This window comes from Cupressus sempervirens, chromosome 5, assembly GCF_028749045.1.
Source record: "Cupressus sempervirens isolate cs-2001-9-10 chromosome 5, ASM2874904v1, whole genome shotgun sequence".
In the NCBI taxonomy this organism is placed as follows: domain Eukaryota; kingdom Viridiplantae; phylum Streptophyta; class Pinopsida; order Cupressales; family Cupressaceae; genus Cupressus; species Cupressus sempervirens.
Window position 1 is genome coordinate 318,442,147 of NC_143122.1, and position 72,089 is coordinate 318,514,235.

At 35.6% G+C, this 72,089-nt stretch overlaps 1 protein-coding gene across 1 annotated transcript; it reads left to right on the forward strand.

The window, feature by feature from the left end:
• The first annotated feature begins 8,625 nt into the window (after positions 1–8,625).
• Positions 8,626–34,356, forward strand: LOC149555935 (RING-H2 finger protein ATL48-like). The gene is made up of 2 exons (XM_089830046.1): positions 8,626–8,902; positions 34,007–34,356. Exons 1-2 carry the CDS (start codon positions 8,818–8,820, stop codon positions 34,162–34,164), a joined length of 243 nt encoding a protein of 80 aa, XP_089686172.1. The 5' UTR covers positions 8,626–8,817; the 3' UTR covers positions 34,165–34,356.
• Positions 34,357–72,089: the final 37,733 nt, after the last annotated feature.

Genomic DNA, 72,089 nt, shown 5'->3' on the forward strand with positions numbered 1-72,089 from the left:
TCCTTTTGATCTTGTAACCAAATCATAAAACTTGCATCCAATAATCCCTTGGATCACTTACACGCATTTACCAAATACTCTACTCCTTTTCACACTTCACACTTCCATGGATACTCTAGTAGATACATTACAAACAAGGAAAACATCTTTCCTTTATACCATATCTTCAAAATAATTCCTTGAGTTGGCCTTGAGGCTTTCCCAATTAATTATAACAAGATAATTAATTAATTACAATTATAATAGCATTGTCGGCTCATAGTCTATACAAAACTTCACATGTACCATACTAGGGCTTGCGCACTTGTTAACATCACCAATAGACTATCCTATTTCACTGCCTCATTGTGCATCTTCTCACTACATCTTAGATGTAAGATAATGAACAAACATTAGGAACTGCTTTCCCAATACTCTATCTCTGAAATGCTCTCTATAAATTAGGTACAACTTTTGTATGTCTTCGACCTAGACTCTGCACACTAAACCACATCATTAAGACACTGTGTTGAAACTATCCATGACTGCACATTATCAGACAATCAAACCATTGTCCGCACAACTAATATATCTATCTTCTACTCAGCCAACCTTTATAGAAACCATACTATGTTGACATCAATGACAAACACAATCATGAATGCAACATGTCAATACTCTCCAATGCTTAAGATACTCCCCCAAAGCAGTATCATCATCATTAATGCTAACACTTCAATCTTGTTTTGAAGAATAATAAAAATATTAAACTTAGGAACAAATTGGTTCCTATACTTTTCCAAAAATGTTGATTTTTGATTTCTTGACAACTCGGGCATAATTTTGGCCAAAGTGCCTTCTCTTATTTGTTTCTCTACTTCTGATGCCTATTGCCATCTCTTGTCTAGTCTATTATAGAGATCAATTGGATTCTTCTTTTCCAATTCAGTAGGAGCCAATTTATTGTTAGCCATTATATTTATCATGGCTTCTTCTACTTTGAATTTGTCATTATTATTCAATGTATCATACTTTACAAATCTAAAACTTGATAACCTTGCAAAACTTCTAATGTTGGCACATACCTCATCAATATTCTTTGGTCTTTTAGGTACTGCAACTTGGTGATGTTCTGATTTATCTGTTTGGTACTCTGCATCTTCCTCTTCAGCTTCTTTCTTCATTACTAATCATTTTCTTTTGTTTGGCTCATAGGGGCTTGAGCTTTCTTATTTTCTATGCTAGAGCCACTTGGTTTGGTAATCGTGACTACCCCTTTCTTTGTGGATGGCTTGACACTAGCTATTTCTGCCCTGGTTCTTGGCTTAGTCAAGGTAGGAGGAGAGAAAGGTGCTACTATTGGCTTCTTTGTAACCTCTTTTGCTTTAGGCTTTGTAATTTTCATAGTTTAGCCTTCTTCACTAGTGGAGTGAGCTCTACTAGGGCTTTACCCTGATTTCCTTCTTCTTCTTCCTCTTCTTCATCACCATTGGCTTTGCCTTCATCTTCACTAAGGCCTCGAGTAAGCTTCAAAGATTCCTTGCCTTTTCTATGAGTTCCTAGTTTCTCCTCTAGGTCTTCAATCATTTTCTTTCTTTTCTTATCTTTTGAAGTTATTTTTATATCAATTGTGATTCTTGCCTTAGCTTCTTCATACTTCCCAAATGGTTATGCTTCTACATCAATCTCTTGTTTAAGTATTTCATCAATATTTGCACTCACATTGTCACTGTCAACTTCATAATCAAATGATTTGAGCCATTCTTTCCTACACTTCACTACCTATACAAATATATTATCCGTATCTACCAAAAAATATATATCATTGTAGTATTTCATCACTAGCTCTGTTGGGATCCTCATCCTTTTCCTCATTCTTTGTTTAAACTCCTCAAAATACGTATGCATAACATTCTCAAAATTTTCTCCTAACTGAGTTATGTATTCACTAACCTGTCTTATGATAGGTTTGACTTGCTCCCAAACAATGTTTCCAATATCAATAAAATAATTCCGAACATAAAAGAAAATACACATAATCAGTAATCCAAACTTGCACACCAAATTCTTCACCTTCTTAATTGATGTTAGATTTTCTACCAACTATGATCTTTGCAACTCAGAAAGATCATATTCATGATCCTTCATGATAGTCTTCTATGCTTGATTGAATGCCATACATGGCACATTGTTCGGTATACTCGACTGATAGAATTTGTGAGAAATCACTCTCATTGTGAACTCAATCATTGGATTAGTGATGGTAGAGATAGACAACCCTCATCCATTCCATTCGATCTTTGTATTAGCCTCATCTTTTTCTTGGCTCATACAATGCACAGTCTTCTTATTGTCAAATGTTGGATACCCAATAACCTCGTGAATTATCATCATTGTTATCTTAGTAGGTTCATTGTCTAGCCATAACTTCATATCATGGATTCTACTTAGAACTACCTTAATGCATTCAATCTTGAAATTCTTCAGAAAATATAGGACACGGGTTAACCATTTTCTTTCAACAATTTTGAAATCATCCTTCGATACTCCTTCATCACATAATTTTTCATATGCCTGTCAAATCTCATAATCACTAACTTCTCCAATCTTACACATGTAACAACTGCATACATCATGGATCATAATGACAATAGGTGGTATCGATAATAACACACCCATTGAATCACCTCTCATAGAAATATCAGAAATAACACAAAATTTTGGTGGAGGGCAAGTGTCATTTTTTACCAATTGAACATTACTTACCTCTTCTCCTTGATTTTTTCCTAAAGATGATGAAGATGCCATATTTCCTCATTAGGGTTTTGAAACTTTGTCATCTGAACAAATCGACACAACTTAAATCTTCACTTGATCAAACTTTCACCTTAAGATCACTTTTGAAAATTTCTCAAATTGCTCTGTGCTCTCGAAATTTGAATGCAAGGTGTGTAAAATACCTTTAAATTTTCAATATAGACTACCACTTTCTCAAAATATGGTCACCATTAATGGTATGTTCACTGTTAGGTGGAATCTAGCTATCTTAGTCGATATTGTGCCTTTGAACTCAGTCTTCACTATACAACTTAGTCTATTCCATCTAACTCAGCCTATACATCATTTTGACATTAAAGTACTCAATCCATATTGCAATGCTTGGTCAATATAGACAATTTTTATTGATGTTCGACACCCATTATGTAAATGATTCTTTTACACTATTCTTTTAATAGATATGTTGTTATGCATCTTTACTTATGTAGATATGAACTTTAACACATTTAATGTTAGGAAATGATGTAAGATAGACCATTAAATATACAATTCCTTATATACCTATCTTGATTAATTTAAGGTGGTGTGATCACCTTCTCCATTGGATAGGGTGACCTTAATTTCATTTGTTCCATTGCCTTCAACTTTCACCTTTTTCTTCTAAGTTTGTTTCATCTCCTTCTTTTTTGTTTCAACATTCACTTTGCCTTTACCCTTGTGTTTATTATTTTGTACTGGTGTTTGGGTCCTACAATTCTTATTCACATGTCTAATCTTGTGACAATTAGAATAAACTTTCTTAGGTGCATTCTTGTTTATCTAGTAGATTTTTTCCTATGATCTGCATTCATATGCTCTATGTCCAAACTTTTGACAATTGTAACAATAACCTTCAAATCTAGATACAGTAGATGTATTCTTCAATCTTGATCTACACTCATGTTTTTAATGTCCTTGCTTCTTGTAGTAAAAATAATAACCAACAAACTTAGGTTTAGGGTTTTGCATACCATTTTTGCTTTTGTAGATGTTTGCACTATGAACAAGTTTTCCATAATGATAGCATGTATGCTTTCCTTTTGACTTTACATTCCTCATCTCTATACTCTTGGATGATTCTCCTTCTTTAGTAGATGAATGTTGCTTAAAGTGTTCTTGTCTAGAAGTGCTATCAAATGACCTAGGTGATTTCATCAATTCTCCAAGGTACTTTATTGCTTCATTGGGCTAGTTCAACCTTTCCATAAGTTCTTTCTCACTCTTCAATTCACTCCTCAGTGAGTTAGTTTGTGATCTCAAATTTTCTATTTCCATGTCCTTCCTATTTAACTCCTAATTTGCAAGCATTAGTTGATTCATCATGTCTAGTTGAGTGTTTGTAAGATTTTTCACATGAGATGACCTTTCTTCAAGTTTGATAGCCATTTATCTTTTGTCTTCCTCAACCATAGCTTCCTCTTCTTCAACTTTCTTCTTTTGTTTGATCACTTCACATAGCCTTACTAATTGATTTTCATGTTCTCTTTTTAGTCTTTTGACTTCATCATGTAGGATATTATTCTTCTCAAGTATATCTATAATGAATGCATCACTCTCATTTAAATTTCTAGTGTTAAACAATCCTTGAGTATTAATTTCTTCATAGTTTATGTCATTTAGCTAAATGACCATATCTTTTCTCTTTTTCAAAGATTTCCACGCTTTCTATCTTGCTACCTCAAGTTGTTGCTGTATGAGTTGGATGTCAATAACATTGCCTAGCCTCCATCTCCTCCATCTCCAAGATCTAAACTCCCAAGTTGTTAGACTTTCTCAAGAGAACCAATGCTCTGATATCAATTGTTGGAAGTCTTAATTAGGAAACAAGATATTGGGAGGGGGGGTGAATCAAGATTTGTAAATTTAACTATCAATCACATGCATGAAATGTAAGCACATAACACAAAGATTTGTTTACTTAGAAACCCTCCAAGGTGAAGGTAAAACTGGAGTGGGGATGACACCCACAAATCTTCACTACTGCAACAATAAAGTTAACTTGTTGTGGTTACAATTTTGATCACTTCTGATGATCTACCCTACGAGGGGTCTGCCTTGTCAAAGGTTTGTTAAGACTATTAGGTCTTAGCTTGTGAGAGGATTTTACACTTACAAAAAAATAAGGACTCGATTAAGAGATTTACAAAGGTTTATTAAAACTACTTTGTTAAGATATTATCTTTGAATCAATTATGATTTAGTGCCTGATCCTTTGGTCTACACTCTACTACTGATCTTAGATCTCCTCTCTTCAATTCTGATCTAATTCTCAATCTGATATATCTTTGCTTTGTCGCTCACTACTTCATAAGGTCGTTATATGTTCTGCACAACTTCTCTCTTACTTGCAATATCAAAAATTAACTCCTTTGCCTTCTTCGCAATGTTTGGACTTTCACACTTTGATCTGTTATGCGATTGCACACACATCTTGCTTGCTCGTTCTCCATTTATGAAAATAAGGTTTTGATTTTTCTATTTAAAGATTTCTAAAGAGTTTTCTAGACTCTTCCCTTTTCCTTGGATTTGTTCTTCACCACTCATAGGGATTTGTGATCCACATCACAAACGTGTAACAATATCTGTAATAACCTCTAAAAATATTAAATGTCCCATCTATGTCAGCTTGAAATAGTTTACCTCAAAGTTTGTACCATTTCTAACTTTAATGTTAACTCCATGTTGGTTGGCACTTATTGTCTCTAATGCTCAATCATCACTATTCTTGCTACTATAGTTTGGTCTTAACTTTACTCGACGCCTTCTGTATAACTCAACATCAATGTACTCCATCTGCTCAACATTCACTAGGCTTGACTTGTACTAAAAATACTCTCAACCAAAGAATTGGTCAGCTCCTATAGAGCTCGATATATACATGTTTATTTACAAGTCTTCTACATGATTCAACCTATATAGAGTAGCTTGGTCACAATGATGAGCGACTAACTTTGCCATATATATGACTAAGAGTTTGACACTAATAGACAATAAGATTTGGAGATACCAACAAGCTCTTACTTTGATAAACTAGATCTTCTATTTTGTTATTTATCATTGCATGAGTGTTTACTTTACTCTACTTGCATCTTCATCACATCTCTTTCTACACACTTATACATTAAATGGAAAGACCCCCAAAAGGGATCCTCAAATTAACATCTCTAAAATAACTAGATTTGTACTAGCACCTCTTGATCTATTTGGGATGGGATAATCATATTTAAGTTTTTTAGGGGATTACACTTTAGGGATATCCTTTCTAATGTATTAATGGTGAAGAGCGAGTCTAATCATTAATAACCATTTTCTCATATATACATATAGTGTTGACATTAAAAAAACCCAATGAAAGCTAATCAATATGAGTTTGTACCTAAGGTGTCTTTAAGGTGTAAGTAATTTACACCATTGAAGAATAATCAATGTAATGACATTGACCTCAATAAGATTTATCCTAACAATTCTAGGGTCTATGGAAAAAACAAAGCTAAGCTCTAAAGGCAATATATACACAAATAAAAAAATACACAATGAATATACATACATACATATACACACACACACACACACACACACACACACACACACACACACACACACACACACACATATATATATATTGTACCATGGAACTAAAATACACAATGAATACAATACAATATTTCCAATTTGATATTTTAACTATATTGTATATTAGTTGTTTGTTTTAATTCTATTACTATTCCTATACTTCTACATTTTTGCCACATTAATTTGGGAGAACAAATTGAGGCTATTGAGACCATTTTAACTTTTGAAAAAAGAAAATGATCGATTGAACAAGTTGACTTCCAAAAAGCAAGTTATGGCGAACAACACTTCTTAACCAAAAAGCCCTGCCTCTCCAAAGAACCTTTTCAAGATGCCTCATTTAGACTATGGTATGGTAAAAGGTTGAAGGATCAAAGGATAAATATAATTAAGTGATATACACCAAGTAGAAGATATGACAAAATATATTTTACCAACATGATAATTATAAGACACATAAGATAATTAGATAGACAACTTAGATGCGGTGTGAGTATGGGCATTGGGAAGAACATATTTTACTCCTGGTCTCAATTTTACAAGATTTTTAATTTTATAATACAAAGTTGATTGAGAAGGTACACTCAATCAAATGAAGTTGATTTTTAGAAATAAAATACTATACTTAGGCAAAGATAGACTCTCGCGTATGTTGGAGTCATCAAAATTTTCAAGTTCAATTGCTTATGTTAAATATATGTACTATGTGTATGATAAGCCCATGCAATCTCTTATTTGGAATCTTGAACTTATTTTACCATGGGTGTGAGGACATCAGTATGTTGTGAGTGGGTTAAAATGTAGGTTTGAATTTTGACTTTTAACAATTTAGATTGCTTATTCAAATCAAGGTAGATAAAATATACCATTTAGAATGAAAGAACTTAAATTAGAATTAAAGATTTCTAAAGTCTAAGTTATAGAAAATACTAATAAAATGAGTTAAATTTTACATGTAATTAAGAGTTAAGAAATTGTGGTAAATGACAAGATAGTATCAATGGGTTTGAATTTTTTGTAAGTCCTCAATAATGAAAAATGCAACATGTCGAACAATATTTATAAAATAATAAAAAGTAAATTATATAAATTCACTTCAATTTTAAAATTGTGTGCAACCCTCTATATATATATGAAACTTTTCCTATCGTTTAAGGGCCCATTTCGCTATGGGAATAGGAATTAGGAATATGCATCTGCTATTCTGCATTTGTTATTCTTGCATTTGTTATTCTAGACTCATTTGGTTCGACAAAATTAAATCTACATTTGGTATTCTAAATCTGTTTGGTTTGACAAAACTAATTATGGATTTGTTATGTGCAATCCCATTTAGCGGCAAGAACATATGATTTGTTTTGTGTAATTGATTAAAGGAAGAAATTCATCGTGCAAGAGCCACATAATTATTATGTATAATATGGCCTTTAACAGACCGATTTACAGATTTGTATTGAAACACCAATATAAATGAAATATAAACCACTTGCTGATTTCTCTTTTACTCAACCTTAAAATCGACAATTTGAAATGACATCTCTGCTAATTGTCTACACATTCACATATCCAAGTTGTGAAAAATTCACAGATATATGCGTGTCAATTGTTACCATGAATGCTCTGCAATGTTCATTAAAAGTTGCCATGAATTAGAGCCAAAATTCATTGACTATTTCAAGTGGGTCTCTGGAAGTAAGGTGGTTTATGTGGGTGTTTTACCTTGTCCATACCCTAAACATATTGAAATTCATGATGAAATACATGGCTATCTGGAGAACAAAAGGCCTAGCTCTATTGTTTATGTGTTCTTTGGCAACTTCCTATGACTTAGATGATATTTGTGCATGGATCAAATTTCCTATAATGGTCAATGTGACAATATTCTGATAGTATTTTAATAGCATTAGATTAAGTGGATTTTCATCAAATATCAAACACAAAAGAAATCAATCTAGTAGTGGATCAAATATAAAAAAGTTAAAAATAGAATAGTAATACGTATTCCAATTCCTCCTATTTAAGTAGAATAACAAATGCTTTTTTTGGGACCAAAATTGGAATACACATTCCTATTCTCCATTTAGACTTGGTGCACCTTCCATTGCCAAAAGGCCCTAATACATTATGAACATAACCATTGCAATTTGTCGATACAAATAATTTTTTAATTTATTCTAAAATTTAATAAAAAGGAAGAAGGAAATAATGTCTGCTAACATGGCTAATATTTTGACACATGCGGCTTTATATTTCATGTACCTATTAGCATAATGAGCCAGGGTTTGACAGATGCTTTTTGTTTCCACTATTCGGTTTACCGAAATCAAAACCCCAAGAGATTAACCCCATTTTCTCAGCAGCCTGCAAATTTTGATTGGGAATTGATTTTAACTGTAAAAGCGTTGATACTATCTCTCAAATTCGGGGTATTATTTCATTATTACTATAATGGGATCGGGAGACACAGATACAACTCAACTGGATGAGCTTTACATGCCCGAAAAGAGTATGAAGAATCCTCTTGTTCCACTCGGTAAGTGCCTCTTGCATTACTTTTATCTAGATTTTAGTTATGAAAAATTTCAAAATTTAAAAATTGAAGAAGGTTTTATTAGAATTGCCAGCAGACTTTTAGAGTGTATTAATTTGTGAGAAATGTAAATTGGATTATTATTGGACTTCCAGCTAGGATTTTCTGCATCATACTTTGGTAGGAACATATTACAGATTGTTTAAGTAAGAGTAGCGTACGAGAAAGCTGTTCTAACTCTTTTGGTTTTTGTTCGGTGAGATTTAATTTCTGGGATTAGTTTGCTCCACATTATTAAGATTCATAAACACGCGTTATGCGCAGTTATTTTAAAGACTTGTACATATGGGTTGTTTTTGTTATTTGTATGATTTGTAAATATGGTTCAGACTCAATATTATGCATTTTTGTTGCTTCTAATAATTGTCAACAGTAGGCATACTCAATTATATACAATTGTTGTGAATTTGTAAGATTTGCAAACAGAGCTCACGCCCAATTATACGCTTCTGTTATCCAAATAAAAATTTATGGCATGTCTATTAGACTTATGCCTTATTGGAGGGAGCAGGTATGAATCTTGGTTACGATTTTATCCCGTTGACAATTATTAACCGATAAGGCGTTCCCCTGCCCACCGGATTTGTCTCACGCTGCCTACAAACGGTTGTTTCTGACCCTTTCATGTAGCCAACAAAAGCAAACGGTAATCTGATTGTTTGTGGGGGAATTTCAATTTGTAATATGGGTATCATATTTGATCAAGGATTAAGTTACCATTCTGAATTTGCTAAAAGAATGCAGCTATTTGAAAAACAATGAATCGAATATTCCTGTTTTCTGTGTGCACTGATTTGGAAGTGATTTGAGAGTTATCCTGAAAGATTCCCAAGTCTGGTGACCGTAGAAATTAGAAATTTGTAATATGGGTATCATCTACTTATCAGTAGAAATTACCGTTTGTTTCAAAATCTGATTCTATGACTAGCGTTTGTTACCACTGAATGATCTTAGCTGAATTCTGATTTCTTTTTTCTTTTCCTTGACTTTTCAGTTTTTTGGGGTTTTCCAGAAATAAAATAATTGCATAACAAATAGGAAATAAATAGCACTTAAGAAATGTAAACATATGCTGCAAATTTTATCATTACTGAATTCTGAAATAGTACATACCCGAACCGACCAACAACTTGATATATTAATTTCAAAGAGATCACTGCCAATATACAATACTATCTTAAACAGGGATCAACACTAGTTACAGGGAGATGTTTTGAGAATGATTCAACCCTAAAGAAATTGCTGCAATGAACCATCCAATGCAAAAGGGAAGCTATGGCATCCAATGATGAAGAAAAGACCACCTCCAACCCCCACGTGAGCTGCTGCAATGAAATGCCTATTGCCAAAAGCTGGCTGCTCAGCTGCAAGTAGCCTACTCCACTCAAATGATAATGCCAAGCCAAATTGACCACCTCCGCTGTCAATTTGAATGCAATGAAATACAATTCCAATCACGAAGACTTGCTAAGGTTTGCATCCCAACAGTCTAGACTTGAGGGTTTCGTCCCAAGCCACAAAATCGCCCTTCCAGAGCAATTTCAATATTCATAAGTTTCAAAATGCCAAAAGATAATGAACAATTAGGTCTTCATCTCCTTATAACTCCTTCCAAGTGCAAATCGAACCCTAAGTGAGAATTACACGTTGCACTTTATAATAAATTAACATTTTCTCAAATAAAGGCATCCAGGCTATAGGAAAAACATTACTTTATTAAAATGTCATAACTCATAGCGCCAAAAAGTCTCCAGATAGTGAAAATAGTTTATAATAATTCAAGACCTTTCCAATGAGCTATAACACAAGGGCACACCTGATCAAACGAAGCCATATTCCCCTTATTACTCCGAAATGGCTATATAAATAGCCTTATTATAAATTATTTGAATGCTAACTTAGGAAATATTTAAATATATTAAAATATTCCCCATTTTGCCTCTGAAAACCCAAACCAACCAAATAAACGTGAAATTGACCATATCACCTATCTATGACTGATATCGGATGAGATGGGTCAACTGGCATTCCTTTCCCTATAATCTAGCGATGCTCCTAGAAACTATGGAACACACCCTATCATCCTAAAACTAAAACCATGGAATGGTCCCGTAGAACCTCACATCTGGAAACTGCCATATCCTCCTTAAATGTAGGGATATCCCCTAAAATTAAGAAACTGCACCCAATTGCTTGTAAAGTCGAGCCCGGTCATTGAATATTCTATACGAGTCTCTATCCACAACTACTAGCCGACGAGACCCCCATGATAGGCTAACTCACATAAGTCTGCTAGTTAGACTAAAGAGGGGACATGACAACCCTCCCTTCTCGGAAATGCTTGCCTACAAGCAACTGCAATGCTGGGTGCTGCAAAATGGATTCACCCTCCCAAGTGGTATCCTCTATGGGTAGACTTCTCGAGCGTACCAAATACTCCCGAATCACCCTGCTTGTCAACCGTCATTCCCTCATGTAAGAACCTCCTCAGGAACCAAAGTCAACTTACCTTCCTCATCCAAGGGAGGTAAGTTGGGTGATGCTATAATATGCTGCCCCAGTGTCTTCGTTAGGCATGATACGTGGAACACATTATGAATCCTACTATCAGGTGGTAACTCAACCTCATAAGAAACCTCTCCAACTCACCTGGGAACTCTGTAAGGTCTGTAAAAATGAGGTTTGAGCTTCTCAGCTCCTCCTTTGAGGGTGCTCTGTCAGTAGGGCTGCAAACGTAGGAAAACTATGTTATTCACCTCAAATACCCTCTCGGTCCTATGCCGATTAGTGTACATCTTCTACTGATTCTATTCATGCTATAAGTTCTCCCTGAGAGAACTCATGATATCCTGGTTCTCCTGTAACCAATCCTATGCCAAAGGAACTCTGTTGTTACAGAAAGCCAAATCAACAAAACATAATGCATCATAGCCATAAAGAGCTCTGAAAGGAGACATATTAATGGACATGTGGTGCGTAGTATTATAACAATACTCGCCCAAATACAACCAACACACCCATGCCTTCTGCTGCCCTGACACATAGTTATGCATATACTCCTCAATCCGCTTATTAACTATCTCTGTCTGCCCATCCGTCTGAGGGTTGTAGTTGGTACTGGGTGTCAACTTTGTGCCCATGAGCTTGAAAAGTTCTTGTTAAAAGAAACTCAAGAATCTGCTATCCCTGTCACTCACTATGGTCTTAGAGAGACCATGGAGTGTTAACACCTCCTTGAAGAATAGCTCAACTACCTGGAATGCTGTGAAATCAACTGCAATCGGAAAGAAGTAGACATATTTAGTCAAACTATCCACCACAATGTAAATACAATCCTTCCCCTGCACTCAACGAAGACCTATAATGAAGTACATAGAGATTCCTGTCCACTTTTGTTTTGGTACAAGCAAGGGTTGCAACAAACCAACCGAGAAAATATGCTTTGTCTTGTTCTGTTGGCAGTTATGCATTCGTGAACATGGCATAAGACATCATCCTTGAGACCCTTCCAAGAGAATCTCTCCTATACCGCTCTATGTCTTACCATAATCGGGGTGCCCTATTGTAGGAGCATCATGGAGAGCATGCAAAATCTGTCCCTTTAACTAGTGTTCAGGAACAAGGTAGACTCTATTTTTGTAGTAGCTGGCATCATCACTCACCTTGTATTTATTATCCTATACCAATCCATCCATGATCTCACAAGTGTGCTGATTTTTGGAATAGTCAACTAAAAGTTGAGCCTTCCAATCTGCTGAAATCTCACTCAATGAACATAGGGCAGCAAGTGAAGGTTTCCTAGAAAGTGCATCAACAATAGTATTCTTCTTCCCATTAATAAGTTCTATGTCAAAATTATAGACTTGAATCTTGCTCACCCACTTTTGTTGACAATCATTGAGCTCTTTTGATCAAGGAAATAGTTCAGACTATTGTGGTCTGTTCTTACCACGAATTTGTTGCCAACAAGATATTGTTTGATTTGACTAATGCATGCATAATAGCCAACATTTCCTTATCATAAGTAGAATACAACCTCTCATTATCACACAGCTTCCTACTCTTGTAGGCAATGGGATGCTTGTTTTGCATCAAAACAACGCCTATATCCTTACCTAAAGCATCACACTCAAGTACAAAAGGCTGCGAAAAATCAAGGAGTGCTAAAATCGAACATGTGCTCATAACCACCTTGAGTCTGTCAAAGAACCCCTGTGCCTGCTCTATCAATTTAAAGGCTCCCTTCTTTGTGAGATCTGTCAAGGGTGCTGCTAACTGAGGGAATCCCCTCATGAACCTCTCATAATATGCACATAAACCAAGGAATCCACGTAACTCAATAATGTTCCTGGGATAGAGCTAATCCCGTATTGCTTGGATTTTCTCCTCATGCACCTTCACTACATCAGTAATGATCACATGGCCCAAATATAAAATCTTACTGAGTCCAAACTCACATTTGGATAGCTTAGCAAATAGAGACTAACTCTCCATGATGCTAAGTACCTCCTCTAGGTGTTTAAGATGATCCTCCCTAGTACAACTATAGGTCAAGATATCATCGAAAAACACTAGAACTGATTTCCTCAATTACTTGTTGAAGATATGGTTCATACATGACTGGAAAGTGGCTGGTGCATTTGTGAGACCAAAAGGCATCACCAAGAACTCATAATGCCCATAGTGACAACAAATGCAGTCTTATGTGCGTTCTCATCCTGCATACGTATCTGATGATAGTCTGAACGAAGATTAGTCTTAAAGAAGTAGATAGCTCCATGAAACTCATCCAACAACTCATCAATGTGTGGAATGGGATATTTATTTTTGATCGTCTTCTTGTTCAAGGCTCTATAATCTATACACATCCATAGAGTCCCATCCTTCTTCTTAACTAGTACAACAAAAGAGGAAAAAGGTCTAGAGCTAGGACGAATGAACTCTATGTTAACAACTCATGAATGGTCTTCCCAATCTCATCCTTGTATGCTCTAGGATGACGATATGGAGTGGTGATTACTGACTTAGCTCCATCCTCCATCTCTTTGCAATGCTCAAATCCTCTATCAAGAGGTACACCTAGGCATATATCACCAAACACCCAACCATGCCGATCCATCACTGACTATATATCAACATGAAATGCCTTGCCATCTTGAGTTTTAGCTGTCTTGGACTTCACATAACAATGTGTAGCCCAAATCACATCATGTATAATGATAGTCTCCATCCTGTGAGAAGACACCTCCCTAAGTCCACCATCTAGTGCTGCCCTCAAGATAGTCTTCTTCTCTCTAGAAAGGAACTCTAACTACATACGGTGGTGGTCAATAATGTACCGTCCAATACCCTGTAACCATTGCATGCCCCAAACCACATCATAATCCTTTGGTGGGAGTACATAGAAATCATCTGTCAAGGTATATTCCCCCATCTGAGTGCTAAGCTGAGGAATCCTCCTAGTACAACCCAGTACTACGCCATTTGCAACCTTCATCCCAAAACCAACAAACACCTCATATTGCAAGCCACGCCTATCCACTAATTTCTGATCAATAAAATTGTGCGTGGTGCCTGTGTCTACCAAGCTCATAACTCGTTGGCCTTGAAGTGTTCCTTTCAAACAACATGCGTAAAATCTAGGATAATTGGATAGAGTAGCCATAGTCACCTTAACTGATGCCAAGGGCTTAGAAGTGTCTAACTCCAATTGCAGATGCTCCTGGCGCCTGTGTCTATCAAGCTCATAACTTGTTGGTCTTGAAGTGTTCCTTTCAAACGACATGCGTGAAATCTAGGATAATTGGATAGAGTAGCCATAGTCACCTTAACTGACGCCAAGGGCTTAGAAGTGTCTAACTCCAATTGCGGATGCTCCTGCTCAATCTCCTCTAGATTATCCTCAGTAGCAGTGTCAGGAACTCCTCATCTCCCATCTCGGATGTCACCTCAATCAAATGAACTTTTCCTTTACCAAGGCAACGGTGTCCAGGCTCCCATGGCTCCTTACAGGAGAAGCACAACTTCCTCCTCAAATCATTCCCCGTCTCCTGGTCCATCTTGGGAGGTCTAGCTGATGGTCCACCTCTATTCTATGAGGAATTGGCCTTCTGTGGAGGCCGTCAGTCTCTAAATGGCTTCTTATCTATCTGATAAGTAGGGGTGGTGTCTAATCTCAATGTCACATCAATGGCATCCTTGAGAGTGGACGACTTGAAAGCACATATCAATCCCATAAGCCTATCCTACAGTCCCTCAATAAATAACATTGCACTTTGCCTCTAAGGCATATCAGGTACCATAACTGCAATATGCTAGAATTCATTAACATATGCCTCTACATGTTCAGTCTGTCTAAGATGCACCAACTCCCTATAGTAGAGTTCTATGTCCTTACGGTCAAACCAGGTAATGAGATGCTTAGTGAACTCTGCATAGGAGTGAACCATGGCGCGATCTTGGGTGACCAATTCATGGTGCCACTAGTCATAGGCAACCTCGTCTAAATGTAAGACCGCAAACTAAATAGCATCACACTCAGGCATGGGCCTCAAAGATAAATAAATATCCAACTTGTGCACCCAAGCTCGTGCACTTGTACCACTAGTACCATTATATGTAGCCAATGTGATCTTCCCAGTAGCTCTACTAAGGTCATTGTTCTGCTGTGGCCTATAGCCCTTGTCCCCTCTGAACTGGGCAACATCTCTCCGCTGTGCACAATACTGGGGAAGAGTTAAATGTAATATCCCCATCATAAAATAGATTATTAATCAAATCTTTGTTAATGGGGCCGATTGATGTAAAACATCTCAGACCTATTTTAGTATTGTTTCTGTAAGTGTAGCCGTTGGTTATCTTTATACACCCTCAAAAAGGTTTCCTGACAGGTATTTAAGCACAGCTTGTAGGTAATCGTAGGCATGCAATTTGGATTATTTCTTTGTACTGCGAATTCCTGTTGGGATTCTCTGTTGTTCGCCATTTCGGAAGTGAAAGATCTTCCCTACTTGGCTTTCCGGTTTCGGTGGCATTCAACCCTCACCCTATTTCGTTTTGGATTACTTGCTCGGATTTGGCAAATTCGCGCACCATCTTTGTTATAGATTCATTTATATATTTATATATCTCTGGGTTCCATTGCTGTGGCATTAATTATTTGGCAAATACATGTTCTTGAATCTTGTTCGTAACTCATTCTGCATTCACCGTGTGGCTTCTACATACCCATGGCGTAACAGAACATACCGTACGACCTCCCAGAAGCAACCGCATGGCCTCCAAGAAGCAATCGTACGACCTCCAAGAAGCAATCCATATGGCCTCCAAGAAATAACTGTACAACTACTAGTAGCTATTATACGACTTCCCTAAGCTATCGTATGACTCTTAAAACAGTCCGTACATCTCCATTCATTTCATTTGGATTGAACCGTACAACCATTGTAACCTAGTGCATACTAGTTTTTTCTAAGTTATTCTGGCATACATCTGGAACAAAACATTTCAGTGGTATTAGAGCTTCGATCCTACCAGCCTGTGAACAGTGAATGAGAGTTTATAGCCAGAGGAGAAGAATCCATTCTATTGATAGAATGGCTGTTGAACCAGAATCCACCGTTGCTGAACTCGTAGCACTATTGAGAGAACTTGCAAAGAATCAGGCACAGATCAATGATACTCATCGACTCATGGAAGAGACTCTCAAGAAGCTAGCAGACAACACAATATCCGGTGAACAAAATGGTCATAGCGTAAACTCAGTGTCAGGTAAAGAAAACCCTCATCCAGCACGCTCTTGACCTTCCATGTCGGCTTTTCCCCCACGGACGGAGTCACCACTTGGAGGGAAGCAGCCGACCTTTGAAGAAATGCAAGAACAACTGAGAGAAGATTGGAAGAATGCGAATTTGGAGGGATATATCCTACAAAGATTATGCAGATCTAAGAATGAGATATTCGAGAGGCAAAAACAAAGGATATTTTAATGATGATCTCAAGAGGAAGTTGAATAAAGTAAATCTGTCACCATTTGACAGATTTGGATCCATATCTACGCAAGCGTGGGTAATGAAGCCAGATATTTACTTCCAACTTAATCCCATGCCAAAAGAAGAAGCAATTAAATTTGTGGCCTTACACTTTGAGGTAGTTGTGCATGAATGGTGGTATCGTGACACCATCACATCGAGGCATGATCAAATAAATACCTATGCGGAATTCCTAGAGAGATTGATAGATCGATTTGACGGTAAAGATCTGAAACTCAATTTCACAAATTTGGCACAACTAAGGCAAACTAGATTGGTTGATTAGTACATTGCGGAATTTCATAAACTCTTTGTTTGGGTCACAAACATTTCTGAAAGAAGACGGATAGTGCTCTTCATGGATGGACTTACAGAATCACCGAAGGGTTGGGTAAAGGGGTTCAATCCTGCCACCCTGTTAGAGGCCATTAAGAAGGCAAGGAGTATGGCATCATCAACAACGTCATCCTCATGAAGTTACATTCCAAACTGCCGGTGTTTCTGAGGGACAAAGATAACAAACCTCCATCGAGAAAGTCGTGGTTGGACGAAGCCACCAGATAGGAGCTCCAAAGGAAGAAACTATGTTTCAACTACAAAGGACCATGGGAACCTGGGCACAGATGCCTCAAGAAAGGAAAAACCCACTACATTGAGGTCGTGTTCGATGATGAGGACGAGTAGGAAGATATACCCTCCGAAGACAACCAACCCCACGAGAACACCAAAATGGTTAGTTTGAACCGTATGGAAAGAATTGCAGCATTGGTTTGGTGCAGAGGAACTATTGCCCTAGCCGATAGCCCAAGGTGCACAATTTTTCATGTACGGGGAGCCTTTCAAGGACAAGGGGTTATGGTGATGCTTGATAGCGTAGCCACTCTAAACTTCATAAACTCATCTCTAGTAAAGTGAAGAGGTCTACCTACGAAGATGCACAACAGATATCAGGTCAAGGTTGCTGGAGGGACTCTTCTGCCTTGCACACACCTGTTCCTCAACTAAGTATCACAATGGTGAATCACACAGTGATCGAGGATTTCTTCGTAGTGGACTTTGATGATATTGAGGTTATTCTGGGCATATAGTGGATGGAGACACTTGATGAATACACTTAGAGCTTCAAACGAATGAACTTCACTTTTGTTGTTGATGGAAAGAAAGTTGTTCTCCGCGGAATGGAAAATGAGGGTCCAAAGGAAGTTTCTACACATTGGATGGAGGCGATTTTTCGGCATGATGACGTTGCTTGGGCTGCACATTGTTTTGTCCCGATATAACTTGTTAAAGGGCAACAGACACCTCCCCAGGATGATGATCTCTTGAATATTTTGAGTGAGCATGATAAAGTTTTAATAGACATTCCTCCTAGCATATTGCGTCATCGAGGGTTTGAACATACTATCGAGTTGGAAGTAGGAGCCAAGCCGGTCATAACCACACCCTATGCCATCCCAAGAAATTCAAAGACGAGATCGAAAAGACGATTCAGAAACTATTGGAGAAAGGATGGATCCATCCCAGTTCTAGCCCCTTCGCGTCATCAGTGGTATTGGTCAAAAAGGACGGGATGATGCATGTGTGTGGAGTACCGTGTGTTGAACAAAAATAAATAAAGAATAGATATCCCATTCCAAAAATAGATGAGTTGCTGGATGAATTACATGGCGCAATCTATTTTTCAAAAATAGATCTCTATTTCGGATACCAACAGATCCTCATGAGGGAGGAAGATGTGGAAATGACGGCCTTTCGGTGTCACTACGGGCATTATGAGTTCTTGATCATGCCGTTCAAATTAACGAATGCACCTGCTACATTCCAATCATGCATAAATCGCATCTTCAGCAAGCAATTGTGTAAGTACTTACTGGTATTTTTAGATGATATTCTTATTTATAGCAGGACATGGGAAGAGCACCTGAAGAATTAGGATGAAGTCTTAAGGATTATGAAGGATCAGTCTTTGTTTGCCAAGCAATCCAAATGTGAATTCGGTATGACAAAAATATTGTACCTGGGGCATTTTGTCAATAAATATGGAGTTCAAGTTCATGAGGAGAAGATTTAGGCTATCCTTGATTGGCATCCCCCAAAATCATTTACGGAGTTGCGAGGATTTTTCGGACTATGCAGTTATTACAAGAGGTTTGTGAAAGGGTTCTCTTAGCTCAACGCACCATTAACAAATTTGACAAGAAAGGGGTCCTTCCAATGAATGGAAAGGCACAACTCACTTTTGATAAGCTGAAGGAAGTAATGAGCACTTGTCTCGTGCTTGCTTTACCTGATTTCACTCGACCGTTCGTTATGGAGTGCGACGCATCTGGAGAAGGCATTAGCGTGGTACTGATGCAAGATACACACCCCATAGCCTATGAGAGCAGGAAGCTTACGCAAATAGAACGCTTATATTCCATCTATGATAGAGATGTTGGTCATCATACATGCACTAAGTTTTGACAGTATCTGATGGGTGCCAAGTTTATCATTCGTACGGATCACAATAGTTTGAGATATTTTTTGGAGCAACGAGACTTGAACGAAAGGCAACAAAAATAGGTAAGGTTCAAGCTTTTGATTTTGACATTGACTATGTGAAAGGAAAAAACAATGTTGTTGCAGATGCTTTGTCCAAAAAACTTGCCCTCTGCTTACTGACCCAAATTTCAGTTGACTGGAAAGCGCATTTATTGGTAGAATACTCCAAAAACACATTTGCCTATGAGCTGATGGATGGCAACACCCAGGATGATCAGTACAAAGTGGTGGATGACATCATTTATTATAAGAATCAGATATATTTAGTGTCGCAATCCAAATTGAAGCAAAAAATCTTGAAGGAGGTACACAACTCACCCTTGCTTGAACACTCGAGCTTCCTCAAAACTTACAGACGTCTTAGGGAGAGGTTTTCATGGAAGGGTCTTAAAGGAGACATATTGTAGTATATAAGAGAGTATGCGGTCTACTAGTAGAACAAATCCGAACATACTCTACCTGTTGGGTTACTGCAACCTCTGCCAATTCCAGAACAGAAGTGGGAAAGTATCTCGATGGATTTCATAACTGGACTCCCCAAGGTGAATGGAAAGGATTATGTCTTTGTAGTGGTTGATAGATTGACAAAGTATGCACATTTCTTCGCCATCCCCTCAGATTTTCAAGTCGCACAAGTTGTCGATTTGTTTTTTAGAGAAGTCTTTTGTTTGTATAGGTTACCTCGAAACATTGTCAGTGATCGGGATGGGCGATTTAAAGTATCTTCTGGACAAAATTGTTTTAGTTGGCAAGTACAGAATTGTCACCAAGTACTAGTTACCACCCTCAGATAGATGGACAAATGGAGATTGTGAACAAGTGTTCCGAAGGTTACCTTCGGAACTACATTTCAGCACAACAACGGGCGTGGATCAAATGGATACACCTAAGGGAATATTGTTACGATACCACGTACCACATGTCCATCGGGATGACATCATCCAAAGCTCTATATGGGTATAAACCTCTTTCTTTCATCAACACAAATCTGGGAGATAGTCGCGCACCAAGAGGGAGGGATTGGCTTCAGGAGGGACAAGACATCCTAAGAGACCTAAAGGAAAACTTGCAACGGGCACAAAACCAACAAAAGATGTATGCCGACAGACACTGAATAGAGAGGAGTTTCGAAATAGGAGACTTGGTCTACCTTAGGCTCTAGCCATACTGACAATCCCCATTGAAAGAAAAGGGAAAAGAAAAAACTGAAGCCACGATTTTATGGCCCTTATCATGTAGTTTGCCACATTAGTGAAGTTGCTTACGAGCTAGAACTTTCGGAAGGGAGCTGTATTCATAACGTTTTCAATGTTTCCTGCTTGAAGAAAGCCGTGGGACAGAATGTCACGGTAGCTATAGACTTTCTGCCGCTCAATGAAGAAGGAAAGCTCATATTGGAACCAGTCAAGATTATTGAAGTATGTGAGAAGACCCTACAGAACCAAACGGTGTAGGAATATTTGGTACGTTGGAAACACTTTGCCGCTGGACAATGCAACCGAGGAAGGCGAGCACATTCTACAACATCCGTATTTGTGTTTGCTTGAGGACAAGGAAAATTTGGGATAGGAGGACTGTAATATCCCTGTCATAAAATAGATTATTAATCAAATCTTTGTTAATGGGGCCAATTGATGTAAAATATCTTAGACCCATTTTAGTTTTGTTTCCATAAGGAAGTGTAGCTATCGGCTATTTTTTTACACCCTCAGAAAGTTTTCCCAACGAGTATTTAAGCACGGCTTGTAGTTATTTGTAGGTATGCAATTTGGATTATTTCTTTGTATTGCGAATTTCCATTGGAATTCTCTATTGTTCGCCATCTGGAAGTGAAAGATCTTCCCTACTTGGCTTTCTGATTTCGGTGGGATTCAACCCTCACCCTATTCTGTTCTATCTGGCAAATCTGCGCACCATCTTTGTTATAGATTCATTTATATATATTTATATATATCTTTGGGTTCCATTGCTTTGACATTAATTGTTTGGCAAATGCATGTTTAGGCATCTTGTTTGTAACTCATTCTGCATTCATTGTGTGGCTCCTGCATACAAAACATACCGTGTGGCCTCCCAAAAGCAACTGTACAACCTCCAAGAAACAACCATACGACTACTAGCAGCTATTGTATGACTTCCCTAAGCTATCGTACAACCCTCAAAATAGTTCATACATCTCCGTTCATTTCATTCGGATTGAACCGTACGGCCATTGTAACCTAGTGCATACTAGTTTTTTCTAAGTTATTCTAGTGTACACTTGAAATGAAACATTTAAGAAAAGTGTCCCTAACTTTCGGAGCTAGGGCTCTCCACTCATCCGTGGCTGCCATAATTGAATCCTGGAATCCCACCTCGGGTGGCTCTACCTGTGCTGGCTACTCAACTGGTACAAATTGCAGAAGTAGGGGTCTATCCCTAATTGGTGTACGAAGGCGTGCCTATCTATTGGAATGAAGGGAGCTCCCAACTGATGTGTGGGATCTATGACTGCTAACTTCCTGCTACTGAAATTGATCTACTCTACTGCTGTCTCTCATGCCTGCCTCCATGTCTATCTAACTCCATCTGTTCCAAGGTACCTTGTAACCTTTCCAAGGTCTGAGCTATTCCGGGCTGTATAGTGATGAGAGTTCACATCATCTCCCTCTCTTCCTCCTCCATTTGATTTTGTTTGGCACCTCTCTGTACATTTGCCATAATAGTTTCTCGTTCAATTCCAAACAATTTTTAAAGTGAAATTCATTTCACTTGAAACATGTGCAATATAACAATATTTATATAAAAAACTAAATCCTAAAACAACCCTAATAGAGTCCATTCATTGTTTTTACCTCTCATTTTGTTTGTTGTTTTTCTCTCCATTTTGACTTATTTTCGAAGAGGATTGTTCGTGGGGTGCCAACTAGCTTCCACAAAGGAGATCCGAGCATCTAAGATAAACATTTTGATGTAGAGTGCAACAATGAAAATTAGATTCAAGTCAACAACCACAAATTCTACAAAGGTAACCAAAAGGAAAGATGAACTCCCCAAGAGTCCCCTGACCAATGACACAACCTTCTAGTGGCAAAATGCTAAGGGAATTTGTGTGACAAGATTCATCAAATGCTCTCTTGGACCAAACATGTCCTTATTCCTCCTTTAAACAACAAAGTGGGTTGAAATGATTTTCCCAAGGATGAAAGTGGACAAAAAGGTCATAAACAAAGTGAACTTGCCCACAGAACAATCCCCCAAAATCGATTGTTTGGTTTGCTCAAATTGGCCTAGTTAGGAGACCTAATTGAATTAGGTCGACCTCTTTGGTTTTCTAGGCTTAACTTTGAAAACTAAAGAACAACCTTCCAAACAAATGGTCATTCCAAACATCCTTTTTAGAGTTCTTCAAGATTACAAAGTTTCAATTTCCAGATTGACAATCTGATGTGGAAACCCCAAGCTGGTCTTGATAGGGCTATTAGGGCTAATTGAGAGGGTGTGAACTACAACCACCCTTGAATGGATTGACAAAAGCTTGTTATCAGTTTCAAGTTTCAACAATGTCTGCACACTCTAGAGACTCCAAAACATCAATTGTAGGGCTTGGTCCTCTTCCCAATGTTGGTTTCAAGGCAGATTTCTATCTGTTATAAGCCGATCACATAGGGATCCTCGACTAGGGTTTGGCATAAAAAATAGTAGAACTGCTTTTCCCTCTCCAAGCTTTTGGGATCTTATAATACCTGGTCCTAACTTGAATTCCTCAAAGGGTCGTTTGAAGTTCAGTGGATAGAAATAAAATTAGAACCATTTTTGTTACAAACCTTTGCCAAATTGAGGGTTTTAGACCTGTGAGCACCAAAACACCAATATCTCCTAAAAACTCATCAAAATCAGATTAAATCTACTCAAGAACATTCCTAACACATTTCTCCTTAGAATCCAATGGTTGATTAGATCAGATCAATCCACAAATGCAAATGGCAAAGCCAAAACCACAAGAATTGTAGGAAAAACAGTTTGATCTTATTGAATTTGAATGCTTTAAGTACATACTCCAATCAATCTGATTGCTTCTCGATTGGAAATGGTTTAAATAGACTAAATACAACTTCCCCAACCAAAATTTGAATGAATTGACCCTTATAAGGAGTAAGTGGTAAAGATGTGTCTATTAAGGAACACAACGATGAGAAATAATATGAAATAATCGGTGATAGAAAACATCGTTATTAAATTTGGCAGATGAGGACTCATACCCATACCAAATCAATAATAACAATGATCCTGCCTTTAGTGAAAAGTCCCCCAGATGCTTCCAAAGATTATAGTAACAATACTATACAGAAACAATAAATTGTAAATGAATGATGAAGCCAATTATTTCCCAGTCAATAGTTAGGTAGGAATAAGACGATGGATAATAATACCGAACTTCACAAAAAGAAATCAATGTGATTAGTGTGGATGCCAAGTTGGTATGATGGACATAGTAAGTGTTATGATCTTGTGCTTAATTTGCATTGGAGGATTATGAAGGCAATAAAGTCCCATAGTAAGTCAAACCAATCTTACATGATTGAGGATGCGAATTTAAAAAAATGGACTATTTTGATGATCATTAAGCATCACTAAAGACTGCCATTATAACAAACACCATTAATAGGTAAGTCAATAACAAGGATTGATTAGAAAATGGACATAATGGAGGACTGATTGGGTTGGCATGAAGAAAACTATTTGGAAGAGTCATCTCTCGTCATTCATGAAGAGGTGTAACCTTTATGATTATAAGATATAAGAAAATAATCATCACCACCCAATTAATCATTGACTTGGAAATTCTATTTCTTATCTAGCCATTCTTGGATTTGTTCATTTGAGAAGTCATACCTTGTATAGAACCAATTCCAACAAATTAAGATTTTTGTAAATATATTTTGGCATTTAGGGATATCAATATGAAGGTATTGCTAAAGAAGTAATTTGTTTTAAGGATACTAATAATCGCTATTACCCAAGGCTTAGAGGAGTTAGAGGGAGTAAAGTCTTGCCAAGTCGGCATCCCCTCATATTAATATCATTTTTACATTCAAGGAAATGATGTGCAAGTTGGGAGCTGCGAGCTCTTTGCAATATCAAATCCATCACTTGAACATTAAACAAAAAAATGGATCATGCTTTCCCTGCATGAGATTAAGTTTGTGTTGAGAGAAAGATACTTGCGGTGAACGTGTAAAGAGGATCTTTTGTGTCAATTGGACAAGAATGAAATCAACACAGATTAGATGGGAACTATGTGATCCGGTTGAATAATGTTTGCTAATAGGGATGGCAATGATCATGTCCATGCATACATACACTGGATCACAGACGGATTACGAGCTCACTCCTAAAGCAAATTGGAAGAAATGCCCCGACTCTATAAAATGGAATGAATGAGAATTTTACATTGTCGGGGGGAATAATAATCAATGTTCTGTTCCCACTTGAACCATCTTTACAGGGGAGATGTTCCATTCTCAAATAATCTAAGAAGGCAAATTTTGATTTAATGTCTATAGACCTCCATGTGCAGATAAGTATTTCTCATACTTTAGTGTTACATTTATCTACCCATTATAGTCTCTCTTATTTTTATTTCTATACATACTATAAAGAGCTATTTGCCTTGATCCTTTTCTTTTATGTCTGGGGATGTTCTTGCAGGAAAAGAAGGTTGGTACTTTATACATGCTACCAAATATTGTGCAGATTCAATCTTATGGCAATAGTTCCAAAGAAGCTGTGATCTGGAATTCATTAATCATATGATGACCAGGTTGGATAAAGTGAGGCTCTTGAAGCGAATATCTTTGATGGTTGAGATTATGAGTATCCTTCTATATAAAGAGGGTCTGACATTCCATCAGAAGCAACCTTGGATAGAAAACGTCAACAAATTAAGAGGGAGAAGTTCGAGGTGAAATTCCTTTTAACGCATTCTTCTCTATGAGAGAGAAGTTTGAGTTGAAAACCCTTGTTCCACCCTCTAGGAGCAGCTATGGTGGATCCATTGCTAACTTGGTTCGTAGTGGATATCATGTGAGTTATTACATAATTCTGTTGGAAAACATCATGAGAGATGTCGATCTTTCATTGATGTTTTTGTTGTGAGGTCGCTATTGTAAGTTGACGACCTTAACAACGGCTTGACTAGTTATCATGATGGAGACTACATTAAGTTGCTATCCAGGAGATCATGATACTTGTCATGATAGACTGCATTAAGTTGTTGTCCTTGAGATCATGACTTCTTGATTACTTTTCATGATGGACTACATTAAGTTTATGTCCTTGAGATCATGGTTGTTATTTGATAGACTACATTTGTTTGATGTCCCGAAGTGTGCCAGAGATCAGATAACACATATCCTTCTAGGGTATAACATATTCTTTTGGTAGGCATCATGAACTTGACGCTAGTGCACACACCACAAGAATATGAGATTGATAAATATCATATGGTTGATATTCCTTGTTGAATCATACTTCATATGACATCGAAAGATAACATCTTTTTTTATGGATATATGTTGATATTCTTAAATATGTCATTCCAAGAATATCACATTGAGATGATATGTCTATATGCTTGAGAGCATAATGTGTTCTATAACAATCCTCCCTAGCTAAGAGAGAGTGCTAATGTTGTAGCTTTAGTTGGATTGAGTTGACCTAGAGATAATCCTTTGTGTTAATTGATTAATCATCAATTAGACAAACTTTCATATCTATATATAATATATATATTATATATAAATATATTAATATTATTATTAATATTGTCTAATTGGTTATTAACTTATAAATTACCATAGAGACATGTCTCCTCTACTCATATTTATATACATTCAAATCTGCACTTGGAACACACATAAATAATCAGGAGTATTATTATATTTGCAGAGATCCTTTCCCTTAACAACTTTCATTTGTGATGGGAAAAATCACAAATTTTCTCTTATTGCTTAATCCAAAATTTTAAATCTTTATTTGATTGATGCACAAAATTGTTTTTAATTGCTTATTTTACGAGTCACATTAATGATGGGATATTGCCCATCAAAGTCAGAAGGTGTATGTTGATATCTTGAAGTGGGGACACAATAGTGTAATGGATTGCAACATGCAATAGCTTTCGTTGGCGAGTTTCCTATTTCGTTAGCTTCTTTTGTTTCAACCCAAGTTTCATTTGGTTTCTTGACCATTAGGGGCCACCTACTCTTCTCAATTTGAAGACAACATGTGTGTTCAGTTTGGGTTTCATTGTCCCCTAGAGGCAAGCAACATGATTTCATAAATTGGGGAGGTCATCCAAAGGTGGACTATAGTAGGGTCTCAGAGCGTTCATGGTGTACTTCAGATCCACATCTTGTGAATCATTGACACACAAGTTTCAGTTTATTAGTTGCACGATGGTCAACTCTGAGGTCCGGAGTTGAATTCAGTAGGTCTATTACAATATGTAACATGCTAAACCTGATTACTAGAAACAAGCATTGAACAATTCATAAGAAACAAAAATTTTCCTCAACCAATATTAATTGAAAGTATTTTTTTCCTTTTCACATGAACATGATAACTTCTAAAGCTCGTTTTGCCAACTTCAATATAAAGGATAATACAAGATTTCAATAATTAGCTTCAAATGACAATGAAATAACTAACAAACTAATTAGTATTTAACTCAAAAGGAAAGTAACTTAATAACTAAATTATCTATTAATACATGAAATCAAAGAACCTGTAAAAGTGGAAGTGTCTATCCTTGTTCCTTCTTTTGAGGGAGAGCATCATTAGAGGCTTTACCCATCCACTGACCTTTCAGTCTCAACCTTTTGGTCTTCTGTAGAATTTCTTTTCAGAAGTGATTGTGCCCCACACAAGAGGTGCAAAAAATGGGAGCTAATCTTATTTGTGATTTGAGTCTTGGTGCCTAGAACCCACAACCATGCTTATGAGAATGACCTTAATTAGATGTGTATTATTGGTTCATGTCATTGATAGTTAGTATATTATTGCAAACCACCAACTTGGCCAAGGCTTACATTTGTAAGCACTATAGTTCATGTTGTCAGTATCACCATCATACTTATATAATGAGTTCGTGAGACTCTTCTGGTCTTCATTGAGCTTATATGGACATATAGTCCACATGGGATACATGGTGTCTCACTGATACATAGGAAGAAGAGGATGAAGCAATATTAGAAAGTGACAAGGGATCAAATGAGGAATCACAAGATTCTCAATCAGTCATTGCTTGTCATGCACTTTTTGGTTTTACCACCCCACAAACACTCAATTAGTGAATTTCTTAAATGAGAGAAACATTGTTGATAGACTTAGGTAGCACTCATAACTTCATTAACAAAAAGTTGGTTACATGCCTCAATTGCTTTATATATCTTTCTAGTTTTGTTTGTAGATGATCATATGGTTGTTTTTGAAAACAACACAACATTAAATTATTCATTGGAGATTATCACCTTGATTGCCCAACGTATGCTATCTCCATGGGTGCAATAGGTATTGTTTAGGGAGTACAATGACTTACTAATCTGGGAACAATTGAGATGAACATTCAAGAATTGTTCATGAGATTTCAATCAGAAGGAAAGATAGTAGAGCCGAGAGGGCTGCATGCAAAATCTCTACAAATGGGATGTCCCCTTTCTTGAGTAGGATTCAATAATAAATAATAATTAAATGATAATAATTAAAGAATAAAAATTAATAAATTATAATGGAATTTGTTATTAAATTTATATATTAATGTGAAAACTATTTAATATACTATATTCTTAATATAATAAACGAATTAATACTTATTGATATATAATATTTATAAAACAATAATAAGCAAAGAATTATAAATAGTAGTTGAGATATAAATAAATGGATAATAATATTAAAAACCAAATTGTAGTAATTAATAAATTATAAAATGCTATAGTCTAATTAAACATATACTATGAAATAGGAAACTTTGACTTCAGGAGGAGAACTCCTAGCGCAACAGCAAGGAACATTGAGTATTGTTGACAATGATCTTCAAACTGTTGCAAATTACATTAACTGAATCATTGCTTAGTTACTATCGTGAATGATAGGGATTAACCTATGAGATGTTGTGAAATCAGTTGCCAGACATTGAGTATTTATATATTATCACAGTTACATACTACACGTCCATATCACAATGAACACCTCTTTTATACACGCTAATAACATATTGGATGCACAAACTGCAATCACACCATTAGTAGGTGTCCTAAGGGCTCCAATTTAACAGAGGCTGATGTAATGATGGCCATAAGAGATAAACCATTTACATAACAATGTCTAATATGGTGTCAACCAAGACTTGGAGAATCAATAGTCATTAGGAAGTTGTTTTGACATATTATCAATGACTTGGATGAAGCCAATAAGAAACAACGATTGATGTCAAAAACGATTGAGGATAACAAATCGTCACCGTGGATGAAAGGATGTGATTAACCAATCTTTTATGAAACAGTACAAATGATAAATGTTGTTGTTTGGGACAGGCATGGATCTTTGTCTTGCCACATGACCCTTCATTTCATTATAGTATACAAGCCACACCCAAAACATTTGAGGGAAAAAACAGAAATTACATGTCTTCAGTCAGCGAAGGGAAGTCTACGAACTCAGTCTAAAGTCTAAAATTTCTGATTTGGTATGGCCGCATAGCAATTGGGATAATTAACAAGTTGTGTTAAACACATACAACATATTACACGGGAAGATTGCTATAACCTTAATCGATTGTTTTCTTATCATAAATACATCTTGATTGGGTCACACAATTGAGCATATCGCCCTGTGCCAGTCTGATTGCATATACTTAAGGATAGTAATCAGGAAGAATATTCACATCTTAGTCGACTTCTAAGGACAAATCGAACATAGCAAATTACACCACTGCTGCAAAGCAATGAACAGAAGACTTTGGCCAAATTCATATCGCTGTATCTGTAACAGCTGAATAGAAAATTGCTGATCAGAGTTAGCAAGTCCTGCATAGCCCGCTTAATTCCTATCTGAGATAGCAAAGATTTCCCTATCTTAATGTGGATCTGAATATTGTAGATACCTGTTGCATTGCATCATTCTTAATATATATATATAGTGACTAAAGTTATCAAAAGTTATTCATGGACAAGTGAAATATTATCAAGACCCCCATAATATAAGTAGTATCGATTGGACAATCACACATTTTTATATTAAGAGGCATCAATATTATTGCTTTAAGTATTATAAAGGATTCTTTGGAAACAAATTTAAGTGCAATTGATTGATTGTGAATCATTAGTCCCTAATTCTTAAGAATTTAACATTGGGGGGATATTCCAGTGGTATCAGAACATAATTCCTCCATCCTATTAAGATAGTTCATGCAAATTATCAACACACCAAAGGAGGAAAAGCCATGGCAGAACAACCAGTGCAGGAGATAAGGATCTTCATGGAACAAACCAATGAAATGTTTGAAAGAACCAACCAATTGATACTCCAGGCCATCCAAAGCATGAACAACAGCAAACTTAATGAAAGACCCCATCCCAATTCAGGGAGAGATACTCACTCAATCATTTTGAAAGTGAATGCTCAACCCAAAGCTCCATACTTAGGCCCACCATTTTTCCTTTCCTTCCAAGAAAAGAACCCATAAGAGAAGAGGAGGAATCAACTATAAATAGTGTAGAACTTGTCTAGATGTATGCAAGGCTAGAACCGGAAGTCCAAAGACTTATCCCCTTTAAGGAATATTATGAGACCAATACCACGACAAACAGAAAGAGAAGGAAAAATCATGTCAACAAAGACCTAAAGCAAGAATAAGTAAAATGTTCCTAATGTGTTTTAATAGATCAAGAAAGAATGCTGCTCAATCATGGGTTCAAAAGCTTGATACATACCTATCCTTCAGCCCCATGACTAAAGAGAATGCCATCAAGTTTTCCATACTTCATTTAACAGGGATAACCATAACTGGTGGCACCACAACATCATTATGCAGGGCCATAAAAATATCACCACCTATAATGAATTTACTCAAAAAATCATTAGCAGGTTCAACCAAAGACACCCCGACTGTTACTTCCAAGAGCTAACTCATCTTAAACAATCCAGACTATGGATGAATTTGCCTATCAATTCCAAAGTTAATCCAATATGGGTCCAGATTTATCCTAAAGAAGACTCGTATATTTTTATTGAGGGTTTTAAAGACTCCATCAAAACTATAGTAAATCCCCGGGAACCTCAAACCATAGAAGAAGCAATACAAAAGGCCAAGCAGGTTGAATCAAATTCTTTGAGAATTTTCTTACTAAGGCACACTGTGAGTATGAAGGGCTAGGAAAATCCAATGCCAAAGTAAGGAAGCCCTCAAGGAAAAAGAAGACATAATGAAGAGAGGCATATGCTTCAGATGCAAAGAACCATGGGCATTAGGACATAAGTGTGGAAAAAAGAAATCAAGTCCATAGAATAAAAGCAACACTAGACAAGGAAATAGGAGTGCCGCATAAGAATAGAAAACATGATAAAGTGGATCTCATCCAATCATTGAATGAAGGGGAAAATCTTGAATGGAGTTTGGAGGAAATTAGGCCCTAGCTGTGACAATAGCACACAAAATTGGGAATTAAATCGGCACATAAGTTTGGACAAGAAAAATAATAAAGAGGAATTAGAAATCAGAAACTCATTCGTTTCCAAATTAATTGAGAAATTACTATCAAGTTTTATATCAAAACCAGTAGGCAAGACTTAATGATCAAGGCTAAAAACAAATAAAGAGTTGAATATCAGATTGGGGAATGAGAATTTGTAACAAAAAAAGCAAGAGCAAAAAATATTAATGCAAATATTAAATTATACTTAATTTCTTGCGTGAAATTAAGGCAAAAATTACACACCTTGGAAGGCTTGGGAATAGATAAAGTCTCTCCTTAGGATTCTAATGTTGGGTACACCTTGTGTAGCTATCCATAAGCCCTTGGAAAGGATAGTCTCCCTCTTAGGGATGGACACGTCCAAAATGGATATCCATAAAGGTATGGGAAGAGATAAAGTCTCTCCCAAGGACTATAAAGATGGACATGTCCTAAAGGGTTATTTATAATGACCTGGGAAGAGATAAAATCTCTTCCAAAGATTATAAAGATTAGGAAGAAATACAATCTATCCCAAGGATTATAAGGATGAATATGTCCTAAAAGGGTATCCATAAGGCCTGGGAAGAGCTAAAGTCTCTCCCAAGGATTATAAGGATGGATATGTCCAAATTGGGTATCCATAAGGCCTGAGAAGAGATAAAGTGTCTTCCAAGGATTATAAGGATGGATAAGTCTTTCCCAAGGATTGTAAGGATGGATATACCAAAGGATATTCTTAAGGCCTTAGAAGGAGAAGTTCATAATGAGATGGTGGCATAGCTTGAGGACTGTTCTGGAATGGTCACGAGGCAACGAGAATCCTACGAGGTCCTCACCAGAGAACTTGGACCTGATTATGAAGTCTCCCCAAGATCTGAGATTATTCATCGAGACTTATCATAGGCTAAGGCAGTACCTAATAAAGTAGTAGGAAAGCATAAATCAAGATAAAAGTCATCTTTGAATTATTTTGAGATTTTTTAAAATTGAATATTATAATCTTGAGATTTAATAAATTTATATGTGTAAATATATTGCAGTTCTAACCTCAAGTTGAAATTATCATTGCAGGGTTGTCAGATTGCAAGCCAGAGTAATATAACGAGCCACCACTCATGCCAAAGGTTCGCATTGTTTGAGGAAAAATGATTTTGGGGAAGGGTGGACTGTGATGTCCCCTTTCTCGAGTAGGATTTAGTAAAGAATAATAATAACATGAAAATAATAAAAGAATAAATAATAATAATTTATTTTCAAATTAATATAATAATGAAAAAATATATTATTAAAAAAACAATTATAAATTAATTAAATAATAGTGAAGTTATAAAATGCTACAAACTATTAGCCTAATAAACATACTCTATGAAATAGGAAACATCGACTCCAGGGGGAGAATTCCTAGCACAATAGCAAGGAACGTTGACTACTGTTGATAGTCGGAAAATTATATAAAACTAATCAAGACTAAGTATCGTGAATGATAGGGATTGATGTATGAGGTGTTATGAAATGAGATACCATGCATTGAGTATTTATAAATGAGCACAGTTGCATATGTCTATACGACAAGAAACACCTCGTTTGTACATGCTAATAGCGTATTGAATGTACAAACCACACTCGCCATTAATTGGTGTCAGCATAGCCCCAATTTAACAGAAGCTGATGTAACAATGGGCCTAAGAGATAAGCCATTTACTAATCAGTGTCTAATATGGTGCCAGTCAAGACTTGGAGAGTTGATAGCCATTAGGAAGTTGTTTTGACATATTATCGATGACCTGAATGAAGCCAGTAAGAGGCAACTATTGATGTCAAGATGACAATTGTCACCATGGATGAAAGGATGTGATTAACTAATCTATTATGACACAGTATGAATGATTAAGGTGGGTGTTAGGGACAGGCAAGGGTCACGTCTCTTTCCACGTGACCTGTCATTTCATTACAGTATACAAGGCACACTTAAATCATTCAAAGGGAAAAACAGAAATTACATGTATTCCAGTCAGCAAAGGGAAGTCTACGAACTCAGTCTAGTCTAAAATCTCTGATTTGGTATGGCCACAGCACAATTGCGGTAATCAACAAAGAAGATATGTGAAACATATGCAACATATCATACGTGAAGATTGCTATTAGCTTAATTGATTGTTTTCTTATCATTAATACATCTTGATTGGATCACACAATTGAGCATATTGCCCCATGCAAGTCTAATTGCATATGCTTAAGGATAGTAATCAGGAATATTCCCATCTTAGCAAGACCTATATAGACAAACAAAAAACTACACCACCACTATAAAGCAATGAATAGCCGACTTCAGCCAAATTCATATCACCGTATCCGTAACAGTTGAATAGCAAAATGCTGATCAGAGTTAGCAAGCCGTGCATAGTCCACACAATTCTTATCCAAGATAACAAAGCTTTCTCTATCTTAATGTGGATCTGAAAATCCTAGATAATTGTTGCATTCCATCATTCTAAATAAATATATCGTGACTAAAGTTATCAAAAGTGATTCATTGACAAGTGGCACATCGTCAAGACCCCCATACTGTAAGTGGATCAATTGGACAATCACAAATAATTATCTTAAGAGGTATCAATATTATCAGTCTAAGTATTATAAAAGATTCTTTGGAAAGAATTTTAATTGCAACTGATTGTTTGTGAATCTCTAGTTTCAAAGGTTGGCTCTGACTTAATATAATTAACGACAGCGCTGATTGTGCTTTTCTATGACAGGTGCATTTGCTACAGCAGGTGTGCTTACTGCGGGCTTAATCAGTTTCAGGAATGGTAATTATCAGTTGAGTCAAAAGTTGATGAGAGCTCGTGTTCTTGTGCAAGCTGGAACAGTGGGATTGATGGTCGGTACTGCTGTTTATTATGGAAAATTTTAACAAGTGTAATTAGAGGCCCACCATTCCCTCAGAATAGACTGTGATTGAAATGGTTGATCAACAATTGAAGATGAAAATCGAAATGGAACTATTCTTTCATTGTTCTTCAAGATATTAAATAAAATCAGAGGGTGCAATTAATTTGTTTCCCCAAGTTATCAAGTTTATCTGAAACTGCCATTTTTTCGTTCTTATGATTCTTGACAATATGCCTGGTTCCTTGTGATCTGAAATACATTCCTATTATTTTTCCACAGTGACTAATATTCTTGGTTAATATTTTATTAAGACAACATCTAGATTGTTTGCTTTGGTGTTGAATATGTTGGCAAAAAATCAGAGGGTCCCATTAACTTGTTTGCAGGGATTTATATTCCCATTTCACCAAGTTAACTAGTTTATCTAAAACTGCTAATTTTTTAGTCTTATGATTCTTGACGATATGCCTGGTTCCTTGTGATCTGAAATACATTTTATGTGCAACTCTGAAGCATATTAAGCCATTGATTCGGTTGGTTAAGTTGCCCTGGCATGCTTATCTCTTCGAATATGATGCACCCGATGCTCCTGATCGATACCCAAAAGCATCCCTGAGATACATGGTCATAGCCTACAGTAGCGGATACTGAGTCATAGCCTATCATTTTTCCAGTGACCAATATACTTGGTTAATATTTTATTAAGTCAACATCTAGATTGATTGCTTTGGGGATGAATAAGTTGGCAAAAATCTGTGGATGCATAAATGGGCTTAACTCCGAGTATTCACTGACATTGTTTCAGTTGCCGTTGACTTAGTACGGTTTCAATTACAATTCATATATGATTCTTTTGTGCCTAGAGATTATGGTTTTCAAATTTTTGTGTGGAGTCATATAAAGGTATGGGCTGGCAATTGTTAGAGATATGCTTTTTCAGTTGTTGCCTAAGTGATTTCAAATTTTCAATCTATTAGGATCCCGTCTTTCTAGATATTGGCAGATTGAGCTATAATGAAGAATGAAGATTACAACTACTTAGTACCACTGCCGTATAATATGCTTGAGAATATTAATTGGAGGGATGGGTTTTTAATTATATTTTTGTTCTTTAGAGTGTTGAGAGCTCCCTTTATTTTCATGATTAGTTTTCGGAGTAAACAATCAAGCTGATCATTGAAAATTCCACATAATGGATTTTATATTTACATGTTTTCTCTTTATGTGTTTATTTTCCTATCGGTACATGACATAAATTTCAGTAGTTAGTAATCTGTAATGCTGGCCAGGCTCCTGCTTATGTTAAACACACGAAAGAATCAGAATCACAGGAGCGTACTTTTAAAGAACTCACAATTGATTGCAATCAATTTCTACCTGTTGCATTTGAAGTGCTGTTTCTTGAGTTTTTATTAGTTATCCTTAAAAAAATTGGCTCTGAAATATTACATGTAATATTACTCTTGCATGTAGAAAAATACAGAGCGCTAAGTTCTTTACTGTCAATATTTTCTACTTCTGTACAAGTTTCGAAATAAATTTATTTTAAAAATAAAATTTTATAATCTAATGGCTTTAAACTTATATATTTTCCTCCCCTAACGAGGTTAGATATAAAAACAAAGAGCTGTCTCCAAAATAGTAGGTAAAGGTTAGATATAAATACAAACATCAACAAATAATTTGTTGAAATCTGTTGGATGTTGGTCAACATGGAATTCCTCACATGTTCCTAGCTTAAGATGCTTTTGTGCTTTTGGAGGCCTTGCTGTATTACGGAATCCTAAGACTATCAAGGCTGAACATTTTCATCAGAGAACTAAGTGGCAAATGTTATCCATCTAAGATAATGAACTTTCATTCCAATTGATAAATGTTTATGGCCCTAACCCTACAATAGATGAACAAAGATTATGGCTTACTCTTACAGATTTTATTCAGCAATCAGCAGGTGCCAAGTTTATTATTGCTGGTGACTTTAATGCCATTCTTCATCTTATGGATAAGATTGGAGCTATTATTCTCACTCCTAGAGCTACCCAAGACTTTAATGACTTTGTTGACAATAATGCTCTGTTTGATGTTCTCCTACAAGCTGGATTTTTCACTTGGACTAATAGAAGAGCTGGGTTCCACCAGATTGTAGTTAGATTGGATAGATATTTATGTTCACAATGCTGGAAATTGGCCATTATACTGTCCAAATGAATATATTACCATATTTTGAATCTGACCATTTTCCTATTCAATTGTCAATTCTTACATCAAATTCTTCTTTTACTAGTTTTTCCAAAACATCTTTTAAGTGTGAAAGTGTTTGGTATCGTCATCCCCATTTTGATCCCCTTTTAAAACAATGATGGGAGGATGCTCCACCAGTGCTAGGAACCAAAATGTTTCAGTTTTAGAAGAAAATGCAGTATGTCAAATGGCTTATCAAGATTTGGAATAATCATGTTTTTAAAAATATTTTTGAGGATAAAAAGGTATGTAATGTTTCTGTTATAAAATAAATCAATTATCAAACTATTTTTAATGGGTCAATTGATTTAATATATTTTGGGCCATTTTTATTTTGGTTTCATAGTTTGTCGCCGTTGGCTATCTTTATACACCCTCAGAAAATTTTCAGACGGGTATTTAAGCATGGCTTGTAGGTAGTCTTTAAGTATGCATTTTGGATTATTTCTTTGTACTGTGTATTCCAGTTGAGATTCTCTATAGTTCGCCATTTCGGAAGTGAAATATCTTCCCTATTTGGTTTGTTTCCGGTTTCGGTGGGATTCAACCCTCACCCTATTTTGTCACCTGTAATATTTCACTCGGGTCTGACAAATCAGAGCATCATCTTACGACATATATTAATGAAAGTTTCCTGTGTTCCAATCTCTATTCTTGTTGGTTTATTTCAAAAGTACAGATCTATAAATTTATAATTGTATCATTCTTATTGTACGGACTCAACAAAGTGTTGTGGCTTCACCATCCCTATCGTATGACTTGGATTAATTGTATCATTGCATCTTCCCTCCATTTCCTCCTACCATACGGCCTTATTGGCCCACACCGTACTCATCCTCCCTTCCATCACTGTACGGCCAAGGTTGCCCACCGTACACCATCTAATTCCCCCTCCCTTGGTACAACATACATTGTGTCCAACATCCCACCATACAGCCTTCTCTCATGACCATACATCTCATTTGGCACCCATACATTCCATACAACCTCCCCATTGTTGCTTGTACACTGGCAATTGACATCTGTACGCCATCTCATTCCACCGTACCAGTCTCCATTTCACCATACACATTCCATCTGGTTGCCAAAATTACGTGGAGAAGATTGTTTGTGCATCACCTACAGAATCAGATCATTACAGTGGTATTAGAGCGCTTTGATCCTGCTAGCTTGTGAACAGTGAATGAGAGTTTATAGTTGGAAGAGACGAACTCATTCCATTAATAGAATGGCTATTGAACCAGAACCAACAGTTGCTAAACTTGTGACACTACTGAGAGAACTTGCAAAGAATTCGACACAGATCATCGATATTTATTGACTCATGGAAAAGACTTTCAAGAAGTTGGCAGACAATAAAATATGCGGAGAACAAAATGTTCCCAATGCAAACTTGGTGTCAGGTAAAACAAACCCTCATCCAACACGCCCTCGACCTTCCATGCCATCTTTTTAGACACCACACAGAGGAAAACAACCAGCCTTTGAAGAGATGCAAGAACAACTAAGAGAAGAGTGGAAGAATGCAAATTTTGAGGAAGATATATCCTACAAAGATTACACGGATTTGAGAATGAGATATTCGGGAGGTGGAAACCAATGATATTCTAACGATGATCTTTGAAGAAAGTTGATTTAAGTAAATCTGTCTCCATTTGATGGATCTAGATCCATATTTGCGCAAGCGTGGGTAATGAAGGCCGATACTTCCAGCTGAATCCTATGCTAGAAGAAGAAACAATCAAATTTGCAACGCTGCACTTGGAGGGAGTTGCGCATGAATAGTGGCATCACAACACCATCACACTAAAGCATGATCAAATAAATACTTATGCGGAATTCACTGAGAGATTGATAGATTGATTTGATGGTAAAGATCCAGAACTCAATTTCAAAGATTTGGCACAGCTGAGACAAACTAGATCGATTGACCAATACATTGCAGAATTTTAGAAACTCTCTGTTTTGGTCATGGATATTTCTGAAAGATGACAGGTAGTGCTCTTCATGGACAGATTGATAGAACCACTAAAAGGTTGGGTAAAAGGGTTCAATCCTACCACCTTGTCAGAGGCCATTAAGAAGGCACAGAGTATGGCATCATCCTCGACGTCATCCTCTCGAAGTTGCACCCTAAACCGCTGGCATTTTCGAGGGACAAAGATAATAAACATCTGCCCAAACTACTAGACAGGAACTCCAAAGGAAGAAATTATGTTTCAACTACAAGGGACTTTGGGAACTAGACAAAGCTTTGTCATTAGACAAAGCTACCAGACAGGAACTTTGAAGGAAGAAATTATGTTTCAACTGCAAGGGACTTTGGGAACCTGGCCACAGATGCCTCGGAAAAGGAAAAATACACTACATTGAGATCGTGTCCAATGATTAGGACGAACAGAAAGAAACACTCGTTGAAGACAACCAACATCATAACAACACCAACATGGTTAGTCTGAACCGTACGTAAAGGATTGTAGTGTTGGTATGATGTGGAGGGACTATTGCCTTGGCTGGTAGCTCGAGGTGCACAATTTTTTTGTGTATGGGAAACCCTTCAAGGACAAAGGGTTATGGTGATGCTAGATAGCAGAGCCACTCTAAATTTCATAAACTCATCTCTGGTGAAGCGAAGAGGTCTATCTACGAAGATGCACGTAGGATTTCAGGTCAAGGTTGTCGGAGGGACTCTTCTGCCATGCACGCACCTTGTTCCTCAACTAAGTATCACAATGGCGATCACACAGTGATTGAAGATTTCTTCATAGTGGACCTTGATGATATGGAGGTTATTTTGCGCATATAGTGGATGGAGACATTTGATGAATACACTCAAAGCTTCAAACAGATGGATTTCACTTTTGTTGTCAATAAAAAGAAGGTTGTTTTTGGTAGAATGGAAAATGAGGGTCCGAAAGAAGTTTCTGCATATCGGATGGAGTAATTTTTTGATGTGATGACGTTGCATGGGTTGCACATTGTTTTGTCTCAACGAAACCTATAAAAGGGCAATGAACATCTACACAAGTTGATGATCTCCAGGATATTTTGAGTAAACATGATAAAATTTTCATTGACATTTCTCCTGGCATACCGTCTCATCGAGGGTTTGAACATACTATCGAATTAGAAGTAGGAGCCAAGTTAGTTATAACCACACCGTACGACCACCCCAAAAAATTCAAAGATGAGATTGAAAAGACAATTCAGGAGCTGCTAGAGAAAGGATGGATCCGTCTTAGTTCTAGCCCTTTTGCGTAATTTGTGGTATTGGTCAAAAAGGACAGGATGATGCACATGTGTGTGGACTACCGTGTGTTGAACAAAAGAAAAGAAAAGAATAGATATCTCATTCCAAGGATAGATGAGTTGTTGGATGAATTGCATGGTGCAGTCTATTTTTCAAAAATAGATCTCCGTTTCAGATACCACTAGATCCGCATGAGGGAGGAAGACATAGAAAAGACCTTTTGTTGTCACTATAGGCATTATGAATTTTTGGTCATGTCATTCGGATTGACAAGTGGACCTTCTACATTCCAATCCTGCATGAATCACATCTTCAACAAACAATTGCGTAAGTACTTATTGGTATTTTTTGATGATCTTATTAATAGCAGGACATAAGAGGAGCACCTGAAGCATTTGGATGAAGTCCTAAGGATCATAGAGGAGTAATCTTTGTTCACCAAGCAATCTAAGTGTGAATTTGGTATGATAGAAATATTGTACTTGGGGCATGTTGTCGGTAAATACGGAGTTCAAGTTCATCAGGAGAAGATTCAGGCTATCTTTGATTGACCTCCCCCAAAATCACTCGTGGATTTGTGAGGATTTTTCGGACTGTGTTGTTATTACCAGAGGTTCGTTAAAGGATTCTCTCAGCTCAACGCACCCTTAATGGATCTGAAAAGAAAGGGGTCTTTCGAGTGGAATGAAAATGCACAACTCACTTTTGATAAGCTGAAAGAGGCAATGAGCACTTATCCCATACTTGCATTACCTGATTTCACTCGATCGTTCATTTTGGAGTGCAACACACCTAGAGAAGGCATTGGTGTGGTATTGATGCAAGATAGACACCCCATAGCTTATGAGAGCAAGAAGCTTACATAGACAGAACACCTATATTCCATCTACAACAAAGAGATGTTGGCCATTGTACATGCACTAACCAAGTTCGAGCAGTATCTGGTAGGTGCCAAGTTTTTCGTCAGTACAAATCACAATAGTTTGAGATATTTTTTGGAGCAATGAGATTTGAATGAGAGACAACAAAAATGGGTAAGCAAGGTTTAGGCTTTTGATTTTAATATTGAATATGTGAAAGGGATGTGGTTGCAGATGCCTTGTCCAAGAAACTTGCCATCTACTCACTAAACCGGATTTTGGCTGACTGGAAGGCACATTTGTTGGTAGAATACCATAAAAACACATTTGCCTATGAGCTAATGGATGACAACACCTAAGATGATAGGTACAAAGTGATGGATGACATCATCTACTATAAAAATTAGATATTTTTAGTGCCAAAATCCAAATTGAAGCAGAAAATCTTGAAGTAAATGACTCACCCTTGGTAGGACACCTGGGTTTCCTCAAAACTTACAGAAGTCTCTAGGAGAGGTTTTCATAGAAAGTACTTAAAGGGGATGTGTTGCAATATGTAAGAGAGTGTGTGGTCTGCTAGCAGAACAAATCTAAACATACTCTTCCTATCGGGTTACTGCATCCTCTGTTGATTCCAGAACATAAGTGGGAAAGTATCTTAATGGATTTCATAACAGGGCTTCCCAAGGTGAACAAAAAGGATTGTATTTTCATGGTGGTTGACAACTTGAAAAAATATGCACACTTCTTCGCCATGCCCTCAGATTTTCAAGTCGCACAAGTTACCGATTTATTTTTTAGAGAAGTCTTTCATCTGCATGGGTTACCTCGAAACATTGTCAATGATTGGGATGGGCGATTCATCAATATCTTCTGAACGGAACTGTTTTGATTCGCAGGGAAAAAATTGTCACCAAGTACTAGTTACCACCCTCAGACAGATGGACAAACAGAGATTGTGAACAAGTGGCTCGAAGGTTACTTTTGAAACTATGTCTCGACACAACAACAGGCGTGGGTCAAGTGGATACACCTGGGAGAATATTGTTACAATACCACGTATCATATGTCCATTGGGATGACACCATTCAAAGATTTGTATGGGTACAAACCCCTCTCCTTCATCGACACAGTGTTGGGAGACAACCACGCACCAAGGGCGAGGGATTGGCTTCAGGAGGGACAAGACATCCTACTTTACCTGAAGGAAAACTTGCAACAGCCACAAAATCAACAAAAAATGTATGCCAATAGACACCGAATGGAGAGGAGTTTCGAAGTAGGGGACTTGGTTTATCTCAAGCTCCAGCCATATCGACAGTCCTCATTGAAGAAAAAAGGAAAAGAAAAATTGAAGCCACGATTTTATAGCCCCTATCGCGTTGTCTGTCACATTGGTAAAGTCGCTTACGAGCTGAAACTTCTAGAGGGAAACCATATTCATAATGTCTTTCATGTTACATGCCTGAAGAAGGCCGTAGGGCAGAATGTCACGGTAGCAATAGACCTTCCACCACTCAATGAAGGAAAGCTCATCTTGCAACTAGTTGAGATCATCGAAGTATGTGAGAAGACTCTGCAAAACTGCATGGTGAAGGAATATTTGGTGTGTTGGAAACATTTTCCATTGGACGACGTAACGTGGGAGGCCGAGCACATTCTCCAGCACCTGACATTACATTTTCTTGAAGACAAGCCAAATTTGGGACGGGAGGACTGTAATGTTCCCGTTATAAAATGAATCAATTAGCAAACTATTATTAATGGGTTGATTGATTTAATATATCTCAGACCCATTTTTATTTTGTCTCTGTAGTTTGTGTTGCTGTCAGCTATCTTTATGCAGCCTCAGAAAGTTTTTCAATGGGTATTTAAGCACGGCTTGTAGGTAGTCTTTAAGTATGCATTTTGGATTATTTCTGTGCTGTAGATTCTAGTCGAGATTCTCTGTACTTCGCCATTTCAGAAGTGAAAGATCTTCCCTATTTGGTTTATTTTCGATTTTGTTAGGATTCAACCCTCACCCTATTCTGTCACCTATAACACTTCCCTTAGGTCTGGCAAATCGGAGCATCATCTTACAACATATATTAATGAAAGTTTCCTGTGTTCAAATTTCTATTCTTGTTGATTTATTTCATAAGTATGGATCTATAAATTAATGATTGTATCATTCTTACTATATGGACTTGACAAATTGTTGTGGCTTCACCATCCCTATCGCACAACTTGGATTAATTATATCATTGCATGTTCCCTCCATTTCCTCCTACCGTACGACCTTATTGGCCCACACACCATACTCCTCATCCTCCCTTCCATCACCATATGGCCTTGTATCACTGTACGACCAAGGCTGCCCACCGTACATCATCTAATTCCCCCCCACCATATGGCATACATTGTGTCCAATGGCCTACTGTATAGCCTGTGACCATACGGCCTTCTCCCGTGACTGTACACCCATTTCACACCCATACATTCCATATGACCTCCCCATTGTCATCAATACGTTGGCAATTGACATTTGTATGCCATCTCATTCCATCGTACTAGCCTCCATTTCACCATACACATTCCATCTGGTTGCCAAAATTACTCGAAGAAGATTGTTTGTGCATCGCCTATTGAATCATATCATTACAAGGTAGTGGAAGGAAAACTAGTTGAGATTAATCAACGTATTTTACTCCATGGTTTAAATGTTGATACACATTCAAGGCAAAAAGAATTGCAAGAGCAGTGGTTTGAATTATGTAGGTGAGAAAAGAGTATTGGAGACAAAAGTCCAGAGCATTGTGGCTTCAACAAGTGGATCAAAATACTAAGTTTTTTAACTCATTTACAAAGCAAAAGAAGGCTAGCAACACAATTTTTACAATTTGATTATCTAGGAAATTTTATTTCTAATGCCGAGGTTATCCAAAATGAGTGTAAGGTTCTTCTCTAATCTACTTTCTCGTCCACCTCAGGATCCCCCCCCCCCCCCCCCCCTTCCCACCTTGTGGATGAGATCTTGGAGTCTATTCCCTTATTGATTACGCAACAAGACAATTTGGTTTTAATGGCCCCATTCACTCTTTTTGAGATATGTCTTGTGGTTTTTTCCATGCCTTTAGATAAGGCACTAGACCTTGATGGGTTCACAACATTATTTTTTTTAGAAATGTTGGGATATCAATTGTTTTGAGTTACTTGAGGTGCTGGAAGAATCTAGGAAAAATGTTTCTATTTTAAAGAACTTTAATACCACAAATATTGCTCTCATCCCAAAGGTTAATGAACCTTATTCTTTTTCTGATTTCTACCCTATTTCTTTGTGCAATACCGTTTATAAGATTATCACAAAGGCTCTTTATTTGAGACTTAAGCCTATTATTCCAAAAATAATATTGATAGGACAAGGGGGTTTTGTTCCTGATCGAGAAACTTCTGAGGGAGCCATAATAGCCCATGAGACCCTCCATACCATTAAAGAACACAATATTGTGGCCTTTGTTGCGAAACTAGATATGATGAAGGCATACATTAAATTGAATTGGTCTTTTCTCCTCCTAGTCCATCGGTTTGGTTTCTCCTCTAGGTGGTGTAAATGGATTAAAGCTTGCATTTCAGGTGCACATTTTTATGTTTTCATTAATGGTGCACCATCATGTTTTTTTGCCTCTTCTCAAGGAGTTCGTTAAGGTGACCCACTTTCTCCATTCTTGTTCTCATTATGGCAGAAACCTTTAGCAGATTTATCAAACCCTTTAATCAAAAGGGATTGTGGAAAGGTATCCACATTGTGGGTACATCCTTGTCCATAACTCATTCTCATTTTGCTGATGATACCTTACTCTTTGGATCATCTACATATCAAGAAGCACAAAATATGAAGAAGGCCATTGATCTCTATATACAAGTTTCAACACAATGTATCAATGCAACTAAATCTAATGTTTTTAATAAATCCCAATTGGTTACCCAAAGAATAATCTACTTGCTTGGTTTTCCCTTTGATCATTTTCCTTCTACTTGTCTTGGTGTTCCCTTTTTATGGGATTAAACAAACCCTCTTATTGGAAATCTGTTGTTGATTATATCAAAAGTAGAGTTAGTGCTTGGAAGGTTCATTGGTTATCACTCTCGGGTAGAATTTTTCTTATCAAGATTGTTCTCTCTACCATTCCAAATTATTATTTCTCCATTTTGCAAGCCCCCAAGGGTATCATCTCTCAAATTGAAACATTAATCTATACCTTTTTTTGGTTAGCAAATATTAATGGACAAAAGAAAATACCTCTAATTTCTATTTCTGCCAAGTCAACCTCTTTGAAAATGGAAGGTGTTAGATTTCACAATGTTACTAATAGGAATATGGCTTTTGGTGTTAAGCTAGTTTAGCAAATGTATGAAAAATCCTTTGCCAAATGGTGTCACCTATTATAAGAGAAATATTTAGATAACTAGGAACCGTCCAAGGTTTTTACTGTCTTGGAACCGCCAAAGGGTTCTGTCATCTAGGTGTACATGATGGTTTCTTAGGAAGTTATTACTTCATTCATATCTTGGGAAGTGAACAATGGGGAGAGTGTCAATTTTTTGTTTGATTCATGGAATGGGTTCCCCCCCTCTCTTGCAACTATTGATTCCTTAATTAATTTCTCAAACACCATAATTCAAGCTTGGGGAACATCTTTTTCTAATCATATTTTAGCTATACATAGATTCATAGGGCTATTCATTTGGATAAACCCCTAAATTCTTCCCATATCCCACAATCAGGTTACTTCTTTCAAACAACTATTAGCTGAAAGGAATGTATTAATGTCTAATAAAGTAGATTGCCTCTTTTGGGTTCTGGCTAAAGAAGGAAAATACTTTGTTAAACAAGGATACTTAGTTCTCCAACAAAATCAGTATAATTAGACCACACATCATGCTTTTAGGTTTTGTTAGAACAACTTGGTCCTATCAAAAGAAAGATGCTTTGCATGGCTTGCATTAAAGCATCAAATTTTAACTAGTGACCGGCTCCATAGATTGAACATTTCTAATCCATTTATTTGTGTGCTATATTAGCAAGTTGCGGAAACAACAGATCACCTCCTCATTGCCCTTTTGCCCAAGATTGTTGGCATTTCGATCTTAATAAGCTTAATTTTCCTATGCCATTACCTAAGTTTCTGTGGGATTTACTCCAGGCATGACCAATCATACATATTCAATTAATGTTTTCTTGTCTTTGGAAGTGCATTCATGCTTCTGTAGTTTGGGCCATTTGGTGGGACAGAAACGAGAGGTTTTTAAGATAAAATTCATCTCCAATCTCTCAAGTTTTGGAAGGATTAGAGAGATCAATTATAGAACTTGTTAATGTTACAGTAAGTAAAGATAAGGGTAAACATTCTTTTTCTTCATTGGGATAGCTATGTTATTCAATGGTGGAAGGGTTTGCTTGTTCCCCATCTTCCAGCTCCATTATGTCCATCCAAGGCTCCTCTTATCCGAGCACAAACCAAGTAGAACCTCCCCCCTCCTCCCTCCCCCCCACCAAGTGAGGGCTATTACAAACTCAATTTTGATGGGGCCTGTAGGGGAAATCTTGGTAACTCTAGCTATGGAATAGTCATTAGAGATTTTAAGAGTCATGTGATTGCAGCAAAATCATCTCCTCTCCCTCCAGGCACTAATAACAAAGGCCCTAGCCTTGCTTTTTTATTTGGAACTTGCAAAATCACTACCAATATCTAAGTTGCATGTTGAAGGGGATTCATCCATTATTATTAATGCATGTATTAAACCTCATGTGTATAATTGGTCCATTCAGTATATATTGCATCAAGTTTGGTCTCTTGTTGATTCAATATCTGAATGTTACATTTTACTTACTTACAGATATGGAAACCTACTAGCTGATTGTCTGGCTAATTTGGGTACTAATGTGGTTACAATTAACTCTTTACTTTCCCCACTTAATTCCCGTAATTTCCCCAATCTTGTTAATATTATGACAAAAGAATATTCTTAGAATCTTGTTGAGCCATTTTCAAATAGTAATTGATAGTAAATCATGGCTTATCTATGATTTCACATGTTTTACTTTTATGGATCTCACTTGTTCTTTTGAGATATTGTATACATTTTAGGGACCTCGTTTGCACTTGCATCAAATGGCTTTTTGCTAATGCCATGGTTTCAATTTGAATTTTGGATGAAGATCAATGACATTGACTTTTATGACAGTTATTGGCTTGGCTTTGTGGTGTTTTCTTTGACACTAGTTAATGATTGAATTAACAATTGTCTTTATATGAGTTTTGGGCTCTTTTGTAATCACAATGTAATCAACATATATATTATGTGATATTGCTATTAGGATTTAATTGTGTGATTTTGAGTCAAACTCATTGACCCATGCTTCATGACTAGTGATTCAACATGAATCCATCTCTCATGAGAATAAATGGAACACTTAGCACTCATTGGATCTAGGTGACGCTCATAGGGGTGAAGCACCGAGACTTCTCGGGAGGTCACCCATTCTAGTACTACTCCAGCCTAAGCATGCTTAACTACGGAGTTTCCTCCATGGTTAAACCCAAAGCTTGCAAACCCATTTGCAAAACCTTCACCAAGTGTTGTGCCTTTGCAAATGGGGTTGGGTGCCTAAGGCACAACACTTAGTGAAGGTTTTGCAAATGGGGTTGTAAGCTTTGGGTTTAACCATGGAGGAAACTCTGTAGTTAAGCGCGCTCAGGCTGGAGTAGTACTGGGATGGGTGACCTCTCGGGAAGTCCCGATGCTTCACTCCTGTGAGCATCACCTAGATCCAATGAGTGCTAAGTGTTTCATTTATTCTCATGAGAGATGGATTCATGTTGAATCACTACTCATGAAGCATGGGTCAATGAGTTTGACTCAAAATTACACCGTTAAATCTTGATAGCAATATCATAATTTGACTTGCTGTGGAAATTATCTCCTACTTATCAATATATATTATGTTTAATCTGTAAAATAATCAAACAAACAAACAATCAAAGTAAGACTCGCACCTCTAGAGAAATTATGGAGTTAGTTCATATTGATTTGTGTGGACCAATTTATGTGCAAAGCTACAAAGGTGACAAGTAGATTATCTTATTTTTGATAATTATTCTAAGATGATGACATTTATGATTTTGAAACATAAATCTGTTGCTTTCCAAATGTTTAAGTGGTACTTAGCTAGAGTTGAAAAGGAGACATGCAAAAGCTTGAAATGTCTAAGATCTGATAGAGGTGAAGATTTGACATCAAATGAGTTTGAGATGTTTTGCAATGATAGAAGAATCAAGAGACAAACCTTTGCACCTAAAAGTCCTCCACAAAATGGGATTGCTGAAAGGAGGAACAGATCTGTAATGGACTATGCTAGAACACCATGATGGAGAAGAATGTTACTTTGAAATACTAGAGCGAAGTTTGAGTACAATTGTCTATACCTTGAACTGTGTACAAGTCAAGAAAGGTACTCATTCAATAGCTTTTGAATTATGATATGGATACTCACCCAATGTAAAATATTTTAAGGTATTTGGAAGCAAGTGTTGCATTCTTAAGGATTCTAGGAATGGTAAATTAGATTCTAAAAGTGTATATTTCATGGCTATTCCACAAGAAGTAAAACTTATAAGTGTTTGAATACTAACACTAACAAAGTTGTGGAAAGTGCAAATGTGAAGTTTGATGAATATACAAAGGTACATGAAGTTGAATCTATGAAGGAACTTGAAGAGTACAAATCTTTTATATACTTTTATGAAGGTATGTCTGCTGATGAAGATGTAAACCAAGTTGGAAATCAACAACAAGTGTTAGTGATTGCCAAGTCACATGCAATGAATGTCAAGTTGCATTTAGGAACCAAGTTACAGTCAGTAGTTGAGTTGCAGATAGAAGCTATGATACATTCTGATTATGAGATAAGTGTACATGAAAGGGATGCCGATCTACTTGATAGAGAAGCACATAGCGATTCTGAAGTTGATAGACCTATTGAAGAATAAAGAGAAAAACCAAGATTGTCAAAGTATGTCAAAAGACATCACCCTATTGCACACATTGTTGGAGATAAAGAAGCTAGACCAATGATAAGGAATAGGTTGAGAAGTGATACATGTTTGTTGAACATGGATGAGCCTAAGAAAATGAAAGATTTCTTAGAGAATGAAGATTAAAGTAAATCCATTAAAGAAGAGATTGATCAGATTGAGATGAACAAAACATGGACTCTAGTACCCAGACCAGAGGACAAGAATGTGATTGGAACCAAGTGGGTGTACAGAAAAAAGTTAGATGAAAAGGATGAAGTCGCAAGAAATAAGGCAAGATTAGTTTGCAAGGAGTATGCACAAGAAGAAGGAATTGATTATGGAGAAAATTTTCCCTAGTTGCAAGATTGGAAGGAGTAAGAACTCTGCTTGTTTACTTTGCATACAAAGGTTTCAAAGTTTATCAAATGGATGTGAAGTCAACATTTCTAAATGGTATTTTAGAAGAAGTTTACATAGAACAACTTGAAGGATTTGTTGAGCCAAATAACAAGAACATGATATGTAAACTACACAAAGCTTTATATGGTTTAAAGAAATCCTCAGAGCATAGTATGAAAGGCTTCACAATTATCTTGTGAAGATTGGTTTTGAGAAGACCGGTGATAACAACAATCTGTACTTGAAGATAGAAGGAGGTATAGGTATTTCACTGGCTGAAAATATTTGTTGATGATATTTGGAGGTGATGATATATTATGTAAGGCTTTTGCAAATGAAATGAAGAAAGAATTTGAGATGTCTATGTTTGGAGAGATCAATTTCTTTGTTGGTTTGCAAGTATATCAGATGAAATATGGTATATACATCACTCAATCTAAATATGTGAATGAAGTATTGAATTTTTTTGGATTGGAGGATTCAAAACTAGTTAGCACACCTATGGTGACAGGATACAAACTGTCAAAGAATGATGATTCTGTTGATGTGAATCAAACATTGTATAGGTCTATGATTGAGAAGTTGCAATATGTAGTACATATCAGACCTAACATTGCAATTGTTGTTGGGATTGTTGCAAGATTTTCTAGAAATCCTAAGGAGAATCATTTGATGATTGTTAGGAGAATTATGAGATATCTAAAAGGAACAAAAGACTATGGTCTATACTACAAGAAAAATGAAAAATTCGAGTTAAGAGCCTATATAAATGTTGATTGGACTGGAAACATTGATGACAGAAAGAGCATAAGCAATGGACCATTTTTCTTAGGAAAAGGGTTGGTCACTTGGACCAGTAAGAAACAAAATTGTATATCTCAATCTACTATTGAAGTTAAATATGTGGTTGTTGTAGTAATTTGTACAAGTGTGGTATGGATCAAACTACTCAAAAGTATGGAGGGAAAATCATTGAACCTGTGGTACTTTATTGTGACAATACAAATGCTATAAACATGTCAAAGAGCCCTGTGATGCACACAAAGATTAAGCACATTGCAATCAAGTATCATTCCTTGAGAGAGTTGGTTTAAGACAAAGAAGTAAAGATAGAATATGTGAATACAAAAGAACAAATAGATGATATATTCATAAAAGCTTTACCTAAGGATGCACATGAATATCTTAGAGGTAAACTAGGGGTGATACCCCTATCCAAAGCTACTTAAGAAGCATGAGTAGTGCCTAACATCAACTAAGTTGAATGTTGTTTCTTAAAACTTGATGCAATGGATATTACTTTAGGAGTTGTCTAAAGTAATGAAGAAACCAAATTAGAAGGTTTATAGTCACATGCAAGGTGACAAAGAGAAAACCTAGAATTGATTATATTTGCATATAGAGATGACAAGTCTTTGGAATTGTTGTCAAAGAGGGAGATATAAGTACTGAGGGATATAAGTATTGAGATACCTGAATATCAAAAAGAGGGAGAGATACTCCAAAGAGGGAAATAGAAAAAGAGAAGAATAATTTGATAAGGGAGATATAAGGGAGATACATTGAAGGAGATTGACAAAGCTTACATTACCTTATATAGAGGAAGGACATATATTGATAGACGGAGAAATTTCAAAGATATTATTTTTTGGTATTATTAATGGTATTGGTTTGCCATTGATGCCAAAGAGAGAGATAGTTAATATAAGATTGTTTTGAAGTGTAGAACCTATAATGGAACAATCATTATTATGTTAATGATGTCAAACCTGCTACTTGCTAGTGAGATAATTACTTTTTGGTCTGAAAGCTATCATTTAGTTTATTGATGAAGAGGCTTTGAAAAGATGAGATAACAATAGCACCTAAAGAAAGGTTGAGTTATTTGGTATGTAAAAGAAGCACTAAGACCAAGCAAGACATTGATACTATAGTGTATTGTTTGTCTACTTAAAATTTGAAATGAAAGATTACTCAAGTTGAGACTAGAAGAAGATCAAGCAAGAAAAGTGTTTGCCAAGCCTTGTCAAGTAGTCAATGCAAGATGAGCATAAATCAAAAGAAGTCGAGTGAAAAATAAGAGGTGCTAAGAAAAGATAAAAAATGGTGCAAGCCAAGTGATTGTTACTATATGCCGAGTAAAATTTAGTTGATGTCGAGCATTAGTAGACTTTAGTGTTTGTCGAGTGAACTAGTGTTGGCCGAGTGACAGAAAAGTATAGATGTTGAGTGATAACAAACAGTGTTAAATCAAATATTTGACAAATCTAAGCTGAATATTTTGTTTTCTTAAATTATGTAAAGTGTGTGGAAAATAACTATGATAAGCTGGTGGCATAGAATTCAAGGTAAACCATTTTGTCGTAAATACAAGGAAGATTGTAGAGGAAGTTTCTAAAAGAACCAAATGGAGTATTGGGTAGATTCATTAAATCCTACCTAATCCTAAAATAGACGATTATGGTTAAGCAACAAAAGATCGAAATTATTTATTTATAGAGATAGTTGGTCAAAAGAAAAAGTAGTAATGTAGGATAACCTAAGGAAGGCAAGGAATCTAGGGTATTGTTACATTCAGTGGTTGAACAGAGGTGACTGTAGTTGACATACAAAGCAAGAAGGCTTAAGAGTATGGATGCTTAACGGGTGAACAAGCTATCAAAGCTAAAGAGTATGAATGCCAAGAAGAATGGAGGACTAAAACAGAGATCCGTAATCTACAAGTGAGTTTTAAGTTGTTATCAAATCAAGCCTTACAATTACTTTCTAATCATTGTATTAGTTTAGGGTAAATCCTTTGGATTAATGTTGACTTAACAATCATTTTTAAATCCTTTAACTGGGTGGCATTATAGTGGAATGGTCTAAGGTCCTCTAACAACGCTCACTCCTAATAGGGTGATTGAAATCCTTTAACCAAGTCACATTTAACAATGTGTATTGTAACCTTTAACAAGGTTGGCCTTTTAGAGGGCATCACTTCAGAAGAGCAAGAATTAGTAGCATGTTACTAATGGTTTTTCCTAAATTGGGTTTCCACATAAAATCTTTGTGTCAAATTGTGTGAATGTTCTTATGTTGTTTTATGTTTATATTTTTGCAAAGTTTTTTTGACCTAGGATAGTAACCTACAAAGTTTAAGTATTGTATGATCTAATGGATGTATGCATATTGAAGTTTTATGGATATGGGTCTACTAAGCACTGAAATTTTTTGTTTGTACATCTGGACCTTGGATAACTGATTCACCCCCCTCTCAGTTATTCTAAAGAATTCCAACAATAGTTGACTATCCAATTGATTACATTTTGTGAATTAGTGGATAGCATCAACAAGATCAACATATGGCAAAGAGGGCTTTGATAAGGAAAGATCCTCATTCACATACATGATTGGTTGAGAAATATTTATGGAAGCCTCCTACAACTAATCTAGTTGAGAATCTTGTTTTGGAAAGCTCAACCCAACATCATGGTTTATAGGTTTCTCATGGTTTGCTAGGTTTTCATTGTTTGATGGTTGGTCCAAGTTTAGCGGCTACTCATCGATTGGTGGATACCCATTATCATCTGTAACATTAGCTACCCCTTTACAAATTTCTTTGTAGTTTCTCATAAAAGTATTTGTTTTATCTTCACTATACCATCCAATTTTCATCAAGTCTTCTAAAATACTTGCCTCCCTCTCACCTTGTTGATCATCAATACTTACAACATCACTTGTTGTTGTTGATCCACTATTGATGGGTTATGGTTGAGCTACAACTACTCCTTGTTTGACATCTTCATCAATAATGATGTCCTCACTTGGCCTCATATTATCCACTAAGGCTTCCATGGTGAAATACTATATCCCTATATAGTGGCACCCACTCATTTATTGTAAGGCATCAGTGCCAATTTGAAGGATTTATTGGCCATTGTTACCAACTCTTCACACCAATATCAATTTGTAGGTTATTGACCAGCCACAAGTTTTTATGTTGTTTGAAGTATGTCTTCAATTGTGAAAACTCACTAACATCTAATGGTTGAGACTTATAACTATTATGTGTATGAAACACAAGTAAATCTATGTGCATTTGACTTGCTTTATCAAAAATTTCTATGCCACACAACTTCCATGACTTTAAAAAACAAGAAGAGCTTTGTTGGAGGGAGAGACACTTCCTAGGACATTTCTTGCAAATTTGTCCAACCAATTCAAGAATAAATATTTCATCATACAAGCATGTTCTTGTATTGACATGCAAGCCTCGGTTTCACAATTGACAATATAAGTTTTTATGCATCTCTTGGCTTTGAGCAAGTAAAAACCATACTCTAACCAACAACTTTGACACTGCAAGAACAATGATCCATTCTCTTCTTTTTGAAATGAGCTGGGGGATGGTTTTGGTTCCCATTCACATAATATTTACTCTCATTCCATAGTTGCATCCTATTTGCACTCCCATTTAAACACAATTTCATGTTCTACTAGATCGATAGTGGTTGAGGTTGTACACTCTTTAGAGGTTGTCATAAAAATAAGCAATAATAGTAGGATGAACCGTCATAACTTGTATTGTGTCCACCCCTTCTATTGTTCTAAGGCTCAAGTCCTTTTGGTGGTGTTTAAATCCATGCCACCATGATCTTCTCAACATTCCAACCATCAAAGGGTTAAACCTCCCAATTGTGATTTGGGAAACAAAATTCTGCAAGCCTTGAACCTATATACCATTTCCCATTTCAACCATGTCCTTGCACCACTTCAAAACCTCCTCTTCTTCTTGAAGAGTTGGGGCTATTTTAGGACCCTTCATATTTGTGACAATTGTGCCCATCAACCACACCCTCAAATTGGAAGAAGGTATCTTCCACTTCTTGTTTTTTTAACCTGAATTGAGTTTTATCCTTTCTCAACACTACTAATTGTAGCATCCATGTCCCCAACTCTCCACTCTTTTATTTTTTGTGACGGGTAGTATTACTTGGAGCAACATCCCCCCATTTCCTTCATGCACATGTTTTCTTTTGTTCCATTGGTAGGAATAACATCATTTGATGCATTGATGTGAGTAGCATCATCTTTTATAGTGGGAGAAGTAGAATCATGCAATACTTGTGGATCTCCAACACAAGGATAAATGGAAACATGTAATTATTCATTTGTATTAAGAATTATATCTATGAATTTAATTCCACATGACACTCTTATAGTTGTCCTTGTTTTATTTTTGCCTTCTATGCTTATCTCTTTACCTCAAAAAATAATGCTTGATACTGTACATATAATCATGAGTACATCCAATTGTTGTAAAATTCAAATGGAAATAATATTAACTAAATAGTGGGAAGTAGCAAACTGAAAACTAGAGTAATGCATATAATGCATGTCAATTGAAAAATGGATACATTATATCACATATGTATATAATCAATGTCAACTTAACAATTTATACAACTAATGTCAGCCAAACTCCCCCATGTCAAATGAATAATGCATACATTAATGACAACCTAATTATGTAGCTAGTTACTATAGTGAGGAAATTTAGTCAAATAGAGGTACACAAATGAGTATATTTAGGGTGTCAAACAAATCAATGACAAATTAAGGAAGCGCACAAGTAATTTAAGCTTAGTAAAGGATGCCAGACAAAAGCATTTTTGGGTGCTGAAGTTTTCAGAAAAATACTATGTGGAAGACAATGATCAACACAAAGAAACCCCCATGTTTAAAATGACAAATAGAAGAAACTATGGAGATTCACAAAAAATACAACACCAAGTATCGATTAAATTGATGATGTACACTATTTCTTTACTATTTCTTCTAATTATTTATTTCTATCACATTACATGAAATGATTTCAAGGTGGAATGATTGAAACATGCAACTATCAATATAGGAAAACCATTACAAACACTTATTGAATGATAAATAACAATAAGAAATTTACTACTTTGTGAGGAGGTTCAGATGACATAGTAATTAGGTAACCCACATGTGGAAATGTGTCATTTGATGAACTGTGAATGTGTTAAGGGGGATAGATATGTGGTCAAGTGTCGTTAAGAGCGGTGCTTCGATGGGTGTCGTAAGATATGGTTTTGATTAACATAAGAGAAAATGTGTTTTAATTAAAATGACCCCTTCATGACCTTTTTTACATAGTGAACAGGTTCACATTACAAATAACTTACTCATTGATGCTTAAGTGATTAGAAATTAGAGATATTTGGATTTTTTGTTGGGCATTCAAGTTATCCATACACACTGATCAGGTCTACAATATAAAGATCTTCAAATTTATTCAATGAATACATTAAAATACTATACTAATAATTTGGTGATATTTTTTTAATGCGATCATTTTGATCACTACAAAATTAATTAAGAAAAATGGTATGACGGTTTTGTAATGTATTGATTTAATATATATATCAATAGTAAGTGAACACTAAAAGGTTATTATTTATTTAATAGTTGGTTGACTACAAAAATGTATCCATTGAGTGTGTTATAAATGTAGAAGTGTCAATCTAACTTCATGAAGTCAAGATCACCTACATGTAAAGATGACCTATCACCAGGAAGAATTAAATAAAAAAGCAAGGGTTTTAATTTTGTAAATATGAAATGTTATATTATCAAATCACATGAATACGAAATGATTTCTAACAAACTAATAAAGTATACAATGATTCATCCTTATAAAGTATATCTAGTAACCTAAAATAATAAACCTTAAAAAAAAAATCATTTAATAATTAATATGACATTAAATGTCACTAATACATAAAGTGTTATCTTAACAGAGAAGTGAAGGCATCTTAAAGATCAAATCAAGATGGCTTAATAACTAAGTTATTGATTTATTCTAACACCCCTTCTTAAGATGAGTGACATTGCAAATACAAATAATGCATGAAAAGAAATGGAAACTATAATGTAAAAAGAAAAAAAGAAAATCCTTGTAACATGACTTGATAAGGTACCCAATCACAACCAAATCTCTATAAAGAGGAGAAATAGAGAAAACCTCATGGAAAAGAATCTTCTCCAAAAAGAGATGAAAAAATGTTGAGAAACTAGTGAAGGACTACATAAGCCTCCAAACTAGAGAATGTCCTAGAAAATAGAAACTAAAGTTTGGTCATGAAGAACATCACTGAAGCATGAAGTAGTTGCAAACACTATAATTAAATAGATATTGATCCTAAGAACCTCTATTAAAATATAATGTAACTAGGTAGAGAATACTATGATCTACATGAGTTCCCTTAGATGACACTACTTGAATCAAGAGGTAAATAAAGAAAAATAACTGGACTCAAAGATATAGATTACATGAAACACCAAAGCCTAAAGATTTGATCAATCAAACATGAAACATGACCACATAGAGAAGACTATAATCTATATGATTGCCCTTAGATTACACTACTTGAATTAAGAGACAAATAATTGAACTCGAAGATACATATGACATAAAATACCAAAGTATAAAGAGATGATCAATGAACATGAAAGGTTGCCTCCAAAATAGGAATGAGAAAAGTGTCCATATGGTAACTGATCCATCTTATCAAAATACATAGATACCTAGCCACTACACCTACCTAGTACATAAGAACAAATACTATATACATAGCTCACTCTATCAAACCAAGAAAGAATAAGAACCAATAGGAGGCCCCTCTCCCCCCACCCCCCAAAGTCAAGGGAAAGATGACATAAAATTGAATATAATGACTAATAAGAACTGCATGCCAAGGAACAAACAACAAGATGAACTAAAATATTGTTATCCCTAGAGAGATTGGGAGATTGTTATCCTTAATGATAATGTTCCAAATGTAATGTGAAAGAGTCATATCAATTGTTATGTTTTCATTGATGTCAAGTCTTATTTGATTAGATATTATGCTAATTCAATAGTATACCATATCATTTGATTGATGAAGAGGATTTGAAGAAACTATGTTAATGATTCAAAGTATTAATATGTAAGGTATTCAACGAGTACTTGAATGAGTTGGAAAATTATAATGTACTATTGGTTTGATTATTTTGCAATCATGTAACATTGTAATTTAAAGAGCTATACAAGCTTAACGTAGTAACAAGGTTACTGAAGGAAGACTATATTTATCGAGCGACTGCAATTGTCATCAAGTAATTTGAAAAGATAGTGTTTCCTGAGAAAGTCAGTATTATCCAAGTATCTTATTAATTGGGTTAAATGTTATGTTCACCTATTTTATTAATTGGGTTAAATGTTATGTTCATTGATAAATAGTTGGAAGAACATGTTTGGAAAATTAGAATCCAAGGCTGACTTATGATGGGAATTATGAATGTTTGAGATGTTCAAAGGTTAAAGTCAAAATTTATTGCAAGATCTATGGCTAGGAAAATTCAATGAAAATCCAATGATGGAGATTGATGAAGGATAAGGATGAGCATACTGTTCAATGCAAGTTCTATTTTCTAAGAGACTACATACAATGAATCTAGTAATATGGATTTTAAATTTATAAATATGGTCTGAACTTGTCATCAAGATTGTGATTAACTGGCAATTGAAGGAATAATCTAGAAGCATGGAGAAAACTATTTAAGGAGATGTTCAAGAAAATTTTTAGGCAGTTAATTATTGTGTATTTGTTGCTGATATATATGTTGATGTTGTTTTGAATGCGAAGTATTGAGAAGAAAATTATAAAGTGAACTGAGAAAAGTAGAAGAAGACATGAGAAGAGTTGGAGAAAGAGAAAGAGTGAATTAATTGATTGATAGAGAAAAAGAAGAAAGAGAAAGAAACAAAGACATGAACAAGAAAAGGTAGTTGCTACTCTTAATAGATATTTTTTATTGCTACTTTCTAACCACTACAGTAGAAAATCTTGGAAGAATCAAGTAGATCTAACAAGTCTGTGAAATCCTATATGGTAACATCAATTAGTGATGATCTTTAGGTTAAGCTCCTCTAAAAAGGTCACATTAATGATGTGTATATAAACCTTTAACAAGGTTGGTTCCTAGAAGAGGTCACTTGAGAAGAGTGGATATTTTTGGGTTGTCGATCCCAAGTGGTTATTTCCTTAACAGGGTTTCCATGTTAAAATCTTGGTGTCAAATATGTGAATTTTATTTGTGGTGCGAATTGTTCTACATGTTTTTATAGTTTACTATAACTTGGTAACCACTAGGTAATAACTAAGTAATTGCAAGGTTATAACTAATTTTTTTTACTGATACTCAACAATACAAGAACAATGAATGAAAAGTTTGAAGTAAAGTGATTGAAGGAGTTAGTTGATGATATCAACGAGTGTTTTCTATTGATTTTCATAAAGTTTAAATTGGTACTTAAGTGTTTGAATGGATTATATGATAAATAGACATAACTAATTCACCCTGCCCTTCTCTCAGCTATCTAAGTATTGATATCAGAATTGAGTGCTTGAAGAAATAAGTTTAAAGGAACTAAAGCTAAAGATCAAATATGTATAAGAGAGAGGTAACAAAGAAATAAGGAGAACTTTTCCTCATGGCAAGACTTAATGAAGTTACATATTTAAAGCACATTAATTGGAACATGAATATGTTACCCTTTATAGTCCCCTTACTATTGAACAAATGAATGAGAAGAGAAGCCACAATATCTTGATGATTGAGATTGCAATTGCTCTCAATGATGTTGAGTTTGATGATATCAAAAACTACACAGATGCTAAAGAGATATGGGATAAACTAAAACTTGTACATAATGGTGATGCAAATCCTCCAAGAGTTAATCTAAAATCTTGAGAGGTGAGTATGATGATATGAGAATGAAAGTAGGTGAGAGTTTTGCACAATATGTGAACCAAATCAATGAAGTGGTCAGTGTAATTAGAGTTGCTGGAGGAACTATCCTTGATTCTAAAATTGTAAGTAAATTCCTAAGGACTATTCTACCTATTTATGCTATAAAAAGTTTCTACAATTCAAGACGTAAGACCTATGCATGGTGATGATCTAACACTTGATGGTCTAGTTCGATGGTTGACTATGTTTGAGTTGAGTGATTATGATAATAGTATGATTATAATGGGAAATGCATTTAAGTCTTCACTAACAATAAATAATTTAAAGAAAGAGAAGAAAAGTAAATAAGAAAGTGAATGTGAATCAAAAGATGATCTAGATGATCTTGACACATTGCTTGCAAGAAGGTTATCAAGAGGCAAATGTAAATACAAAGGTAAACTACCCTTGATCTATTTCAAGTATAATGAAGTTTGCCACTTTACTGTTAAATGTCCTAACCAAGGTAAGTCTGATAGAACTAATAGAAATGAAAGAAATGATAAGAAATATTATAAGTATAAGAAAAACATAGATTACAAAAACAAAGGAAAGAATTCATGCTATATTGTTCAAGAAAAGCACACTGATTCAAGTTTTGATGATGATAAGGAAACATTGAGGTGGTATATGTTTCAGTGAAGGAAGATCCAAATGAAGAAAGGTGTAAAGATGAACAAGCCCTTATTTCACATGTAAGCAAAAATGATACATCTATCATAGATAGTGGATGTTCACATCATATGACTAATGATTTAAGTAAGTTTTATAATTTTGAGGAGATTGATGATGGTTGAACTATTAAACCAGGTAATGATGTTTCTTGACTTGTGAAAGGTAAAGGTGTAAGGAAACTTGGCAACAAAGAATATAACCATTTCCACATAACCCATAATAGATCTGAAATAAACACGGAATTAAAATTCACATGAAAGAGAATAGACAACATACCCACAAAATTGTGACACAAGATATACCCTGGGAAACCCTCATTGAGGGAAAAACCCAGCCTCCAAAAGCATCCATCACCATGTATTATTCAGCAAAAATATCATTGCCATACAACCATGGAAGCCTTCATGGCCATAGCCACAACCAAGAAAACTATGTGAACAAGCATGAATCCACACATCCCATGCCATGCTTTCAACCTTCACAAATGCTCCCTTGGCTAACCTGTCAAGCCTTGTCCCGCTTGACTCTTGCCTTTTGTCTTCTCCTTGTCACTCTTTTTCACTCTACAACAACTACCCTTGTGGCTGCTTATATAGTAGCAAGTCCCACAAAACCACCAAGTGGTATTACATAAACCATGTGCTAAAACCATGTGCTACCTAACCCACTGACCTCACATTTAATATTGGACATTTAATTCTTTTCTCCAATATTAAATATTTACATAAAATATTATCACAATGTTAAAATACAACTCATCAAGAATATTCCATGGAAATCTTTACATGTTGCACATCCATCTAGGTACAACATTACATAATAAAAATAAAATAACAATATTATGCAATGTGTGCAACACCCATTATCTCAACAATCTCCCACTTGTTGTATACATTGCATAGGGTCAATCTGTAGCCACATAAATGAACAAGGGAACAATCCCTCCCAGCACATCCACCATCATGGATCAAAATATACCAAGTGCTCCATCCTGGTAGCCGCAACAAAATCAAAGTATCCAGCATCTCGAACATGAATGATCTCACCTCCTATTATGCCACTCTCACTGGACATACATAAAAGCCATCCAAAGAGAAAGCCACCCAACCTGTCGCATTAGAAGATCATAAAATCCTGTACCAACTGAAATTCCGAGCACAAAAACTTGATCCAAAGGTAATCACATGTATCCGTAGTTGTCAAAATATCCATAGCTGAAATATCACCCACAACAAGTGCCAAACCCATCCAACTATCCATACCTCAAAGGTATAACAAGTGAATCTCATATCACTGACATATCCAATCTATAACCTGCAATCACAAGCCTCAAGAGCAATACCTACCACATATATACCAAGAAGCTCCCACTACAAAAGATAATGTCAAATCTATAACCAATCCACTCAACACATCTCAAAGAAGTGAATCCATGTAGTATCAAAGACATCCACAATACATAAACCAATATCCTGCAAGGAAATACTCTCATGACAAGTCTCCAATAGTCTCCCAAATTCTCCACAACTAACAGAGGAAAGAGATAAAGTAATAGCCATGTCATCTCTCACATGACATACATGAGCACAAACCAGTGATCACAATCTCTAACCAATCTCAAATCCAGTGTAAGCAAAACTGAACATCTAAGAAGATAACCAAGACTGGAGAAACCATGCAAATCATAACCTGTATCATGTCCTTCTACACACACCTCTAGATGTAAACTGTGCAAGTATGATCTCCTCCATAAAACCCCAACAAGAAGCCTCAACAACACCCAAACCATACCATATAACTAATCATGGATGTAAGCCTCTCACAAGAAGATCAAACTCAATAAACCATTCCTAAACCAAGGAATATGCCCAATATAAAACCATCTCCTAAACTCAACCAGCATAACAACATATGCACATGGAGATAACCAATGCTAAACCATCTCTCAAATGAACCCTCTAGAACTAACTCATGTGCCATAGTTCAAGATCCATATCCATGAAAGATAAGCATAAATATAATGCAACTGAGAGAAAATAATGGGCTATACCTCTCAGTAGCAAATCGTCGAGTAGACCAAGAGTGGGGAATGAGAATGCTCATCAAGATACCCAAGTCTCCAACCAAGACTCATCTAAGAACAATCTCCTCTCAAGTCCATATTAGGTGACTTCCCCTCAGACTTCCTGCTGAAACCATCAACCGTCCCAACAAATACTTCTCTAATCCAAGAGAAATCAGCGTCACCACCATCTCTAAGTATCCATGAGCACCTGTAACCAATCAATCTATGCCAACTCCAAATGCAACATAGCAATATCATGAAGTATCCAGCTTATGATCAGTGTACTCAATACCAAGAAACTAAACCAAGATCAATGTCAAAGTTCCAACCATGGCCTTAGGAACATAAACATGACAACATGATCTTACCATCTCAACTAAAGAGATAACATACTCCATATGAACACACCATAATATGTCACAAATCTAAACGTGTATCAAGAGTATACCATGACATAATAATGAAACCATCCTCATGCCAAAGATAGCATGCCAAATAAAAGCATAAACCACACCTTTGCCAAGAACCCTGTGAGTCCTCAAGATGCAACCATCTCCATACACCATGAAGAAAACCATCTCCACATACCAGGAAGAACCATCTCCACATACCATGAAGATAACCAAGAACTCCATGAGTCCTCAAGATCTAACCATCTTCAAACACCATGAATATAACAAGTGCACCATGCAAATGTCAAAGATGCTTCTGCAGGAACAGGATCTAAGACAAACCTCCAACATCTGCAAACACTTAATAAATATATCAATGCCAACAACTCCCACTCAACCGTGGTACCAAGTCACCTATGGCATCATAAAATCCATCTACTACATGAAGATCCAAACCAAACCAGGAACTAATCCTGCACTGTCACCCCATCACTGTTACAAGCTCCCACTAAACTATGTATCCAAGCTATCCATGACATCATGATGAAAAAATAACCATCCTCTAACCATGAGATTCAACCAAAGCATCAAACCATCAAAGAACTCAAAGTGCACATCATGAGCTCCTCAAAAGAAACCAAATAACCATGATCCTCAACCAAGAAGATATACCACCATAACCAAATCAGAAAATCCAAGCTAATGAACATCAAGGATGTACCTGTATATCCAATCATGTCATGCCAAAATCCATGGCACGAACTAAGCATCAGGCTCTCAATATGTCCAACCTGTCAGCATAGTCAACCACAATACTCCACCATGACTGTACCTGATAAAAACATCTCATCCCTTCTACATGAAGATAAAATCATAAAATCATGTGACTTAGGGCATAGACAACCCAAATCCAAACCACCAATCTAGATATGCATCAATAATGAAAGATCAATGGGCAAAGACAACCCATAACCAAGCTATAAATGTAACCTGTAAGTATAGACCGCTTACAACACTGCACAACTTGTAGATCCAACAAGTCATCATGCATATCCAAACCAAACACTGATAACCATATCATCATGAGACCAATCTAAAATATGAACTGAGTATACAATGACATCAAATCTTAAATCTCCAATGTCATAAACTCACAATGTTACCACAGTCAAAATATACCTATAAACTGTTCAGATCAATATATCACCAAATAAATCATGCCAAACTTGCACCAAATCTGAACCAATGTGTAGAGCTCTTCAAGAGCTTTCCGTTGACTACTTGAAGTCCAAAATCTGACTCTGTATGCCCAAGTTATGCCCTAATCCGTGCTCAAAATAAATAACATCTGACTTTAGGGCTCTTAAAACCTAACAAAATTTCAAAATCATAGAACCAAACCTACACCATCTTGTAGTGCTCTGAATTAGCTTTCTAACGCCTATAAGAATTTTGAAATCCGATATTCTAAGAGAAAGTTATGGCCGTTTTACTAAGACAGTCTTTTTACCATTTTCAGTACGATTTTTCATTTTTAATTTTTTTTCAGTGACGAAAATTCCGATGGGATTAAATTTGACGGCCATCATGGGCTGAAACCAAAAAAACTCTTTCATTTCCTCTTAACATGGCCAAACTAGGGCATATTATATATCAAATTTTATGGAAATGTCGACCCGGATCCAATGGTGAGGTCTATTTTTACCCAGGAGGTCATTTTTGCAAGCTACCCCCCAAAACCCTCATTTAAATAAAACATCCGAAAAAATCTTTTTCTCCAACAATTTCACATGCCCAAAATATTTTAACATCCCATCATAACAACAAATCCAAAAACCCTTAGATCTGCAATAAATCATTCATATATCTTGCCCTTTTCTTTTATCCTCTCGTGCATTCCCATGGATTCAATCTAGGGTTACAATAATAAAACCATAGCTCTGATACCACTTGTAAGGAAACTTGGCAACAAAGAATATAACCGTTTCCACATAACCCATAATAGATCTAAAATAAACACGGAATTAAAATTCACATGCAAGAGAATAGACAACATACCCACAAAATTGTGACACAAGATATACCTTGGGAAACCCTCATTGAGGGAAAAACCTAGCCTCCAAAAGCATCCATCACCATGTATTATTCAGCAAAAATATCATTGCCATACAACCATGGAAGCCTTCATGGCCATAGCCACAACCGAGCAAACTATGTGAACAAGCATGAATCCACACATCCCATGCCATGCTTTCAACCTTCACAAATGCTCCCTTAGCTAACCTGTCAAGCCTTGGCCCACTCGACTCTTGCCTTTTGTCTTCTCCTTGTCACTCTTTTTCACTCTACAACAACTACCCTTGTGGCTGCTTATATAGTAGCAAGTCCCACAAAACCACCAAGTGGTATTACATAAACCATGTGCTAAAACCATGTGTTACCTAACCCACTGACCCCACATTTAATATTGGGCATTTAATTCTTTTTTCCAATATTAAATAATTACATAAAATATTATCACAATGTTACAATACAACTCATCAAGAATATTCCATGAGAATCTTTACATGTTGCACGTCCATCTAGGTACAACATTACATAATAAAAATAAAATAACAATATTATGCAATGTGTGCAACACCCATTATCTCAACAAAAGGATCTTTGATGTTGAATGATAGAATAAGATGTGATGATACTTACTAGGTAAAAGGACTAAAATATAATCTCTTGTGTGTTTCTCAGTTGAACAATTCAGGTCATCAGATAGAATTTGAGAAAAGAAAGATCAAAATATTTGATGATAATGGAAATCTAATTGGAACAAGAATACAAACAAAATGTAACTTATTTTATCTTGATCCTATTGTTGATGCATTCTTATTTTCTAGATTTGAGTTTGTATGGTTATGGCATAAGAGGTGTCATGTGAACTTTGATAACATGGCAAAAATTAGTAGAAAGAAAAGAGTACGAGGCTTATTGAATCTGCAAAAAGCTAAGAATTCTATATGAAAAGAATGTCATATTGGCAAGATAAAAAAGCCAATCTTTACAAGAAATTTACAAACTTCTAATGATATTCTAGAACTAGTACACACTGATCTATGTGGTCCTATTAGCATTGAAAGTTATTATGGTGATAGAATTTTCATCTTGTTTGTTGATGACTATTCTAGAATGATGATTGTTATGTTCATGAAGATGAAATCACATGCTTTTGAAATGTTCAAATGGTATAAGGCTAGAGTAGAGAAAGAAATTGGTAAATCGTTGAAATTCTTAAGGTTGAAAAGAGGTGGTGAATTTATGTCTATTGAATTCATTAAATTTTATTCTAAAAATGGTATTAAGAGACAATTATCAGCACCAAGAACACCCCAATAGAATGATATTGTTGAAATAAAAAAAATAGATGCATTTTGGATTGTGCAAGGATGTTGATGATTGAAAAAAATGTTTATTAGAGGTTTAGGAAAGAAATCATTAGAACATTGTTTATACTCTCAACCGTGTCTAGTTGAAGAAAGGAACAAATAAAACACCCTATGAACTCTAGTATGGTCACACATCAAATGTAAGTTACTTCAAAATATTTGGTAGTAGGTGTTACATTCACAAGAATAGAAGGAATGGTAAATTTGATACAAAAGGAGATGAAGGTATATTCCTTGGCTATTCATCTAAGAGCAAGGCATACAAATGTTTGAACAAGGATACTAACACTACAATTAAAAGTGCAAATGTAAGGCTTGATGAATTTGCAGAACGAAATGATGTGGAAAGAAAGAAGGAACTTGAGGATTACAACAAGTTTGTATACATATATGAAGTGGTTCCTAATACTCTACCTGAGTTACATCACAGAGATACCAAAAACTAGATAGCAACATCCAAGTGACAAAACATTATGCCTCAGCACTAGACAAAACAACTCGAGAAGGAAGTTTCAGCTCAATCAAGTGAAGAAAACCATGGTGATAAAATAGATGAACCTATATTGGTAAAATATGTAAGGAAGAATCATTCATGTGAACAAATATTTGGAGATAGAAGTGTTGGAATAATGACAATAGGAAGGTAATGTACTTGTTTGATAGCTGATTTTGAACCAAGAATAGTCAAGGCTGCACTTGAGAATGAAGATAGGGTAAATGTTACAAATGAAGAGATTGATCAAATAGAGAAGAAAAATGCATGGGCTCTATTACTGAGACCTACAGACAAGAATGTGATAGGAACTAAATGGATATTCATAAATAAACTCAATGAGAATGGAGACGTGGTAAGGAACAAGGCAAGACTAGTTTGCAAAGGTTATGCACATGAAAAAGGTATATATTATGGTGATACTTTTGTACCTATGGCAAGACTAGAAGGAGTAAGAAAATTATTGGCCTATGTTACATATAATAATTTTAAAGTATATCAAATGGATGCTAAATCTGCATTTCTAAATGAAGTACTTGAAGAAGAAGTCTATATTAAACAATCAAAAGCATTCATTGAACCTAATCAGAGGAACATGTTATGCAAACTGAACAAGGATTTGTATGAACTAAAATAAGCATCATAAGCATAGTATGAAAGGTTACATTCTTCTTTGATTAAGCTTGGATTTTCTAGAACAAGTGAAAATATTAATCTATATTTTAAATGTGAATCTGTGAATATGGTGTTGATATCTGGAATTTGTTGATGAAATAATATTTGTTGGAAATGACATGTTGTGTAAGACATTTCTCAATTAAATGAGTAAAGAGTTTGAGATGTCTATGTTTGGTGAGATAAAAAATATTCATTAGCCTACAAGTTTATAAAATAAAGAATGAAATCTATGTTACTTAATCCAAGCATGTGAAAGAAATCTTTAAAACTATTGGAATGGACGAGTTTAAACCAGTCGCTACACCTATGGTGAATGGAGTGAAATTGTCAAAGGAAGATACTACAATTGATGTGAATGAGACTCAATATAGATCAACTATGTTGGAAACTTACAATTGGAACAATTGTTGTTTTGTCATTGATGTCAAATCTATTGATGAGACATATTGCTACCTAATCTAAATGCCATATCTATTTGATTTATGAAGAATATTTGAAAAGTTACTCATAGCAATAGCACCTAGAGGAAAGGTTGAGTTATGAAAAGGAAATTATGATGGACATTTGATTAGATAGACTTTGATAAAGCAAAGTGATTTTTTATGTCAAGAAAGCTATGCAAAGCCGAGAAAAAATATAAAATGAAGTTAGTGTTGAGTAATGCTAGTGTTAATTGAGCTACAATTAATGTCGAGCAAATCTAGTGTTGAATGACAATTAACATCGACCAAGAGATATAGTTGATGCCGAGCCAAAAATCTTTATAGTGATTGAGTATTTTAGTGATGACTAAGTGCCTAAATTTAGAGATTGTCATGTGACAATATAAGAATGAATTTGAGGAAATCATGAGATCAAGCTGGCTCAATTGATTTCTTGGGAGATGTAAACTGCATTGAAGATAAGAGTTGGATCATTGAATTCAATGCAAGGATTAGGTAAAGACTTAATAGATAAATTCTAAAGAAGTTTCTAGAAGAAGATCAAGAAGATGGATATATATAGTGAATCAAGTTGAATTTGATCGTAAACCCTAAGATCTATGGTGGATGTAGAAAATGCTAAAGCTTAAATTGCTTATTTAAAGAGATACATAGTCGGTCGTCAAACTATGCAAATGAGTGCCAAGGAAGAGTGTAAGTATGTGTATTTGTGAAGCTTGTATGTGAAGAGAGGCATACATAGTAAGGTTGATCAGAAACACACGAGTGTGAATGAATGTGAAGCTAACAGAGAAAGCTTGCAGATATAATGTTATTTTTGATAAGTACATTAGAGAAGAAGGCTTAAGTGTTTATGAGAAGAGTGGAATGATTTCTTGAAGGGTGTCCAAGAAAATAAAGATCAAAGATGTTAGTGGAAGGCTTATCATTAAACCAATATAAGGACCAAACAAAGATCTAAACGTACAAAGGTGAGATGTAATCACATAGATCAAAACCTATTGTTTTCTTTCTAGTCATTGTAACAGAGGTTGCCCTAATAGTCATTTGAAGACTTAACAGTCCATGTAAACCTTTTAACTAAGTGATAGTCAAAATGGAATGATAAAAGTCCTCTTACAAGGCCACTCATAATAGGGTGATTAAATCCTCTAACTAGGTCACATCTAATAGTGGTTTTGTAACCTTTAATAGTGTTGTCTCCCAACAAAGCTCACTTCAAAATAGTGAAAAAGAGTGACATGTTGTTGGTGGTTTTCCCCAAACTAGGTTTCCACTTAAAATCCTAGTGTCAAAACTATGATGAATATTTTATGTGTATTTACATTTGATAATTTTTTCATTATGCAATGCAAGTTATGTTTATGAAAGTTTTACAGTATAGATCGAGCAACATTGGTATAAGAAGAACAATGAAGTGTTTATTGTTTTATTGTTCAAGTGGTACATATTGACCTTGATTAACTAGTTCAAAACATTTCTAAAAAATTAATGGTAAGTTATATAATGTTTTGCATAGTAGACTAGATACTGTACATGTTGGTGGTATTGTTTGTAGATTTTCATCTAATACAAAGGAGACACACATCTTTATTGTAAAGAGAATTTTCAAATATCTTAAGGGAACTAAATATTTTGGACTATGGTATAGAATGGATGATCTAACTTTACACTTAAAGTATATACAAATGTGGATTGGGCTGGTAATGTAGATGATAGAAAAATTACAAGTAGAGAAGCTTTCTTTCTAGGAGAAAGGTTGATAACATGGCTATGAAAGAAACAAAGTTGTATTACACAATCTACTGCTAAAGCTAAATATGTTGCTACTGTTATAAATTGTTCAAATATTGTATGGATTAAGCAATTATTGGAAGGTATACAAGAAGGGATACACGATCATGTTACTATTTATTGTGATAATACTAGTCCAATAAATTTATCAAAACATTTGGAAATGCACATAAAAAAAAAAGCATATATCAATCAAGTGTCACTACTTGAGGGTAAAAATACATGAGAAACAAGTAAGCCTTGAGTATGTGAATTCCAAGGAGAAAATAATAGATATTTTTATCAAGTCACTACCTAAGGATACTTTTGAGTATCTAAGAGGTAAACTAGAGGTCCTTCCCCTATCTAAATTTCACTAAGTGAAGAAGCATGCTACATCAAATCATGATTAAATTGTAATATCTTTATACAGTTGATGCATGAGTTCACTCTTTAGGAGTATCCTGAAGTTGTGAAGATGCCTATGATGAAATTGATGTAAGCAATACATGGAAAGTACAAGGATAACTACAAGGTTATATAAGCTTTCATATTGGAATTTATACTTACCTTAGCATTGTTGTCAAAGGGGAAGTATATGCATTAGAGGGAGATTAAGCATTAAAAATTAGAGATTCATTCAAAGGAGATGAAGTTGTTACAAAGATGGTGATGGGGAGAATATCATATTGAATACTAAAATTGAAAGATGAGATCATATCCTAAGGGGGAGAAATATTAAAGATTGTTATTTTTGAAGATACTGACTGAGTACATTTGATGAAGGAATCTAATGTAGAGAACCAAAATGAAGAGAAGGACTGAAAATTTATCTTGTTATCAATACATAGCTTTGATTATCATGTGTAATATTTTGTAGTGTCAAATCATATGTTATGTGTTGCCATCAATGCCAAAGGGGGGTATTGTTAGCCCTAGAGAGACTGGGAGATTGTTATTCCTAATGGATAATGCTATGAATGTAATGTGAAAGAGTCATTTCAATTTTTATATTGTCATTGATGTAAATTCTTAGTTGATTATACATTATGTTAATTTAGTAGAGTGCCATATCATTTGATTGATGAAGAGGATTTAAAGAAAGTATGTTGATGAGTTTGAGTATTAATGTGTAAGGTATTCAATGGGTACTTGAATGAGTTCGAAAATGATAATGTATTGTTGATTTGATTATTTTACAATAATATAAAGTTGTAATGTTAATATCAATACAAGCTTAACAGAGTTACAAGGTTATTGAAGGAAGACTATATTCATTGAGTGACTGCAGTTGTCATGGAGTAAGTTGGAAAGATAATGTTTCCTAAGCAAGTTAGTATTATCTGAGTATTTAATTACTTGAGTGAAATTTTATGTTCACTGAGTAACATTTGGAAAACAATTTTGGAAAATTGGAATCCAAGGTTTACTTATGATGGAAATTATGAATATTTGAGATGTTCAAATGTTAAAGTCAAAGTTTGTTATGAGATCTATGGATGGAAAAAATCAATGAAGATCTAATGATGGAGATTGAAGAAGGATAAGGATGAGCACAAAGTTATTTCCAAATTCTATTTTATAAGAGACTACATACAATGAATCCAGTAATATGGAGTTTGAATTTGGAAATATGGTTTGAACCTAAGACCGACGATTGTGATTAAGCAATAATAGATGGAAGAATCTAGAATCATGGAGAAAACTATTTAAGAAGATGTTCAAGATAGTTTTTAGGTTGTTGATTATTGTGGATTTATTGTTGATGCATATGTTGATTAATGTTGATGTCATTGTGAATGAAAAGTATTGAGAGGCAGAAAAGAGAAAGTGAAACTAAGCAAAGCAAAGGAAGATAAGAGGAGAGTTGGAGAAAAAGAAAGAGTGAATCAGCCGAGTGATAGAGAAGAAGAATAAAGAGAAAGGAACAAAGATCTAAATAATAAAAGGTAGTTGCTACTCTTAATAGACAATTTATAATGTTACTTTCTAATCATTATAGAATAAAATCTCAAAAGAATTGAGTGGATCTAACAAGTCTGTAAAATCCTACATGGTAACATCAATCAGTGATGTTTGTAAGTCCTTTAAAGGATGCTCTTTAGATTAGATCAAGGAGTGATAAAGTCTAGATGATCTTTTGGTTAAAATCCTCTAAAAAAGTTACATTAACAATGTGTATGTAAACCTTTAACAAGGTTGGATCCTAGTAGAGCTCACTCCACAAGAGTGAATATTTGTGGTTTGTCGATCCCACATGGTTTTTCATTCAATAGGGTTTCCATATTAAAATATTGATGTCAAATATGTGAATGTCATTTGGGTTGCAACTTGTTCTACATATTTGTATAGTTTACTACAACTTGGTAACCATTATGTAATAACTAATTGTAATGTTATAACTAAGAAAGTTTACTGATAATCAATAATACAAGAAGAGTGAATTCAAAGTTTGAAGTAAAGTGGTTAAAGGAGTTAATTGATGATGTCACAGTGTGTCTTCTATTGAAGTTTATAAAGTTTGAATTGGTACTTAAGTGTTTGAAGGGACTATAGGTTAACTGATTCAACCACACCCACACACACACCCCCCCCCCCCCCCTCCCCAAATTATGCAAAAAATGCATAATAGTGTCATGAGATAATCAATATTAGACATGGATAATGAGGCTAAGGCTCATGTCATGGAAACAACACTCACTTGATAAAGGTAGATGCAAAACAAAGGAAAATATCAACCCCCTATTACACTTTATTAGTAGTACATGTGCAATAAGACACAGGATATGGTAGATCCCAAGAAGATAGTAATCTACATGAGTGACCTCAAATGGAATTACTTAAATCAAGAGGAAAATAAAGGTAAAATATTTGAAGTTGAAGATAAATATGGAATATGACACTTTATCTTAGTGTGTTTACAAATGCTTACAAAATATTTCAACAAAGATTAGAAGAGATATAGGGTTGGTACAATAGTAAGAACAACTCAAGATGATCTATCCCATGCAACGAAACGATCTCCAAACCTGAAACAACCATGATATTCACTATAGTTAAAAAAATACAAAAAAATATGAATAAAATCTACCTAGAGAAAAATGTAAAACAAGCTTTCCAATGATATAAAGTTTTTGAAAAACCAAGTTCACATGCTCAAGATACATCTCTCAGAGTGAAAAATAAAACCTATAGCTTTGAAAAAAAATGAACTAAATAAAATCAAAACTAAAAAATACATGAACCACTATGATGAGCTTGGAACCAACTTTTTTACAATATCTCATTTGCAAAAAATGAAGTCCGTATATGAAAGATACAACCAAAAAATTAAAGTT

Excerpts from the sequence above, each read along its gene's own strand:
- LOC149555935 (XM_089830046.1), top strand. The coding sequence starts at position 8,818 with ATGGGATCGGGAGACACAGATACAACTCAACTGGATGAGCTTTACATG. Across the intron at positions 8,903-34,006 it reads GAATCCTCTTGTTCCACTCG|GTGCATTTGCTACAGCAGGT; the intron begins GTAAGTGCCTCT and ends TTTCTATGACAG.